Source organism: Camelina sativa, chromosome 9, assembly GCF_030686135.1.
Source record: "Camelina sativa cultivar CO46 ecotype springtype chromosome 9, ASM3068613v1".
Lineage (NCBI taxonomy): Eukaryota > Viridiplantae > Streptophyta > Magnoliopsida > Brassicales > Brassicaceae > Camelina > Camelina sativa.
In genome coordinates, this window is record NC_141888.1 from 17,640,681 (window position 1) to 17,712,769 (window position 72,089).

A 72,089-nucleotide genomic window follows, 5' to 3' on the forward strand; every position below is an offset into this window, starting at 1 on the left:
GACGAGGAGAACAGTAGATTTGATTACTATGACGACAGCGATGGTGGAAGTTCAGGGGATGAAGACTATCTCCTTTACTCCAACTTAGCCCCGGATGGACCAGAGGAATCATTGGACAACGGACCTGGGGGTGGGTTTTGTATAGAGGAAAAGGTGTGTAACAAAGAGTCAAATATCCGTACCCGCAAGACTAACACTGCAGCTGAAGCAATTGAGAAGGAGGTTTCGCAAAATAGAAAATGGAGGTGGTGATATTGCTGTGGGGGATAAGTTTGATAGCAAAGAAACGTTGGTGGCAAGGTTGAGGGTGCTGAGTGTATTAGATAAATATGATTACAATGTTCGATATTCAACGCCCAGTTTGTTAATCGTTGAGTGTTGGATAAATTGTTGTAAATGGAGAATACGGGCTTCAACCATGGGTGATTCGCCGGTGTTTCATATTCGCTTATATTGTCGTGAACATACTTGCTCTGTTACGGAATGATTTGGCCGTAGCCGTAATGCTAAACCACCAATCCTAGCTCAATTATACAAGGATTATATTGGTGGTGTGGGAGGTTCTGTTGTGCCAAATCTTGTTGGGGAAGGGCTCAACCTACGATATGGTGTACAGGTGGGCTACTGAAATACTCTAAATCCAGTCTTTTTAACATGTTTGTTTTTTGGTTGGCTTTGTGTATGTGATGGTATATAGGGTGTAAACGGACAAATTTCTTATGTTGCTAGGGGGCTTTTTGTACGTGAAGACGTAGTGGAAACAATAACAAACAGATCGTAGCTTTAGTTTGTTGTTTTTCTCAGAAATTAGTTGATTCTATGGCCTGCACTGCACATATATATAATTCGACCTAGTTGATATTGTTGAGTGCTGATGTCTTTTACTGACCATTTTCATATAATAGCTTGGCTACTGGAAGGCACATCGTACACTTATAAAGGCGCGGGAGTATGTTAGGGGTACACCTGAAAGTGGATACGCTGAATTACCTGCATATTTATACAGGCTGAGGTCCTTTAATCCGGGGACCCTTACTAGACTGGTCGTTGATGCAGAAGACAGATTCAAGTATGTTTTCATTGCGCTTGCTGGATGCATTAAGGGTTTCAGGTATATACGGAAAGTTGTAGTTGTAGATGGAACTTTTTTGATAGGTGAATTCAAAGGGACTCTTCTGATAGCGACAACACAAGATGGGAATTTTAATATTTTCCCTCTAGCGTATGCGGTTGTTGATACAGAGAACGACGTGTCGTGGGAATGGTTCTTTACGCAATTAAGTAGTGTAATTCCTGATGATGAAGAGCTTGCACTGATATCTGACCGGCATAAATCTATTGGTAAAGCTATCGCTAAAGTGTACCCCCTGGCAAGTCGAGGAATCTGCGCGTATCATCTTCACAAGAATATTATCCTGAGATTTAGTGGGAGTGAAACATTCCGGCTGGTAAAAAAAGCAGCTGCAGCGTACCGTGTAGTTGATTTCGAAGAAATCTTCCAGCAAATTCAAGAAGCGAATCAGCAACTGCATGCTTACTTGGTGCGTGCAGATGTATCCAAGTGGAGCAGGGCGCACTTTCCTGGTGATAGGTACAACTTCACCACGAGCAACATTGCAGAATCGTTAAACAAAGTATTGAATCCTGCGAAAGCCTATCCCATTGTAGAGTTATTAGAAGCTGTTCAGAATATGTTGACACGTTGGTTTGCTACAAGGAGAAAACAAGCTGCCGCAATGCCATCTTTACTCACCAAAGGAGTGGAGAACCTGTTACAAGTATGAGATTCATTAACATATCCACCGATATATATGTTAACGAAAGGCCTGGAAAATGATAGTGGGTATGTTGTGTTGCTTTGGTTATATGAACTTACGCTTTCATTTACTTATAGGCATGTATTGAACATTCAAGGCGTCTAAAGGTTCAAGAAATTGATGAAGATCGATTTCAAGTAAGTGGTGGTACCTCAACGCATGTTGTCAATCTGAGGTATAAGAGGTGTTCATGTAGGCGTTTTGATCTAGAGAGGATGTCATGCGTATATGCTATCGCAGCCGAATATACGGCCAACCAATCAGTTATAAAACAGTTCCATCCATACTTCCACAGAGACAGCCTCTGCAGTGGGTATGCGGAGGCGATAATGCTGATAGATACATCTTGCATCGTCCCTACTAATATTACACCGTCCAGATGTAAACCGCCTTTTGTTAAGAATCCTCCAGGAAGGCCAAGGTTGAGGTTGGAGACGAAGCGGCCCGCAAACAGCATGCCTGTTCTCAGTGTCAACAGGTTGGCCACAACCGTACAACATGTCCAGCTAATACGTAACTGCATGCGAGACAATAGACGAGTTATCTTTTCATGGAGGATAATACTCTTTTTTTCCTAAGTGCCACCATAGCTTTTCTTAACATGTTTATGATGGACCATTTTAATTTGTAAGTCCACCTTTTTGTTTAACTATAATTGTTGTCGAAATTGGTTTCGACTGCCCTAGTTGAGCCTCATACTCGTGTGGGCTTTTTAGAAATGTCAAGTAAACGGTTTACTGTTTGAATAAGATACTTACAAAAGCGAAATATATCTGTTTGTGTATTTTATGTGGTTCATTAGAGAGGACATAATGCGATGGAAGAATAGTGTTGCAAATGTGTCAACGGACCAAAGAAGTATGATTCCTTCATCCGTTTTTTTTATGAACGGTTGACATGTAAACTTATCGTAAATAACTATTGTTTTGTCCGTACATATATTATGGAGTAGCAAATTTTAGATTTTGTTGACAAAATACAACCATAAATTATTCGGAATCAGCGTACCATTCGGTTTATTCAAAAGTACAAACACACACACCAGGAAAAAAAAACAAAAAAATAGTTTATAAATTGCATAGTTCGTAAATGGTTCTTTCAATATAAGTAACTCCCTGAACTCTCCCTTTCGCTAACCTAGTTCCTTTTTTCTTAAGGTCCTGCATTCTCCCCAACGTGCTCCATTATATGTTCTATATAGTAACGTCCAGCAAATTCAGATCTGCGGTAATATAGAAAGTGTATTAACGTATTTGACAGTAGCAACATATACAAAATTATGGTTTTTAATAGGAAAACAAACAGCTTACATCGCCTTGTGATGTTCCATTCCCTCGAAATCTGGTTTTATATAGATTTGCGAAGAGGAAGCTGTGTTGATGAGACATGGAGCACCTTCAGAACATTTACAAAGTTAGATGTATATGGTTTCACAAGGCTAGTTTCGTTATCTGATCTATCAAATCGAACGTACCCTCGTAGCTTCCAACCTTCCAGAACCGCAAAATACAAAAGACGGGTTCGGATGTAAAAGTTAGATGACACCCGTGTGCTTCCCAAGCATTTATGAAGCGAGCAGCATAGTCATCTAGGGCACGACACTTGAGGGTTTCATTCCTGCGATTTTCTCATGTTAATATAGAACGGGAATAGGAAAAACCTTTATATTAAAATGTATTAGCACAAATCTCCTTTACCTCCCATTCAGTAGGGTGAGGACAACTTCATTGGCCGCATTTGCCCCCTCGAGCAATCTTCTGTCTTCCACTCCAACTACACACCCACAAACATCTGATTCGGGGTAGACACATACTTTAAACGTTACGACCTATGTATCTTGATATGAAATTGTCTACTAACCTACTTATTTAGTATCAGGCCTAAAAACTAGTAATGTGCACAAATATATCATTTAGTTAAAGCAATCGTTTTTAACGTTGTTCCAAACGATTTGTGTAATTGAAAATTGAAGATAAGCGTACCGAATGATATGGGATGGGTAATTCTCCCTCGAGATATATCACCCAAATCCTCGAAACGGAAGTAGTGTTTTTGATTCACCGGTTCGAGCAGACCCATCGTCGAATCATCAGTAAATTTGATTTGGAAAGGATGATGTGTATTCCTTTCCTTAAGCGTTGGCTGGATGACCTTGAAAGTCCTAATTTCATATCAATCACCATCATAGATATACTTCCTCATTTTCTTGTAGGTCCCTGGCAAAAACGCCACCTCGATTGTGTCACCCTATAAATTGCATATCAATCGTGTATAAGACCACTGCGTTGGTTAACAACTTCGTGCAAATATTTTACAAAGTAAAGTGGACTAACCCGTGTATCAGCAAGGAGCAGAACCCGCTTTTGAAAGAACTCAGTAACATACCACGAATTCAAGACCTTCGCTTGGATAATCCAATTCATTCTTCCTAGTCTAAGATCAGCGATGGCATCAACCCTAAATTTTATAGTTTTTTCTGATAATTTCTTGTTACTCGTTTCTACCCTGGTTTTGGAAAGGATACAGAATGATGCTATTTAAATAAAACAAAACGTCGCCACTGGTAGTTGCGTCTTTCTACCGACTCCCCCTCTCTCATCCTCTAATAAGCGCGACTCTTCGCTTTCTTTGTTTTTCTTCGGGTGTATATTTCAAATTTTCTTAATTACGGGTCGATCGATCAGATTACATATGTTATATTACATCAATAACGTTATGTAATTAAATGTAACATGTATTGGATACGTTATTATATTGTAAATGCAATCTTGTGTTGGACGCTAGTTAATCGTTATGTACTGTATATGTACACGTACACTGACAAGTTACAATCTTGTGTACGTTCAGTCATACTTTAATTCATAATGTACGTACATACAACTAATTTACGTTGTGTACGTGGTATTATTTTATTATCTTGTTAATGTATGCTTTTTCCCCTTCTACTTTCTTAATTACGTAATGGCGCCCAACCACTTCGACAAAATTCATTCAATGGTTGAAAATGGACTTATCTTAGTCACAATTTTGTTGAAACAACCCAATCACAAATGAGTTAACCAACCGTATGCACAGTTGTAACAAAACAATACATTACTCGTACCAAACGTAAGCACCCATGTATCCAAACACACTTTGTTGTACATACACAATATGCAGATTTATCAATTGTGTATAGTTATTTTGCAAGATAGAACAGCAAAAAAATAAAGGATACAACATTAGGTGGTACATGATTCAAAAGAACTAGAAGAGAAAACCATGGAAACAAAAGGCCGCATTCAGTGCGCGTACACCCTATGACGAAGATATTAGTACGGCGTTTATAACAGAAGACCTTTAGATGGAACGTTTAGGGTGAAACATCTAAAGAGATAATCTAACTAAAGGATCTCGGATATAGATTTTGCCAACCACCAAAGGCCGCAATTTGTGCACACCATATCATAGTCTCGATAGTTGAGAGAGTACAAACCATGCTCCAACAAAACACAATTTAGCACATTCCGGAGAAGGGATCAAAGGGGCAATAGGATAGACGAATGAATCCCTGTACGTGTTTTGTCGCGCCGTCTAATATCTACCCAGCAACATGAACAACTCCCTGCCCAAAATCCTTGTTTGAGCTGTATTTAGTTGGTAGTGGTATGCAAAAAACAGGTAAAGATAATGACCCGCCATGTCGAGGTTTTCCATGTAACATAGAAAAAAACCCACATGCTAGTGTGGTATCATCTTCTGCGGGAACGTTACGAGTTAGAAATGCAATACCTCCCTCAATGTCGCTTTCCTCGGCAACAACCCGGAGACCTTCGTAATAGATTGCCTTTTTTTTCCCAGCGTCAAGGCAGCTTTCGAAGATACGCCGGTGCATCCCTTCCTCTTTTTTTCTACGATTTCGGTGATGTAATTTTTGAAACCAAGAAGGATGGCAAGTATTGTTGGAGATGTTAGCATCCTTGAAAACTTGAGGCGTAAGTGCTGTTTTCACTCCTCGAGGTCCTGCCTTGACTATTGGAGCAAGGTACTTCAAACCATCAACTGCAAGAAACCCGAAGATGATAACCAACATCTCATCTGGTAGATGAGGCATTTTTTGAGACGCAGACGCCATCTTGCTGTGATTTATCAGTAGGAACTGCTACTTGTACAGAAGGGTGTTTGAAGAACTCAAAGTTCAGGTTGTACTCAGTGGGACTGGTACATATAATTTATAGAACGCTAACGAGATAAATAATTTAGCTAACACCCTACCCGTTTATTGTTGTAATGTGACGAGACATACGCCACTTACTACTGTTTAATTAAAACTCGCTGAGATATACATCACATCTACGTTTATGTTAACACGACTTTTGGGGGTGGGAGTTGTCACTTCGTCCAACCTACTGCCGTCATGTCTACCCTTCCATAGAGCCTAGCGGAATTTAAGCGATATAACTGTCTAAGTAGTGTACAACGCATTTGACATCCGTTATTATGGTGTCGCCACATATATACTAATACGAAATAGAAGAATGTAGATGAGAACTTATTTATATTTAATTTGCATAAAGGGATATAATGACCGAACTCTTGCTTACCATTGTACGCACAATCAATTTATAAACTCTAATATGTACAATGTGTTAAACTATAAACTATTGTACATACACTAAACGTACATACTCTTGAACATACACTGAAATTATAAACATTGTTATTACACTAACATCTTTCAGGTTGTGTACGTCTTAGTATTATATTTAAGTGGGCTTGCAATGGGAAGAACAAGTTATATAGTTTTATATTCATAATTCATCTCCGATGCCTTGGTCATGTTTAGGCACCCAACCACTTACCATATTTAAACAACATAATAAGTAGCGATAGATACCGCGTTCTTATAAAGGATACAACATTAGGTGTCACATGAACCAAGTTTAGTACACCAGGAGACATTCTAAACTAAAGGCCGGATTTATAGTACTTAAATGGATTCTAGAAGATATAAGAACTGCGTTGATAACAGGATATTCGTTAGATAGTACGTTTAGGGCGAAACATCTTATGAGAAAATATAACTACAGGATCTCGAATATAGCTTTCGCCAACCACCAGAGGCCGCAATTTGTGGAGACAATGTCATAATCTTGATACTGGAGAGAGTAGAAACCATGCTCCCGTAAACACAATCGAGCACATTCCGGAGAAGGGATCAAGGGAGCAATAGGGTAGACGAATGTGTCCATGTATGTGTTTACTCGCGCCGCCTGATATCTACCCAGCAACCGGAACAACGTCTTGGCCATAAACCTTGCTCGTTCCGATTTAAGTGGGTAGTGATGTGAATCAAACAGTTCAAGAAAATGAGTAGCGATCTTGCAGTTTGCAACTACATAGAAAAAAACCCACAAGCTAGTGTCGATATAGGTTCCACCGGAACGTTACGAGTTAGAAGTGTGATACCTTGCTTAATGTCTTCCACCTCGGCAACAACCCGAAAACCTTCGAAAAAATTGCCATTTTGTTGCCAGCATATAGGCATTTTTCAAAGATACGCCTATCAATCCCTTCATTTTGGACTCTACCATTTGGGTTCCGTGGTGTTTGGAACATCATCGGATGCCAGCATAAGTTGAAGATGTTAGCATCCTTTAAAACTTCGGGGGAGAGTGTCGTTTCTACACCTCGATGACCTGCCTTCAATATTGGAGCGAGGTACTCCAAGCCATCAACTGCGAGAAAGCCGAGGATTTTAATCAATATTTCATCGGGTATATCAGGCATATTTCGAGTTGCATGCGGCATTTTCACTTGACTTTTCTAAAACAATGTTTCGTATGTGTTGCAACTTGTGGAGGGTGTTCAACACCTACATACAAAAATAAAGGGAGAGTTGGGTGGGAGTTACAGGTTTTGTAATTATTATATATATATAATGCTAACCAGAAACTTATTTAGTTCACACTGTGGTCGTTTAGTACAATTGTGACCAGATTTCATAACTTATTAATGATTACAAACACATCATATTAAACTTACTGAGCAAGACACAACGATGACATATAAGTCACATCCCTCTACTTAAAAATAAACAACTCTTCTATGTCTTCGTTTATACGACTTTTGCGGGTTTCAGTTGTCACATCGCAGTTGCCAACTGGTGTCATGTCTGCCACTATGTTAAGCTGAGCGGGTATTGAATATTTGAGATTGACATAGTAGATACTAAAAGACTTCAAATCTGTAATATGGTTATGACACGTGTATAATAATAGGAAATGGAGGATTTATCCACTTCATCTGGACGTATAGTATGTCAACTTTCTTAAAGAACTCTGTTTTCATTCCTCCACCAGATCTTCCCCAAGTAAAATTACCTAGGTGAAAGTATTTATCGAAGCTGGAACTAAATCGACTAACTTCTGAAAGTTTTACTGTTCTTGCCACGTTGCATCAACATAATGGCTGGTTATACGTTGTTTAAGATGTAAACCTGGCAACGGTTTATGATGTAAAAAGGCCTAAAATATTAACGGCCCATTATGATGCACAAAACGACATTCCATCTCTATGTTAGTGGATGTCGATAAATATAATAATTAGTGGTTTGATGTCACCTGGCCATCTTGTCACATAGTTATATCAAGTATCATTTATATCCAACCAAACAATTCCCCAACCATATCAACAAGTGAGTATTATTTAAGTTTGCATTCCTATGTGCACATAATACTTTCATTACAAAGATGACCAACCCAGATCTTCCTGACGATATGTTGGCGCGAATAGCTAAACTAATGGCAGCCAAACACTGGTGGTACCTGCAGTCACTCCTACGTGCCGGAAATAGAGGCAAAACTATAGTTTACCTCCCGACGTCTTGAAAGAGACAAACATCTTCAACATGTGCAGTGACCCCGATGATATCTTTTTTGGTGGTCGACACAGGAAGTTTTTTGAAAGGTGCCTTGATGCGGAAAATCCAACGGTCATATATTATGAAGGCCTTCGTCTTGCAACAAAATTTGGGGACATTTAAGGGGCCCTAAATTTACTCCTGCGTAACGTACAAACATATGCCGACGCTACTCTTGCGTCTGCCATGTTGTGATATGTAAAGGGTCCAGAGTCCAGGCGGGTCATTTGCTTCGGCTGTTTTCTATAAAACACTACCAACTTGACTCTGAAGAGGTTGGAGAGATGTGTGAAGAACTCATCACTGAGCTTATTCACTATGGAACATCACACAATACAACTTATGGTGTATTTTTTGACTACCCTGATGATGGGGAAATAACAACTCCTTCGTGCGCAATAAAATGCGTGCTCTCAATGACGGAGGAAGACGTGGACACTATGGTGGGCCCTTACAAGCATCCTTGCAAGAAATGCACAATCTGGTGATGCGCTCACCGAATTAGTCAAATGCTTTGGTAGTTATAACGAAACATGTTTGCATTTCCTCGTTTCCGTGTACACCTTATCTCCTATCGTTTCTAATCTTAATATTAAACGAAGTATTTTGTCAGCGATGCACCTTTGCAGATGTGATAACTGGACAATTGATTTAATTTTTGTACACAAATATATTTAACGTCCCATGATAACACATGCAAAGCATAGGTATGAAGCAATATGCTAGATTTTTCAATACACTTTAGGTTGCTCTCCTATTCCCCACAAGCTGAACATAGTAAAATGTTTAGTTTGATGCAAACTAATAATTCCAAATATCTTATTTTGTACGATACATGGCTAAGACCTACATCAACAGAGACATGCCCATGTAGCTTGTATGGAATTGTACCCTTTTATACTTCAAATTGAAACCACTATATTTAATATATAATATAGGGAAATTCCATGGGTTTGTATCTATTAGTAGTTGTATTTAATGCAATGACATGTTGCCAATTTAATGTAATGGCCAACCGATTTGACGTCCATGTAAGTCAATTTAAATCGATATGACTTGCAGGGTTGTAGATGTCAAATATCAGTTATGTTATTTTACTTATATACGTACACGAGTACCAAAGAACCAACAGAGCTTGTTGAATACTTTTAGCGTGGCTAAACAGAATTAAATCATTACATTTTTTATAAATATACTCCTATACAATCATTACATTTTATTGTTGAATACCATCGAATTACTTACCTGTTATAGTAAAAAAAATTACCACTGTTCTCTCTATATATAGAGGTGTGTACGTAAGAAGATGTTTTCTTCCCTACACATAGCAAATACCATCCACAGCCCATATCTCTCCAAAAAAATAAAAAAACCATGAACACCCCTCCAAACGAGATATTCCTGGCCATCAAGCTGCCAAACCCTACAAGCCTCCTTGTCAATTTCATCCCCGTATCTGTCACTCCAATCCCCGCCTTGGTCGAAGCGCTGAACACTGTCGACATCCAAACTGTTCATCACTATGGAGACTAAGTTCAGGTTCTACTTTGAGCTTCTCCTCTACAGGGGCCACATCGTAGCGAACTATCTTGAGGGCGTCAGGCTAGCTTCAAACTCCCCGACCGTTGCTGAAGGTATGGCGTTGCTACGTTTTTTTGCACCAACTGATCCGTATGCAAACTTCGCTTATGTGCTGTTCGCAACGTGTACCGGCCAAGTGATGGAGGCCGAGGCGTTTGGCAATATTTTCTGGTGCATGGTCCCTCACATGAACACCGCCGTTGAAGTCGCTGGCCTGGTTATGTTCCATGTTGCGAACCTCCATCTTCGTGGTCCCCTTTTTGAAGTGAGATCGTCGGCTTCTGTCCTCCACCACTGTAGGTGTACTTGCAGTAGCTACCTCACCGGGTGTAAGTCCTGTTTTTTCTACTGGTATGCACAGGAGTTGCGCTTGTTCTTTTAAGATCCTCTTTTCATGTTTTTTGCGGCTTAACCTTAGTGACTCCCGTCCCCAACTAGGTGAATGTTGAAATATTATGTACTTGATGGTTGTTTTTTTCTTTTTGAAACCTCGAAGTGTTATCCGGTGTATGCTGGAGTTTATTTTATAATCAACGAATGTATTCTATTTAGTGTTATCCGCCATCATACACAGACGTATGGCATCGACCACCTTCCCACAACTATGTATTTATGTACGTACACCGAAACATGGCATCGTACATAAATACATAGTTGTACACGGTGCCAAACTAGTTGTATTGTGTGGGACGTGTACGTACACATGGACTAGTCCCGTACATATCGTTATGTTTTATTTAATTACCATACACGCCGCAATTACCATAAATACATAGTTCGTGCTGACAACGATGTCAAATTAATATAAATTATCTGTTATCGAACGGGAATCAAATAAATGACAACCATAATATGAGATAACCATGAACTTCTCCGTCGTTCGTATTACTTATACATACTTCATAATAACATACCCTACATATTATCGATGTACGTACCACCGCTCATATAAGTTCACGTGTACGTCCCTGACGTATACAACTGTACATTACAACAAAAAAATAAAAACTTTAAAGAGCAGCCATTGAAGATTATAGAACTAAAGGATTTCACATATAGATTTCGCCAACCACCAAAGTCCGCAATTAGTACACAAGATGTCGTAATCTCGAAAGTTTAGAGAGAAGAAACCGGATTGGATACAACATATGGCGGCACAGTCCGGGTTAAGGATCAGGTGAGTAGATGGGTAGACACATTTATCTATGAATGTGTTTTGAAGTTTCACCTGGTATGTAAACAACCGTCGAAACACAGCCTTGCCGATAAATCTGGCCCCATGCGATTTGAGAGGATAGTGATGTGCATCAAACAAGTGAAGAAAATGGACCGCCATCTGTTCGTTTCCATATAACATAGCAAAAATACCACATGCAAGTGTTGCATCGGCGTATGCGGGAACGTTATGAAATAGAATAGAAATGCCTCGCTTGATGTCTCTCTCCTCCGCAACAATCCGGAGGTCCTCGTAGTAGATTGCAACTTCGTTTCCAGCTTTGAAGCATTTTTCGAACATACGCCTACGGATCCCTTTATCTTGTGGGCCACCATTTTGGTCGACTGACCTTTGGAACTATAATGCATGCCAACAGATGTTGTAGATGTTTGCATCCGTTAGAACATAGGGGTCGAGCACCGTCTTTAGTCCTCGCCGACCCGACTTTAAAATTGGAGCAAGGTGCGACAGCCCATCTACTGCGAGAAGCCTAACGATTTCGAGGAAAATATCATCAGGGAGATATGAGAGCTTATTGTGTGTTTTCGCCATTTTTTTTTGGGAGATATTTTATTCTTGTATATATGCTTGAACTACACAGGAGTTAGGTGGTGATATTTGTATATATTGTTCAATATAATGCGTTAAATATATTACTCTACGTGTCCTTATAGCCCAATGCATAATCAAGGGTCTGAATGGTGACCGCGGTTTTGGTTGTGCGGGAAAAGTGGTTTTAAAGTGCGGTACGGTTCAACTGCGGTACGTGTAGTTTGCGGGACAAGTGCGGTTCATACAAAATAAGCGGTACAGAATGATATTTGATTGGTGAAAAAACTATTTGCGGTTCAGTATTAATTATGTGAATGGTAAATAAAGGAAAAGCGGTGCGGATTACATATATTATAAATAAATTTATTAATAATTAGTATGTTTATATATTTAATTATATTTTCTTGATATAAAATTTTATTTTTTGACATATTGATAAAAAATTCAATCATAAAAGGTATAATTTTTTATGAGTACTTTGATTTTCTCATAACATATTTGCAATATTGTCTCTTAATGAAATATATAACCTACTACTACTATAACAAATTTTTAAATTGCAAAACAAATTAATAAATATTGAATCATATTTTTAATTGTTATATTTTAAACTATAAAGATATCTTTTATAGATTTCATAAGAGTGTTAATATATTATCAATAAGCTTATTCTAATTAAACTATTAATACAAAAATAATTTTATTAAACTATTATTATTTAAACAAAAAGTTATTTGAACAACAAAGATAATAATAGTAGTATCTAGTAGTGTGGAAAAAAAAATACTAGTACCTATTAGAAAGAAAAAAAACAGTACACCTCACCTTAATAAATGCTAGAAGCCTAGAAATAAGGAGATAATTTTTTTTTGGGTTTAATCGTGAGTTTTTTTAGGGAAGGAGTGAAAATAGGGAAAGAAGAATAAAGTTGTTGTGATTTTTGATATCGCTGCATCTATATATATATATATATATATATATATATATCACTTATCTAAATTAAAAAATCAAAAAAATATTTACTCACCGCGGATTTGTATTGGCCCGCTATTTATCAGGTTCTTTCAGTATGAAAACGCGGTACTGTATTAATTATGCTCCAAAATCCGCGAATTACTCTCTTTTTTTTTTTGAAAAATGCTAATTTGTCTCAGAAAATGTGATTGGTGACTATACTGCGGTTTTGACAAAAAAAACACAAAAACCGCTTTTTCATTGTCACCATTCACTGTCCAAGTATAAGTTACAGTGTACTAGTTGGGAATGCATAATCAAGTTGGGAAAAGGAGGTCGTAATGCTTACGTAACAGAATACTGGTTCACAAGATGTTGATATCTCCTCGTCTCGGTAACCAAAAATATATTTCGTGCAGAGAAAAAGTATACTGTACTCGTTGGGAAAAGGTTATGATTATTTCTTGCTTAAAAAGTGTTCAGTAAACACAATGATGAGATAAGAATCATTTCAAATTTTAAGTAACAACGACTTTCGTTCAAATACGCCCTGTCAAATCCCTACAAGTACTTGTCACATTTAATACCATAGTTGATGGGTTGTTCCGGATGTGATAAGTGGAAAATTTGTCTAGTTTGTATATAATTCATTTCAAATCCGTTAGACGAGCAAGACACGTTTCCGCACTAGCATTTTTTACAAATAAATTTCCACGAGATCAGGCCTTGAATGGAGAAAAAATAATAAATCAAATATTTGGCTGCTCAAGTACAGATCAAGTGTGAAAAGCATCAAGGCCTCTTATCACTTTATAAGTTACCATTCAATATTTTTTTTTTAACTAAATTTCTTTCTCTTCTTCTGGTAAATGCATGAGAAATACATGCATATCTTGTCTACATGTTTTTTATGCTGTTCACCCTTAATCTGCACATGAACAGCTAAATATTTCATCTACTTTTAAATCAAATATTTGGCTGCTCAAGTGCAGATCAAGTGTGAAAAGCATCAAGGCCTCTTATCACTTTATAAGTTACCATTCAATATTTTTTTTTTAACTAATGTTTTTGTCTTCTTCTGGTAAATGCATGAGAAACACATGCATATCTTGTCAACATGGTTTTTTAATGCTGTTCACCCTTAATCTGCACATGAACAGCTGAATATTTGATCTACTTTTATTCTGCTAAATCTGCTTGAACGAATTGATCTGTTCTGCTTAATATGTGTTCTCCATTCTAGGTGATATGCTTTCAAGTTGAAACCGTATAAAGAAACACTATATTATAACATTTAATGATTAAACTTTGGTGTAGGACTGGTTTACTTGAATTGTAAATCCGAAACCGCTACTAACCCAAACTTATTTAAAACAAACCTGATTAAACCATCTTTTAAACAAACCCGATTGAAGTGTAAACCATTTAATGCATTTCCGATGTTACTCTATATCTTACTCTAAACTCTATAATTGGAAACAATTTAGTTTTAATAATATTTTAATTTTATTGATTTTTTTGTTAAAATAAAATATGTATACATAATTTGTAGATCTGAAACTAAAGGGTTATCTTAGAAATTAAGAACAAAATAAAAATATATAATAAACTTAAAATTTTGTTTTAGAGTAAGAAATATAGCAACCATTGGAGTAAACCTCTACTCTATTTATAGAGAACTCTATATTTAGAGTAAAATATAGAGGTAACCATTGGAAATGGTCTTTTGGTCGTTATCTCGTTCTTAATTTATGATTCCCTGTAATTTGTTTAAACCGTATTTACCATTGTAAAAGGTCGAAGCTTAAACCGTATTTTACAAGCTAACTATACAAACTATACATATGTACGTATACTACATTGGGATCGTACATTTGGGTTCTTAATAAGCAAACACCATGGAAAGTCGAAAGGCCGCGTTGTTTCGATTTGTGACTCTTAGTAAATATTTAAATTGCTCTCAACCTTTGTCTTTCCTAAAACGGTTTAAAGTAAGAAAGATTGCGAGAGAAGGAATTGCTCTCAACCTTCATCTTTCATAACAGATAAATTGCTCACAAACTGAAAGCACCATGAGCCTCATACCCGATCGTATTGCTGAATTGGATCGCGAGAGAAGGAATTCGTGTTGGTGTATCCACGCCAATGTCTTGAACGCTTGGTCCATCCGCGAATGCTTATTAAAACGGGTTCTCCTACTTGTGGATGAAGTGGTCAGTTAAACAAGTCTTTATTATTTCACTAAATCCAACAGTTTCTGATGTATAAAAATTTATCTATTACGAAGGGTTCCACAATCGAAGTGGCTTTTCTACAGGGTGAGTTGCCAAACATCCCGCCTAACCCTGAAATCGGTGCCTAGTACAATATTCAGGAGTTTATATTAATCAATCCAACTCTGAAGGAGAGGAATACTCATCATCTGTACCAAATTAAGTTTACGCTTGAGTCAATGATGGAATTGATCCAACCTTTGAATCACAAAAACTACTTCCGCTTCGAAGATATCGAAGATATAAATCGTGGCAGAGTTACTCATCCCGTAACTTTCGGTATGTTTTATCTATAATTTCTTTAATATGTATATTAATGTCCGTGAAATTTTGTTGTGCCATGCTTGCTGAGACTAATTTAGTGGTCGTTTGGTAAGTTTAGAACTTCGATTTTAAGTGCATCATAAGGAGAAGTACAAAATAAACATTGAATCTCGCATTTTTTCCCCCGGGCTAGATGTTTGTGGGTGCATCGTTCATGTGGACGTCATAAGAAGACGTGAAGATGGCAGGTGTAGCGAAGTTGTCTTCACTCTGCTGAATGGCAGGTTAAGGACCTATTATGCTATAAACATAGTCATATATAATTATATATATGAACTTCATATATTTTACTTTGATAGCAACTGTGGGTTAATGCAGGTGTGAAAGTATAAAATGTCGTCTCACAGACTACTATGCCGATCGATTCCTCTCTGGTTGGGAATCAAACGGTGTGATGTTTTCCACAAAACCGAACCGGTGTTTTGTGTCTTCCGGTTCTGTAAGGTTGGGAGTTACGAAGGTATGTCAGAGTAAATAGATATGTTGGAAGCAAGTACATGTTAATTGGCAAGGCACTCAATTTGGTAAATGTGTGTAGGTGTACCCTGTCTTGTACCGACCGAAGCCTCTTCTAGAATCTTCATAGAAGAAGATTTCGATGGACTTGAACATCACAAGCATCTGTAAGTTGATATGTTTTTATAATTGTTATGAAAGCGTATGTGTTCATATTGTTCAAAGGCTCAGATGTACATTTTTTTTTTTGACTTATAGAAGTGAGATTGCGGCTCGTTACCACATTAAACATGTGATGGGACACGATGGGGAGAGGATAGAGACACAAAATGAAACAATTGCAGAGGAAGGTGAAAGCTCCGGAACTCATACAGAAACAATGCGGAAAATCGTCAGACTATCCGGGGAATGAACAATAAAAAATGTCAAATAAAGTAACCAAATGTGGTTTTCTATTTCACATATTGTATGAATGTAATACGATTTCCCCTAGGATTGGACTCTGTTGAAGGCTGATAACCGAGTGACAGGTGATGTGGATGGAATGTGATGATGAACGGATGGTTTTGGGTGATGATGTGTGAAGATCGAAGGAAGAAAACAATGGTTTGATGGAGATAGATGTTTAGGTGGTTGTATGGAACGAAACAAGTGAAGAGTTTCTATGTCACAAAGTGTTTAGAAACCCAGAATTCAAGAACGCATTCAAGAAATCAAATTGAGGAAGAAAGATCAACAATTCATGTCAGAACATCATTCTTCGCTAAAGAACAAAGGAGGCGTGGCTGTGGGTTTTATAATTAACCCTAGGCTCGATACTCCAAACAGCAGGAAGTTAAAAATAAAACAACAAAACGTTTTAAGGAAATAAGAAAACAGCAAAACGTCTAAGTGACCTGTAGTAGTACAGAAGTCACTTGAACTAGTACAGAAGTACATTATTCCCCATTGGTAATGACTTCTAGATAACTCGACGTAGTGATCCATTTGCCTCATTAAAAACCATGCTGAGAAAACCCATTGGGACAAAACTCAGCTATGGGAAAAATAGTACAAACTTCTCACCTAAGTTACCTAGTCATCATTACCGGGTGAAGTCTTCAGGTTGGATATGTTGAAGACTTGGATCCTTGGTAGGTTGAATGACCCGTCACTATGAGTGCATGAGCTTCCTTGGCCCTCTCCTTAGCTCTTGAACGAGTGATCCTTCCCACCACCTCCGGTTGCTCTGCCGCCTCTGGCTCCTTGCTTACCACGATCATATCATCCTCCCCCTCTTCAAAAGGATTTGTCCTCAAATCGGAATCTGCATAGTAAGAGAGCAAGTCATAAACATTGACTGTTGATGATATGGTATACTTACCTTGAAGATCAGTCTGATATGCGTTGTCATTGATCCTCCTTATGACTTCCCTGAAAAACAAGTTAGCTACAATAACAGCATCATCCGTCTTGTGACTTGCAATGAAGTGAGCCAACTTGCTAAACCTGTCAACCACAACCAAAATAGAATCTCTACCATTTCTGGTTCGAGGTAAGCCAAGAACAAAATGCATTAACATTTGAGTCCAAGGTCGAGAAGGATTCGGTAGAGGAGTGTATAAGCCGTGAGGCTGTACCTTACCCTTTGCCATTTCGCAGATATGGCACCTAGAACAAACCTTCTCAACGTCTTTCTGCATTTGAGGCCAATAGAAGTGTTCTTGCAGTCCAAGTAGAGTCTTTGACACTCCGAAATGTTCAGCTAGTCCTCCTCCATGAGCTTCTCTGATCAGCATCTCTCTCATGGATCCTCTTGGTATGCACAATCTATCATTAAAGAACAGATACCCATCCTGCCTATAGTAGTTTTCAAAAGCAAACTTATGGCATTTGCCATAGCTCTCAGCAAAGTCGATGTCAGTCTCATAAAATCCTACTAGATTAGAAGGCAAAGTAGAAATGAGAGTATATCTCCTGGATAATGCATCTGTGACTACATTATCCTTACCTGCATTTGGACTGAGGTTCTCTTTAATGTGTCCCTTGCTCATCAGCTCTTCTACTTGCTTCTGAAGCTCTTTAGTTTCTACTGGATTGGTTCTGTGAGCTGGTTTGTTCGATAGAGCTGAACCTGGTACCAATTCGATCTGATGCTTTATCCCACATAGTGGCGGCAAACCTGGAGATATCTCTGCTGGAAACTCATCCTTGTACTCCTCTATAACCTCTATGATCTCGCGTGGAAGCCTGAAACTAGTCTTTTATTGGTGGTGAATGATGATGATGATGCAATGGTGAGATATGAATGGAATGATGGATGGGTGTTTCAATTCCCCTTATGCTATTGCAGTACAAGAGGTATCAATCCTAAATGAGTGTTTGTGAACAGTTAAGATATGCATATGAATCTAAGTTAAGACAAATGTAAAGATTGTTTGTCACTAACAATCCTAAGATGAAAATGTAAAATGCAGAAAGTAAACTACTAGAACTAAGAACTAAATGCAAATGAAACAGGATGATTATAACAGTAATGATGCAGGAACAGAAATAGAAACTTCTACTAATGAACTAATGAGAGACTAGTAATGAACAGGACACTAAGTAAATGCAACAGAAATGCAACTAGAATGAAACAGGAATGAAACAAGGCAATCACAAATCATGAAACACAAAGTTCTGGGGATTAACTCGAGCAACACTCGACCGAGTGTAGGTCGAGTGAGTGGTCGAGCTAGACAAATTCGGAAAAACAGAGCAATGCAATAAAAACAGAGTAATACTAAACCAAATCAAACTACAAGCAAGCAACAGGATTAAGACTGTAAATTCAATAAACAAAGAGGGTCCTGAGGATGGATTCATGGGATGAACTAATCATTGTGGTTATCTAACTTGGTCAACAAACCTCAAGCAAACTTTGAGCTAACCTCTAGATATATAAATCTAAGACAAGTTTCTCCCACTCTCATGGTCAAGAAACAATCAAACCTATGCAATTCTAGACTTGTTCTCACACAGTAAAGAATCTACACAAGCAGGCATTAAGCAATACATCTCAAACCAAACAAGACTTCTAATCTCTTAGCAAGCCTAATGGTAAGCTCTAGATCTAGCCTTATCTATGCTTCCTAAATATTGGTGTGATGCTAAGAGGCTTGAAATCAGACTCTACCCTCTCAGATATAGAATCAGCATTAAGATCATCTACCCTAGAAGAGATCTACAACAATCAAGCTTGACCAAATCACACAACCACAAGATCAATCCATCCTAACCCATCCTCAAGATCCTAAGCAAACTACTCACAACAATACATGATGAACAAAGTCAAAAACCCAGAAAATATTGAAACTTGCATTATTAGAAAGATTAAACAAAGATCTTCAATATTGATGAAAGGATGAAACTCAAATTCTCAATATCTTGAAAGTTATAGAACCAATAAAATATAAGAATCTAGTCTTCTCTCTTAAGGAAGTACAAGATCTTAAAAATAAAAATGCAAAAGGAATAAAGCTAAAAAAGGTAAAAACTAGGTTTAGGGAATATCTAAAAAGTTCCACTCTTTGGTGGCTGCAGGTACAAGGCCTTATATAGGTGAGGAGGTGGAAGCCCTAAAAATAGAAAAAGTCAAAGTAGTCAACGGCTCGGTCAACTCGACCAGTGCTCGGTCGAGTCCATGGTCGAGCTGGCTTCTCTCGTGCACACTCCACTCGGTCGAGTCCATCTACCCACTCGGTCGAGTGCTTGGTCGAGCTGGACTCTGGAGCTTGGTTCTTCAGCCTTAACTCTCTTGCTTTCCTCCTCATGATTGCTTCACATCTCCTCAGCATTGCATCCATGCCCCTTAAGCTCCAAAATCACCTGTTTATGCATGAAAAGATGCAAATGCAATGCAACTAAACTCTAATGCAGGATTTGGCCTAAAGCTACACAATAATGATGAAAATGGCTAGCAAAAGATGCAAAAGATGTGAATAAACTAAGGGAAAACATGGTAAAATATATAAACATCAAAACCCCCAAACTTAGTCTTTGCTTGCCCTCAAGCAAATAAACAAGACATAAGAAGGAAAGTGAGGTTTGAAAGTAGGATCTCTGCTCCTAAAGCTTGCAAATAGACCATCTAGAATCAATGTCCAAGTTACTAATACTATGATGCAAGTTGAATGAGCTGGAATTAAAGACTTTAGACAAGCATTTCACAACCTTTATTGATTTGAGCCTAAGACATCCACATGCATTCAAATTAACCATTTCCTTTAACATCATTAAACAAGAACATGAATCAATTCTATGCAATGCTTAAACTCATTTGGCTTGGTAATAAAGGGTTTTGAGACAAAGATGGTCTCTTTTTAGCGTAGGGCTTGTCAATATCAAGGTTCTCTCATGAAAATGGATTGAGCTTTAGAAGAATGCTAAAGGTAAGAACACCTAGACACATACAAGAATAAAACCTTGTTTACCCAAAGGCACCCAAAGTGTTTATCCTAGCAATCTAAACCCAAATGATCCTAGTGCTACCCTTTATTTCTTCTTTTCTCTTTAACCCTTTTCTCTTTTGGTTTTCAAGTCTTAGGAGATGTTTTCTTGATCTTTCTAGTGGGATGGGGGATTCTTACTTATTTGCTATGGTTCTCTTTTCTTCTTATTCTTGAGACATATAAGCATTTAAGCTTTTCTTTTCTTTCTTTTCTTTCTTTTCTTTTCATAACTAGAACCATCTTAAACAACACTTTTCTTGCCATCCTTTCACTAGACTTTGCTTAAACACAACCTCCTCTTAAAGACTCTACCCTTTTTCTTTCTCTTTTTCCACTTTCCTTTTCTTTTCTTTATCTAATCAGCCAAGTCCCAAACCCAACAAGTGAACCACCTAGTCCTATCTAGTTTGGAAATTGCAAACTAGAACTACACAAGGTTTTACTCTTGTCAGTTCAAACCTAACACTTTCTACCAAGCTCAATCCCAAAAATAGGCCTCACACACACAAGAATAAACATGGCTTGAAAGAAGGTTTGGTTGGGGGTAGGGAAACTGATTTAAAAGTGAAATCAGCTACTTGGATCAACAAGAGTGGCAAAAAGAGAAAGATGATCCAAATATGTATATGGTATCCATGAGTTTAAAGCAATGCATATATTGATAATTAACAGTCAATATTAGGTTCTTATAGATAGGAAATGGCATCAAATCATAACATGCTTCAATTTAGACCAAATGCAATGCAGGAATTCAAGGCTTGGTTCAATCTTATGCTTCTAACTACTCAATTAGCATCAAAGTACTATTAACTTGGGCATTGATCCTAATCTAGTGAATTAAGCAAGCTAACAAGGAAATACTCATCATAGATCCCTAATGCAAATATTATGCAATCCTACATGAAACATGCTAAACAAGATCCTAATATGCAATGCAAACTACATGAACACTCTTTTTTTATGAAGATTTTTTCAAAAATTTTCAAATTTTTATGGTTTTTCTATGCCTTAGATGCTTATGCAAGTGCTAACATGATTATGCTAAAAATTTGAAATAAGAAAACAAAACACAACATCAAATGCTATCTCAAACCCTCCCCCAAACTTAAATCACACAGTCCATTGTGTGAAAGAAATTTGTTTGAGGATTCAAGATTTAAAACAAAACACAACATATGAAATGCTATGGTATATACAATGGTAAGGTGATAATGTTACCTCAAGGATTGGAGAAGAAGCTGTCCACATCCTCCTGCATACTATCAAAGGTGTAGCTGGGGTCCTGCTGGTGACTGGAGGAAGGTGATTGGGGCAGCTCGACAATGCCAATTGACCGTGACTCGGTCGAGTGCATGACCGAGTGGGGGGGGGGGGGGTCGAGCTAGACCGCGAGTCTCCATATCTTGAGTCTGGTACTGCTGGTACTGATGGTATAGTGCTGGATCCATAAAGTATTGGGGTGGGATGGGAGAGTAACCTGGATAGCCTGGATAAGCAGCTGGAGGTGGGAAGCCAAATGGTGGTCTAGGCTGGAACTCGGTCGAGTGGCTCCAAGGTGCTCGGTCGAGTGGGTGCTCGAGTGACCCGGTCGAGTGCCTCGAAAACTGTTGTTCTCGGGTACTTGAGCTCCTCTTCCTCTGATTTGGCTCATACATTGAAGCCCTAGCTGGTTCCACAGGGTTTGCAACTCTTGAAAGTGCTCTAGTTGAGCCACTCCTCCTCAAAGGGCTTGATGGAGTTGGTGAAGAGTTTCCACTCTTCAAGTCAGCAACTTCCTTCTTCAGGCCTCTAATGGACTTAGCCATGTTGGTCACCTTCTTCTTGAGCTTGTCAAACCTCTTCCCATGCCATTTGTTCTACTTTTGCAGCAATGTCAACCTCTTGCTATGCTCTCTCACTCCTCTACTATCCCTTGGATTGGGCTCATAGTCCTCAAAGTAGAACTGCTCCTCTCCATCACCCATCTCTACATCTCCAGCTGCATCAACTCTAGGCTGTGCTACTCCATCAAATAAATACTCATCAGCTGGCCAAAAATCAATGTTGGCTCCTTCTTGAATGGTAGTGAGCTCTTTGTTTTGTAGGACCACTTGTTTCTTCCCAACTGTTGGCAGCTCAAAGTTAAAGATATGGTTTCCTTAATGCATCTCCTTGGCTAGGATGAGTGTAGAGGTTAGGTAGCTGGAATCAATCCATCTTGGTGAGACCCCTTCTCCTCTAAGTAGAATGTTAGCAGCTTGAAGAATTGGAGTAATGATGCCTCCAATGGTAAGTGCTCCTCTTGAACCCTTGTTCTCAAGCTTCCCTACCCAACTTCTCAAATATATCATATGGTCTATCAGCACCATTGCAAGATCAGTCTCCACAGTGCTACCAAGGATGATGGTTTCATTCCTTGCTTGAAGAAGAACTCCATTGAGAGCCAAGTCAATCATCTTTAGCTCTCCCTCATTGATGTTTCCAGTTTCCTTCCTAGCAAAGAAGGTGTTGGCAAGAGCTTTGTGGTAGTACCTCAAGACTGGGCTCCTAATCCTTGAGCTCTTGGAGTTGGAGGATGAGTAGAGCTTGTTGTCTCCAATGGTTTCCCACACAGCATACAGTTCTTCTCTTGGAACCATCAAGCTCCTATTGCTCCCAACCTCAAAACCAAACACATCAGCCAGCTTCTTCATTGAGAGCTCATGCTTCTTCCCTTTGATTGTGAAAGAAATGTGACCAGCTCCTACTACAGCATCCTTCCTCACATATGTGTGCAGCTTGACAGTGGCTAGGAACTCACAGCTTTCCTCTATATAGCCCTCCATACAAAGCCCCATGAACTTGGTAAGGCTGCTCTTCTCAAAGAGACACTCCACATCTTCATCAATGGCAAGCTTCTCCATGGTCTCCTTATGTGGATATCTGGTTCCCAAGAACTCCATCCTCATGCAAGCATCATAAAGCTGCTTCTTTGACAATCCACAAGACTCAGCTTCTCCATCATCCATCAGTTCTTCTTCCTCACTTTCTTCTTCCTCACTCTCACTTTCACTCTCCTCTTGTTCAACCTCAATAGCTGGCCTCTTTCCTTTGGCCCTTGCTCTCCTCATAAACTCACTGAGTGTTGGCTCCCTTTCCTCCTCTGATTCAGTTCTCTCAGGATCTTCCTCAACAGCTGGGTTTCTGGAACTCGCAAGCTGGCTCGGTCGGTCACTCGGACGGCCACTCGGTCGAGTGCATGCTCGAGTGGGACGTCGAGTGGACCTTCCAGCATCCTCTCTTGACTCTAAATCAACATCATGACGACCCTTAGAGCTCGCAGCTGCTTGCTTGGACTTCTTAGTGATCTTGGAAGACATTTTTGAACAAAAACTGAGAGGAATAAACTCAAAGTTTAAAGTTAATAGGTTAGTGACCCAAAAACTAGAAAGAACTAAGCTTTGAGCAAAAGATGAACTTGAGAGAGACTTTAAAGCTTGAATTTAGATATTTTGAGCAAATGAGAGAGTGTGAGAGGTATGATCTCGTGCTAGGAGTATATAAAGAAGCTAAGGGGACAAGGAGACAAGGGTGGAGCGTCCATACCATTAAAAATTGAAATGGGAATCTTTGACCTGCTTTTTGGCTACCACTCGACCCCACACTCGACCAGCACGTGGTCGAGCTCCTTGACCAATTTTGAAAATTCAAAATTTTTCTTCCTTTTCACCCTCCACTCGATCGTTCTAGAAGCTTTGGAAACCAAATGGGCCTTAATCCTTACCCAGCTCGATTGAGTACCTCTCGTGGCCTGGTCGAGTGGGCTTGTGAACCTCCTTGCCCAAGTCCAAATCTCTTCTTACCCAACTACATTCTTAATAAAAAGCCTGTCCAACAAAAACATAAAAGAAAACACATCAAAATTACTAAGAAATTAAAGCATATTTACAATGGATACCTAGGGACTTCCTCCCTAGTGAGCTTGTTTAAAGTCACTAAGCTTGACTTTGATTTCCTTCTTAGACTTGGTCTAGATACCAAGGAGGTGATGAAATCCTCCCTGGAACCTCTTGGTCACTGTGAAGTTGATCCTTGCTCACCTCACCCTTAGCACACAAACCATATTTCTTCTTGATTTTGAGCCTTGGTCTTGCTTTCCTCAAAGACCTCTTGTTCAGCTTTACTTGAAGATCCTCAACCATACTAGTCAACTCTTGAACTGACCTCTTAAGCTTTTCCACAGAATCCTCTTGAAGTGGGAGCTCAGCTTTTGGAGTTGCCTTATCACTTAACCCTTCTTGACCACCTTTGTCCTTGATAGTAAAAAGCTGGTCATCAATGGTGGGAAGGTTGGTTGGATTGTAGATATTGAACTTCATAACTGTATCTTCAGCAATGTTCAAGGTCACAAGACCTTCCTTGACATCAATAACTGCTCCAACAGTAGCTAAGAATGGCCTCCCTAGTAAGATTGGATCTTCAGGCTCCTTGTCCATCTCTATCACCACAAAGTCAGTATGAACCCTTGCCTTCCCTATCTTGAGTGGGACATTCTCCAACCTTCCAACTACCTCTCTATTTGTCCCATCAGCTAGGCACACATGGAGTTTAATACATTTGAAGTCAGTTCTCCCAAGCTTTTGAGCTATGGAATATGGCATGACACTTGTTGAAGCTCCCAAATCACAAAGGCATTGATTGTAGTGGAGGTAACTGATTGTGCAAGGCAAGTAGAATGGCCCTGGATCCTTAAGCTTTATTGGAATGATCACTCCTCCAAGGTTCTCAAGATCCTTCTCATCTTGAGCTTCAGCCTTCTTCTTTGACAAGTCAAGCAAGAAATTTTTATAGAGAGGATATGGTTCATACTGTTCCAAGGCAGGTCCTCTCTCCTCTTCCTGGTAAGCAATGGTGATTTCTTGTATAGCCAACACTTCTTCTTTTTTCTCAACCACAGCTTCTTCCTTCAAAACCCTTTCTTCCTCTTGTTGCTTAGCCAACATTGCCTTTTTCTCAATGATTTCCCTTAATTCCTTAATTTTCTGTGCTTTGAAACGCCCAGGAAAAGGTAGTGGAGGCTTGTAGGCAGGAGGAATGTACTTGGCAGGTTTGTCAGCCTCGGACTGTCCAGCTCGATCGACCACTCGAGCATGCACTCGGTCGAGTGGCTGCTCGAGTCCATGGTCGAGCTCAGGTGCGAGCTCCAATTGCTTGTTACAAACATCACTTGGGGCTTCAGTAACTAATGAATTCCCCCAAACTTGAACTGCACTGTCCTCAGTGGCTTCTTCCTCATGAACTTGAATGGCTTTGGCTGTGAACTCCCTTAGATTTTGGACAGCTTTTCCAGGGAGTTGGTTGGGTTTTGGAGCTGAAGAAGAGGCTATGTTACTCTCCATGTACTTAACACTGGAATTTAGACCCTCAAACTTCATATTCAGATCATTGTATTGAGATGTGAGACTTTGGTTTAGCTCAGCAAACTGTTTGGCTTCCTCTATCTTCCCTCGTGTTTGACCAATCAACAGCTGTTGTACCATGGCTCTAAGGTCTTGTTCCTGGCCTTGGTTAGTCTGAAACCCTGGTGGGGGATACAACTGGGGCTGGAACACCTGTTGCTGTTGTTTGGGGACATAGTTTTGGTGCTGTTGAGGCTGTTGAGGAGGGTAGACTTGATCTTGTGGGTTGGCCACATTTGTGCTCCTATAGGACAGATTATTGTTCCTAAACCCTCCTTGGTTATAACCCTTGAAGCCTCCTTGGTTTTGCATATAGCATAACTCAGCAAACTCATTCTCCCCCTCTTGAACTGGAAGCTCCTCTTCACTAACAAAGTGAATAGACTTTTGCTGACTTAGCAAGATCCTATCAAGCTTTTCATTCACCATTTTCAGATCCTTCTTGTACTTGTCTTCTTGATCAGTTGAGGATGACCTTATGGTTCTGTCATAGTCCTCATTGTAGTTCCCATCAGACTGTGCAAGGTTCTCCACTAACTCCCAGCCTTCTTCCACATTCTTATTGAGGAAGTTTCCATTAGAGGCTGTGTCAAGAAGCATTTTGAACTTGGGAAGCACTCCTCTATACAATGTGCTCAACAAAGACTCCACACTGAAACCATGGTGAGGACACTGAGTTTGGTACCCTTTAAACCTCTCCCAAGCTTCACAAAAGCTTTCATTACTCCTTTGAGCAAATCCAGAGATCTCATTCCTTAGTCTTGCTGTCCTAGCATTGGAGAAAAACTTGGCCAAAAAAGCCTTCTTGCAGGCATCCCAAGTGGTGATTGCACCAGTAGGGAGAGTCTTTTCCCATAAATGAGCCTTGTCCCCAAGTGAGAAAGGGAACAACCTCAGCTTGAAACCATCTTCACTTACTCCATTGATCTTGGTAAGACCACAGATTCTATCAAACTCATCAAGATGATCTAGTGGATCCTTCATAGGCAATCCATGGAATTTATTTGCCTGAATCATTGAAATCAATCCACTCTTGATCTCAAAGTTGTTGTTGGCAACAATTGGTGGCACAATGCCAGCTCTTTGGTTGTGAGTGTTGGGTGCATCTCCAGCACCAATGTTCCTTGGTCTCTGAACCTGATCCTGTTGATCCATAGCTACTATAACCTCTTGTTGGTGCTGAACAACTCTCCTTTGCTTAGCTCCTAAACTCTTGGTCTTTTTGTTGATGTTGTCAATAGGCCTAAGAAGATTGTCCTTTCCTTTAGACCTTGTGTGCATTAACAGACACAAACGATTTTTGCTAGGCAAGCGACTGAGCACAGGCTCAAGTAGGAGGTCAAGTCGATTGGAAAATGATGGTTATAGAGATCCGGCTTCTGGCTCGAGCAGGTGCTCGATCACGACTCGGTCGAGTGGTGGTCGAGTGACTGGTCGAATGGTACCTCAAATGGAACTTCAACCCAGAAACAGAAGATTCAAGCACATCAACCTCACAAGTGTATAAACGAACTTAATCTTAGACTAATATGAATCCTAAATGTCACAAAACACACTCAAATGGGCAACGGCGCCAAATTGAAGCTAGTCTTTTATTGGTGGTGAATGATGATGATGATGCAATGGTGAGATATGAATGGAATGATGGATGGGTGTTTCAATTCCCCTTATGCTATTGCAGTACAAGAGGTATCAATCCTAAATGAGTGTTTGTGAACAGTTAAGATATGCATATGAATCTAAGTTAAGACAAATGTAAAGATTGTTTGTCACTAACAATCCTAAGATGAAAATGTAAAATGCAGAAAGTAAACTACTAGAACTAAGAACTAAATGCAAATGAAACAGGATGATTATAACAGTAATGATGCAGGAACAGAAATAGAAACTTCTACTAATGAACTAATGAGAGACTAGTAATGAACAGGACACTAAGTAAATGCAACAGAAATGCAACTAGAATGAAACAGGAATGAAACAAGGCAATCACAAATCATGAAACACAAAGTTCTGGGGATGAACTCGAGCAGCACTCGACCGAGTATAGGTCGAGTGAGTGGTCGAGCTATACAAATTCGGAAAAACAGAGCAATGCAATAAAAACAGAGTAATGCTAAACCAAATCAAACTACAAGCAAGCAACAGGATTAAGACTGTAAATTCAATAAGCAAAGAGGGTCCTGAGGATGGATTCATGGGATGAACTAATCATTGTGGTTATCTAACTTGGTCAACAAACCTTAAGCAAACTTTGAGCTAACCTCTAGATATATAAATTTAAGACAAGTTTCTCCCACTCTCATGGTCAAGAAACAATCAAACCTATGCAATTCTAGACTTGTTCTCACACAGTAAAGAATCTACACAAGCAGGCATTAAGCAATACATCTCAAACCAAACAAGACTTCTAATCTCTTAGCAAGCCTAATAGTAAGCTCTAGATCTAGCCTTATTTATGCTTCCTAAACATTGGTGTGATGCTAAGAAGCTTGAAATCAGACTCTACCCTCTCAGATATAGAATCAGCATTAAGATCATCTACCCTAGAAGAGATCTACAACAATCAAGCTTGACCAAATCACACAACCACAAGATCAATCCATCCTAACCCATCCTCAAGATCCTAAGCAAACTACTCACAACAATACATGATGAACAAAGTCAAAAACCCAGAAAATATTGAAACTTGCATTATTAGAAAGATTAAACAAAGATCTTCAATATTGATGAAAGGATGAAACTCAAATTCTCAATATCTTGAAAGTTATAGAACCAACAAAATATAAGAATCTAGTCTTCTCGCTTAAGGAAGTACAAGATCTTAAAAATAAAAATGCAAAAGGAATAAAGCTAAAAAAGGTAAAAACTAGGTTTAGGGAATATCTAAAAAGTTCCACTCTTTGGTGGCTGCAGGTACAAGGCCTTATATAGGTGAGGAGGTGGAAGCCCTAAAAATAGAAAAAGTCAAAGTAGTCAACGGCTCGGTCAACTCGACCAGTGCTCGGTCGAGTCCATGGTCGAGCTGGCTTCTCTCGTGCACACTCCACTCGGTCGAGTCCATCTACCCACTCGGTCGAGTGCTTGGTCGAGCTGGACTCTGGAGCTTGGTTCTTCAGCCTTAACTCTCTTGCTTTCCTCCTCATGATTGCTTCACATCTCCTCAGCATTGCATCCATGCCCCTTAAGCTCCAAAATCACCTGTTTATGCATGAAAAGATGCAAATGCAATGCAACTAAACTCTAATGCATGATTTGGCCTAAAGCTACACAATAATGATGAAAATGGCTAGCAAAAGATGCAGAAGATGTGAATAAACTAAGGGAAAACATGGTAAAATATATGAACATCAAAGCCCTTCTGCTGGCTTAGTGCTGGTGAGTGTTTCTTTATACTCAAACAGGAATGTGGTCATCTCTGGATCAAAAAGATTGTTGAACTCGTTTTGGTTGATGTACAGGCTGTGAGACACGTTCTCTGTATCCTTGCGGTTCATGTGAAGCTGGTCCTTGTAGATTTCGCTGGGTGTAAGTGGTAGAAGAGTGACCTTGCGTCCTTTGAACTCAAATGACTGCTTGTTGGTGTAGCCATCTTGAAACACTCTTCTGTCGAACTGCCATGGTCTTCCCAAAAGGATATGACTTGACTTCATTGGAATGACATCACAAAGTAGCTCATCCTCATACTTCCCAATCGCTAGTTTCACCATCACCTGCTGCGTGACTGTCAAAGCTCCTTTGTTGTTCAACCATTGTAGCTGATAAGGCCTTGGATGTGAAGTGGTTTTGAGATTAAGCTTCTGTACCATCTCTTCACTAGCTGCATTAGTACAGCTACCACCATCTACGATCAAGGTGCAGACCTTGTCTTGAACCATACACCTGGTGTGAAATAGGTTCTCATGCTGACCTCTATCATCTGGATGCATCTGAACACTTAAAGCTCTGTGTGCTACTAACATCTCTCCCATGACTGCGGATTCTCCTTCTTCATCTAGTTCAGGCTCTGGTTCACTTTCTGAACTGTCTACTGGCACAATCTCTCCTCCTTCTTGAAGAAGAAACATCTTCTTGTTAGAACAGTCTCTGCAGTAATGTCCCATTCCTTGGCATTTGAAACACCTAATATGACTTGTAGAGGTGCTACTCTTGGGCTTGTAATCGATCTTAACCTCCTCTTTGACTGTGGTTGTCACGAGTTTACTGTCCTTGGTGAAGGCGGGTTTGCTGAGCTCTCTCGGATTGGACATGTTAGGCGTAAACGTAGACCTCACTCCCTTTCTCTTGATCTGCGATTCAATCAACTCTGCCTTATGTACCATTTCTTGCACATCTTCATAGTTCTGCAGCTCTATCTTGTCTTGAATCTCTCTGTTCAATCCTCCAAGAAACCTAGACATAACCATGTCTTCACTTTCTCTTAAATCAGCCCTGATCATAAGCGTTTCCAGCTCTTGATAGTAGTCTCTAACAGACTTAGTACCTTGAATGAGATGCCTAAGCTTGTTGAGAATCTCTCTCTGGTAGTGTGCAGGCACAAACTTCTTTCTCATCTACGTGACTAACTGTTCCCATGTAGTGATAGCAGGCTCTCTCTATCGATTTCTAGTAAGTCCCAACTGCTCCCACCACAACAAAGAATAGCCATTGAATTCGGATATGGCTATCTTCACCTTGTTCAACTCAAAAGTACCTTGAATCTGAAAGTTGGATTCCATCTTCCTTTCCCAGTCTAGATAAGTTTCTGGATCATTGGTTCCATGGAAAGAAGGATACTGAATCTTGAGATGTTTCAGCTGCTGCCTCAAAGGATCATATTCCCTACCAAGATCTCTGTTTCGGTTTCTCCTCATTGTTTCTTGACTATGATCTGAAACTTCTTCTTCTTCAGAATAATCTCTCTCTGAATCAAGGTATATCCGATGCCCAGCTACTTGTTCAGCTCGTCATGGGCGTGTGTGATCTCTGCCAGTTCTGCGATGATCTCTTTCTGTACCTTGAGTGCTTCTCCTCTGATTGAAACAAGTCTCTCTCCCCCCAGTAAGTGTATTAACTGTTCTGATCCGTGTGTGCTTGGAGGAAGCTCCCACGTGTGCCTTTCCTTTAGCTAAGCGGAGAGCTTCATTCGGACTAGGCGGGTCTGAAGAACTCTATTCTGAAGCACTAGATGCGTGAGCTATGTCCTTGAACTGTTTCTCAAACATGTTACTGAGCTGCTCCATCTGTTGCTGAAACTGAGTAGACATTGTTTTGTTTGCTTCAGTTATCTGCTTAGACATGGCTTGGTTCAAAGCTTCCATAGCCTCTGGAGAAAGCTCCATTGTACCTGCAAATTAAAGAAGAAACTTGCAGTAAGTTGTTGCTTGAATGAGAAAACGAAAATAAACTATAAGATTCGGAATCCTAAACACAAATGAACAACAAGGAAAATTTCAAACCCCAAAACTAAGCAAGACTCACACGAATACTAAACACACCACAAATCGAAGACACAAAGAGTTAAACAGCGAACCAAAAATCAAAGAAAACAACACAAAACTAAATCCTAGACTCACAAAATTCGATCTAGACTCTAATGATCAACGAAAACAAAACCCTAAAACTAAACAAACAAATTTTAAGCAACAAAAACGAGATTAGGGTTTTCAGAATCGCTTAGCCTTGGCACAGAGTTGGCTCTGATACCACATAATACGATTTCCCCTAGGATTGGACTCTGTTGAAGGCTGTTAACCGAGTAACAGGTGATGTGGATGGAATGTGATGATGAACGGATGGTTTTGGGTGATGATGTGTGAAGATCGAAGGAAGAAAACAATGGTTTGATGGAGATAGATGTTTAGGTGGTTGTATGGAACGAAACAAGTGAAGAGTTTCTATGTCACAAAGTGTTTAGAAACCCAGAATTCAAGAACGCATTCAAGAAATCAAATTAAGGAAGAAAGATCAACAATTCATGTCACAACATCATTCTTCGCTAAAGAACCAAGGAGGCGTGGCTGTGGGTTTTATAATTAACCCTAGGCTCGATACTCCAAGCAGCAGGAAGTTAAAAATAAAACAACAAAACGTTTTAAGAAAATAAGAAAACAGCAAAACGTCTAAGTGACCTGTAGTAGTACAGAAGTCACTTGAACTAGTACAGAAGTACATTATTCCCCATTGGTAATGACTTCTAGATAACTCGACGTAGTGATCCATTTGCCTCATTAAAAACCATGCTGAGAAACCCCATTGGGACAAAACTCAGCTATGGGAAAAAGAGTACAAACTTCTCACCTAAGTTACCTAGTCATCATTACCAGGTGAAGTCTTCAGGTTGGATATGTTGAAGACTTGGATCCTTGGTAGGTTGAATGACCCGTCACTATGAGTGCATGATCTTCCTTGGCCCTCTCCTTAGCTCTTGAACAAGTGATCCTTCCCACCACCTCCGGTTGCTCTGCCGCCTCTGGCTCCTTGCTTGCCATGATCATATCAGAATGCTTGTACTATCTTTGAATAATTAGGATCATTATTGTTATATTTTATTAGAAGGATAAATAATTACCCACAACTACCTTGATGTATGTTCAGAGTCATGATTTATTGTGTACGTAGTCTACGTACGCAAGCTTAAATAAACGTACATTCAAAACTACAACCTTCTTTGTTTGGTTATTTAACTGTGGTATGATTATTAAAAAAAAAATTGTCGTCTTATATATGTCTGATAAACAGGATAGGACAGCAACGTTAGAAGTGACCTATATATGCCTGATTAGTTGATTAGCTAGTTGGGAATATTTGTTATATGTGGTAGAATATAACACATATATAAATTGTTTTCCCCAAAATTATTACCCTTTGGATTGAAACTCGTTGGGAGGAAGTGATGACAGTTAGGAAAAAAAATCAAGTAAACATAATGATGAGAGCACTATAAATACGACTTTCACATCGACGTTGTCACATCGGTGTACCTACAAATGTCATCTCTAAGCTTAGGGTTAGCTGATGGGTTACAGTCAATATTTAGCTAATTCGAATATAATAAATTTCAATGTCGATGATGGGTGATGGGTGAGTCACAGCCAAAATTGTAATGTGTTCACATTGTATCCAAATTATTTACTGTTTCAACCTTGAGGACACCGCCCTACTATGTTGCATTAACGTGTTTCTCACCAAAGGTTTGAAGTCCACATAGTGATGTGGGGGTGATCATGAAATGTGTCATCGTGATTTACTATGGGGAAACAATTTTACGTTGTAAAATTTTAATTAAAAAAAAAAACAAGACACTTAAAATGACGTCATATAGAAACAAGCATAAATTCCCAGGATTTTCGCCAAACTCCCCAACCACCTCCCACATCGTAGGTTTTATTAGTGGCCAGGCTGTAGTTTCCGTGTATTTGTATCTGCACATATTGCTATTTGTTTACTTAACTGCAAAAATGGCGTCTTCTAGGCGTAACAAGCCTGATCTGCCAGACGAGATCTTGATAAAAATAGCCCGGCATCTCGTAGTTGATGGGTTGTCGTACCTTGCTCCATTATTAAAGGCTGGTCAGCGAGGAGTGGAAACGGTGCTTGCCCCCGAAGTTCTGAAGGTTGCCAACATCTATCACATCTGTTGGCATCCTTCTTCATTCCAAACGACAAGGAAACCAAATGGTGAACGCCAAGAAGAAGGGATTCACAGGCGTATTTTCGAAAAATGTTTAGACGCCGGGAACAGAATAGCAATCTACAACAAGGGGCTACGGGTCCTTGCCGAGGACCAAGACATACAGTGAGGTATCACACTACTAAAAAATAACGTTCCCGAAGACGCCGAGTCCACACTAGCATGTGGGATTTTCTCTATGTTATATGGGGACGAGCAGATGGCGGTTTGTTTTCTTCACCAATTTGATGCACATCACTATCCACTCCAATCAGAGGGAGTACGGCTTATCGGGGAAGATCTATTCCAACGGTTATGTACGTTTAAGACGGCGCGTAAAAATACGTACACAGATTCACTAGTATATCCCTCCAGTTGTTGCTCCGTTTCCCGGACTGTGCCATGCATAGTTGTTTGAAATGGGGCAGGTTATCGACCAACACACGTTATTATGACATTGTCTGTGTAAATTGCGGAGTGTGGTGGGTGGCCAAATTCATATGTGAAATCCTTTAGGTGTATTGTCGGTTCCCTTCTGTGTTGTGACTTAATTCCACATATGTTTCATTAGATAATTAAATTACTATGTAATGAAGATGTTAATTAATGTGTCATTTTGGAAATCGGTTTGTTCGGGTCGGTTTGGATGTCGGTTTGTTCGGGTCGGTTATTGACTAAAATTTATGTTCCGAAAGTGAACCGAATTATTTAGTTTATACGGTTTATTCGGTTTCTATTTCGGTTTTAAATTTAACAAAAAAGATAATTCTCTATTACAAATCCAAATCCACAAAAAAACCCATTACATATACAATCAAAAGCCCAATATACAATTAACAAAAGCCCAACATACAATCAATAGTCCAACCTAATCAAATAGTAGGGTTTTGACATATAGATATGATGAGGTGCCGCTCAAGCGGCTGTGATGGTGACACCAACATAGATCTCCGACCAGCCATCTACGACCATCCTATACCACCTTTAAGTGAGGTTACTTTGAACGAGACTGATGAGTCTATTTCTCGCATTCTCACTAAAATAATAAACAAAACAAGTAAATCAGTAGATATAATCACGAAGTCTAAGATCTAGATAAAAAAGACAATTGAGACCCAATAATCAAATCTGAAAACGAACTAAGAAGATCAAGATGTAGAAGTAGTTTAGAAAAGTAGGAAGGAGAAGAAGCAAATGTAAAGGAGAGGAGTCGAGATCTTTTTCTTCTACGATCATTAGTGAATTAGATCTAGGGTTTTAAGTATTTATATCATGTTCCCCTTAACCGAATAAATCGATCGGTAACCGGATACCGAACCGAGAAAACCGACTACCAAAATCATAAAATAATTTCACCGATCGGTTTAGTTATCCTCTCTCTTTCTCTGCCGAAAACCGAATGTTTCGGTTTGATCGGTTTTCACCGATTGCCTACACCACAAAAAAAAGACACAAAACCCAATGTTCTTTAAAGCGAATCGAATAAAATCGATATCTTATAAACCAAATCAAAATTAGGGTTCATTAAATCGATTTGGGGGAAACAGAGAGAGCCGCTGCCATAGATGCTGGACTAGATTGAGGAGTTGGAATATTTGTTAATAGTTGAACGTTCCTTTTTTTTCATTTTCTCTCCTTCATTTACGCTCTCTGTTTTTTTCTTAATGTCTGCTTCGAGAAACACGAGTCCAGTTGAGTATGATGATGCGGAGTATGGGATCCCGGCTGTTTGTTACTGTGGTGAAAGACCAAAGCTACAACCTTCTTTTACAAGGACAAACCCAGGGAGGCTCTACTACACATGTCGAAATAGAGAGGTAAGAGACGTCACAATTTGGTTTAAATGTTTGGACTGGGTCACTTACAGTGATCCCGAGGTTGCATAAACATCAGATTTATTTTCATAATTTGAGGTTATTTAAAAAAAAAAAAATTTGCAGGATGGGGACTATCACATTTTTAAATGGTGGGATGAAGCTATGATGGAGGAACTTAAAACAGTGAAGGAAGATATTCTAAAGTTGACTGGGTTGAATCAAATGCGTGAAGCGCTTCAGGAACATCATATGGAGTTGGAAAGGCTGAAGACGTTGATTGCGTACAAGAGTGATGGATTAACTATGGAGTTAAAACTGACCAATGTGTTTGTTGCGACTTTGGTTATACTAGCAATAATTACCTATTTTTACAAGTAGATTGTAAGTTTCATTAGTAGTTTTTTGGGTTGTGGTTTTATTGTTTAACATCAAGTTGCTCAATTATGTGGGTGTTGGTTTATTATATTTGGGTTATTTACATTTTTTTTTTTCGTCTTACAAAAATATGTTAGGACGAAACGTTGTCGTGTTATTATTATCGACCAAACCCTTGAAATTAAACATAAACATTTGTACACAAATGTACGCATACGTTTAACATTAAAGGTTGGCAGTATTAGGAAGATGCTTACTAAATAAAAATAAAAATAAATAATTAACCATGTGTAATACACACACCATTTTACATCAAATTAATCCTATCCACGTAAGATATATTGTTCGTATGTAGGTAATGTAGATAATAATATAAAGAGTTCAGCGACGTGGTTTTAAAAATTTGGAATGTAAGCAACATTCACAATTGGAAACATAAGCTACACATTCGTCGTCAGTCCGCACGCGCTGGTCGAAGTATTCCAACCAGAGTTTGAAATCTTTAACCTCAGGGAAGGGTGGTTCAAATATCACTTTAGAGACACCCGGTTGACTAACCACTTCCATCCCTCCTGCGGTGCAAAAAAATGTGGTAAAGGGTAACCAAAATTAGTTTTCTATAGACCTCTTATATTTAAAAGATGTTTGAATTGTTTTAAATACGTTTGCGTAATACGTACCTCCATCTTTAAACTTGGCCCTCCAAAATCGCAAGACCACAACTGGTTTGCCTCCGCATAGCCAAAAATTGCGGGCGAAATCATCGACCATTTCATCATAACCCACACATTGCACGTGATGACCCCTACGCACAGAGACACCTTACGTTAATAGCCCGTTATATCATTAAAGTGTGTGAAAGGTAGTAATCGCGAAAACGACTCACTCAAGATTCGTCAATGAAAACCGTATCAACCGGGTTCTCTCGGCAAACCGTGGAGCAGTTGGATCGTCAACCAATATTCTTCGTTCGACGTGAGTAACTTCCCCCATCGTGTCTATGATTTCATGTCATTATAATTGTGGTACTGGCTATGATATTAGAAAAAGGAACAACAGAATGCAACGTTACCTAAGAAGCAGTTCTGGGTCCAAGGAGACCATCGTTCATAAATTTTGTCGAAGGGGACGTAGTTGATGTAGTGATTGGTCGACAAGCAACTAATGTTGTCCACAACCGTGTCAGCAGTGAATTTGATCTGGTAGTTGGAAGCCACGACCTCCACAGTGGATGTGTCGTCAATGACGACGAAATTTGAGAAGGTTTTCCACGAACCCTCCTCAATCCCCGTACAGAACTGGGGCAACAGGTCCTCGCTGATTGTTGCCTGCATCTTATCTCCATACGGTGCGGGAAAAAGTTTAACCATGATGTATGAATCATTTGATATTAAGTGCATATAATATGATGATGAGACGAGCCACTTACGAAAACATCTGAAACAACCATTTCAAAGGTGACGATGTTCGCTTCTCTCTTTCTCCACTTGCAGATGATCTTAACAGAAACCTTCCAATCAGAACGCCACGTCTGGAGATCGGATAGCCTGTCGAAATGCACCATAACTTTGTTGCACTTTTGTTTAATTTGCGGGTGATATTTTGTTTTTGAGAGACGAATACATACTTCACCGGTGTGTGTATTTGTCTTCTTATATAAGCAGCGAACAAACACAAATGGATTACTGATATTGTGGCTTTTCGAAACGTCGTGACTGCATTCCATACAGATACATCGCATTTAGATAATTAACATGTGTAACTGCCGGTTTAGCGAAGAAGATACATCGCATGTACTACTTAATTATGACCCTATAGTCGACGTTATATATCCGCAAAAATAGATTGGTAATTTTAACAAACAAATTCAATGCAAAACTTTATAAAACATCAAGGAATAGTGAATGATGGTTTAACCTCACTAATAAAGGCTGATATATAATGTAAATGAACCAATAACGTTGAAGAACTGTATAATTTGAATAAAAATATTAAAGAAAATCACAACCGTTGCACTGTTTAAAAAAAATATTTAAAAATTGTTTAGTAAAGGAGCAAGATATTCGTTCTTGGTAAGAGACGGAAAAACTGAGGCCTCAGTTGCGACGACGTATTTGGATGTCTGATAGGGTTGTTTCCATCCCGAGTTTTTGAATTAAAGTGTTTAGATCTGGGATAAGTTCTACAAGAGGAGCGAGAATAGAAGTCGGCGACGGAACATTTAAAGAAGAAGAGATTACGAAGGTCGGGTGAAATCAGAAAAAGGCGACTAGTTTCGATCCCTTTTCATCACCGGTGTTGATTCAGAAGGTAAATGTTTCTCTTGACTTCTTCCTTTAAATTGGAAGAGAGAATGTTCCCCCAAATTTTATATTTGGTTGGAAGAGTATCTAGCAAATACATTTAAGAATCGATTTGATTAGCCCAGGTCATGAATACGATGAATAGTTGTGTATTTGTGGCGGGCAGAGGATAAATAACTTAGTGTACGTACATACTAATATGTACGTTACTTCTTGGTGGAAGGATGGATCCCGAAGAAGTAGAGATCGTTCCTCCATTGAGTTTGGATCTACCGAGGAGGTTATTTGCTCTTGACCATTACCCTCTCCAAACCAAGATCAATGCGTATTCAAAACCGGAATATCTTTCTAAAATAGCGAAATGGATAACTTGTTAAAGTCTCCATTTGGGCAGCTTTTTCATATCCCTGCGAACAAGACCTCGTTCTCCGGGAAACTAGTTTATGGATTTGTTTGCCGTCAATTGGTGACCAAAAAGCGGAATGAGATGTGGATTGTGTTTGGTGGCAATCCACTAAAGTTTGGATTACAGGAATTTGCAGAGTTGACAGGTCTCGAGTGTGGAAATTATCCAACAAAGAGAGATGTTAAAGCAGCTACAAAAACGCAAAAGGGATGTAAGGCTGTTTGGGATGCACTATTCGGGGAAAACAAAGAACCAACGATCTCCGAGTTGGTACAAAGGTTGGAGACTGAGGAGATGGAAACGTGGAAGAAATTAGCTTTAGCGTTGATAGTAATAGTTGATGGAGTTCTAACATGCGTTACGCAACCAGTAAAACCAGATCCGAAGACAGTGGAGATGACCAAGAATATAGATTTTTTTTTAAAATACCCATGGGGAAGGTTGTCATTTGAACGGACGTTGGAGACTATTACAGGCTTTAATTGTCTAGCAGACGCTGACAGTTTAGTGAATATTTTCAAGCAACAATCATTTGCTGTTCATGAATTTCCTCTAGCACTCCAGCTGCTGGCTTTTCACTCTGTCCCAGCACTTGCAAGATTAGTACCGTCTGACGTACAAGATCAGGCTTTTACTCAAAGATCGATTCATAATCTGGCTAAACTGCGCCCAATCAGGACAACAGACATCTTCGCTTGCAAGGCTGCTAAAGAGGTATGTACTTGGTTGATATAATACGTAAACGACTTGAAAGTATAAGTTTTGTAATATGTTTATATTCTTCTAATACATGTTTCATCTTGTAGGTGGTTATTAGGCGGATGGTGGGTAATGGGAAGCATCGTGATAGTGGAGAATTCTCGTGGCGTGATGAAGAGGAAGACCAACAAGTTGACAACATTGAAAATCTCATTAAAGCTGGCCACAAATGGGATGAGGCAATATGGTTGGGAGGTGATGATGAGTGTCCAAAACAGATACGACCTGAAGTGCAAGGTTTGTTGACATTTATACATAACAAAAGGGTTTCATTATAAATACATTTTTATTTTATTAATGGCTTATTATTGATACAGTTGCAGTTGACTATCGAAAGAGAAAAAGAGCAGACACCGCAACAATTGAAAATAAGAAAGAGAAGACCACAAAGAGACCTAATGTGCGACTGGGGGTACGCCCGTTGTTGATGAACGTTTGGAAGATGACCTATTTGAAAGGTATGCGGCGGAACTAAGCCGGTTCCACAGGAAACAATGTGCACTGATAAAGGAAAATCATGAAAACATAAAGATTTTCGTCCGTAAAGAGATCTGCACGGAGATAAGAGCGGCCCTATTGGAGGTAAAAAGAAACGACTGTGGGGAACCTTCTTATGCTTCAAAGACAGTTTCAGAGAAAAAGTATTCCAAAAAAAAAAAAGAGAAAACTAAAAAGTTTCGAAGAATGAGTTCAGTAATGGTGAGGAAAAAAAAGGGAGGGAAGGCCAGCAACAGGGGTGACACTGCGAAGGTTGATATGACTAATAGCATAAGGGTTGTAATTTTTTCACTACTTACATATATTAAATTATGTTGCTATGGTGGTGTGCATAGGAAGATCTAAATACTGATGGTTTGAAGGATGCCATAGATGGTGAACACTCTGTCAGTGGTGATTCGTCAGTTGGAGGCCAGGTAATGGACAACATGTCATTTACAATGCGGGTCAATCAAAGTAATGTGGGTGTTTTTTGTTTATGCACCTATCATTTATGCTTTATATATTTGACCATAGGGTACAACCCCTAGTCATATTAATGGGTGGGTAACCGAAGATAACGACTGTGGCATGAACGAACCATCCCCGGTCAATGGAGTTGATGAGTGTCGCCAAGATTATGACGCGGGAGACATTGCTGTGGAGCTATCACCAACTAAAAGCGTATCCAATGTAAGTATTTGACACAAAGTGGTGATTACAACATTATATTCGTATTAAAGCATTCTCCACCTTTAACTGAACAGATATTGCTACAGCTGAATACTAAAATAGAACTTGATCTGCATTATAACAAAATGGTAGGTCAAGAAGTAACCATAAAAGGGATCAACATCTGTGGGTTTAATATATATTCGGTATTTTTGTTTATCTCCTCCGATCTAAACGTGTAAAAATGTAATTTGTGCCAAGTTCCTCCTACAAACACACGTTTCAAAAGTTTCATTATTTTGAATAGGTGGATGGGGAAGAACTGCATCAAGAAAATGAAACTACAGTTGACGGTCAACAAGAGGCAAGTGTCTAAATTTTTTGATTTCGATTATTTGTGACATTAGTGTACGTAAGTATGAATCTATGTATGTACATCTTATTAGGCCGAAGTCCAAGCACTACAAAAGGAAAGCGATGTCGAGGAGGGCTGTAACAAAACTGATGGACATGAACAAATAGAAAATACAGTTGACGTTCAACCACTGGCAAGTTTCAAACTTTTGTTTTTCTCGACTATTTGTAATATTCATAGTGTCTACTTAGATGGGTCAAGTGTACGTCACAATTAAACTATGTACGTACATCTTATTAGGCCGGAGACCAAGCAATACACAGAGAAAGCGATGTCGTAGAGGGCTGTAAAGAAACTAGAGGTCAACCAGATAAAAGTCCAGGGGAGGAATGTATTCCCGGTGACTCATATAAGACGGTTATTATTGTGGATGAAACAGGACGGGCAGAAGAAGTGCTAATGGAGATACGTGAGAATCAACCGCCCGAAGCCATAGTGATCAAAGCAGGGTCGGTCTCATACGACCCGATGGAAGATGTTGATGATGGGAAATTTGCCAAATTCACCGAGTTGATAAAACGCGATAATGTGTAAGTGTAGTATATATTAGTCAGATGACATAATTGGTATGCTCAACCATTAATATAGGATATTCGTAACAATATTGCGCAGGATAGACAATATTTTCAGATTCCGCAAGGCAGATAGCCTATTCTTCTCTACTCTTGTATCGCCTCAAAAATGGGTCCATAGTCAGGTACATATTTTTAACTTTACGTACACGATTTTAGGTGTGTTCATGGTTTCTTGTTGGATTTATATTTGAGTTGGTTTGCGTTTAACTGCATCTGCAGCACATGGAGATGATTGCCCTAACGCTATGGCACAAAAACGGAGAAGACATGATAAAACGAAAGAGCGTAATTTTGGACTCCGTTCTCTTTTACGAGTTGACAAGAAGTTTCCAAGCATTCAACAGGTCGAATCAGAATTTCCAGTGGGACAAAGTACTCAATGACATCGTCAATGGGAAATGGATGCACCACGAACCAAGGTTGAAGTGGGTTATGGATGTCGACGTTATATATGCTCCAATGAACTGGAGATCTAAGCATTGGGTAGGAGTGGGCATAAATCTTAAAACGAGAAATGTTTCCATTTACGATCCTTTGATGACCTCCGCCAGAGAACCTCTTGTGAGGTCCCGGATCGAGCCGGTGATTAAGATCATACCGTACCTACTTCAGAGTGTTATCGATGTCAATTACCCTGTCCACCCATTTACCGCTGAAAGGGTCAGCCCTGTAGGACAAAACTTTAGGACGGGAGATTGTGGACCTTTTGCTATGAAGTTTTTAGAACTGTTGAGCATGGGCAAACCGATGGCTGATTGCTTGGAGATCACCGACAACAATATTGACAATTTCCGAAAGAAGTTCGCGATGGATGTCTACGAAGCTGGTATTGGCCCGATACATTAACTAGCGAATAAACATTCTTCCTGGTTGTACTTATTAATTTCACGCAGGTGGTCCATCTGATCCATAACCGTTTGTTAGGATGATTTTAGTTTGATGACTTGGAATACAATTTAATTGCCTTGCTCATCATATCATACCTCTACCTACATGTTGCCAATGTACGTAGAATTGCCAGTAGGGACAACTTAGTGTGGTCAAAATGGAGAGAACTAAGCACCATCCATGCACCTAAAAATAACGTCTACAACGTTAGAGAATCGATTGTACGTACACAGGTGAATATACGTACGTGTGTAAACAGACCATAATAAGGCCGTTACTTAGTTGATGATACGTACACATCTGATAAAGGCCTAACATATACTAATACTGATCTGTAAGACGTCATAATGATACATATCTAGACCCTGCAATATACAAAATACACTACACCTAAAGAGTGTTTAAACCGATCGGAGCTATGTGAGTGACCAGACGTCGGATAATATAAGACCGACATCCTCAAATCCCACATGTTACCAAAAAAATTACCAAACACGCATCTTCTATTAGCAGCACGCGTAAAACCAATCTTCAATTTTGCAAAATCATACTGCTCCGGTAATGTACATGGAACCTAACTTCTTCAACTTTTGGATCCCGAGTTGAACTCAGCTTCCGGATAATCTATTGTCTCCGACGTAGCATCTAGTTGCAGAAAGCAGTCTCGGTCTGGGACCTCATCAAACACTTCTGCAGCAAGTTTCATCCTAATCGAAGGCATGGCTGCATCACATAGGCCTGTGTAGTTTAGTCCAAGAGCTATACACTCTAAACACTTCAACGTGTACACACCACAGTCACCTTGTTGATAGTTCTATGGGAGTGTTTTCACCCGGTAGTAACTAAATGCCGCGGCCCCGATATTCTCATCTTTGTACCTCCGGTGATATGCTTGTATCAAATGTGGGATCATTTTTGCAAACGGCTTACACTTCTTTTGTAGACTCTCGTCGGTTCTACCGCTGTTTATCCTATCGTAAACTCGTAGCCTTCGCTGGACTAAGTCAGCTTCGATGGCTACCCAATGGTTGTTATTGAGGTTGTATGGGAAGAGCAGGGTGTCTACATCGTCAACCCACACCTTGTGTGTCATTCCGTATTTTGGAAGCCTTCCCACGTACGTCTCAAAACAACCTTCTCCAAAAACCCATTTATTAGAGGCTTCAATTTGAGGGAATTCGAAAGCCCACATACTAACAAACAACGGATCGAGGAAAGCAATATGATATGTTTTATATGGGGATGGCGTTTGCGTCCCCCTAATACGGAACATATGCATACATGTAACCATGTGCTGCAACATTAGTGACATCTATCAGGCATTAGTATACCATAGTTAACTGCATCAAATGTTATGGAATAAAACTACGAAGCTTACCGCATCCTATAACCAGCCGAATGTTGTAGTTTGCCACAATTGTTTAGGGGTCAGGAGGCGAAAATAAAATTCGGCATTTCCAGTGCAAGGTACTTTAGCCCTGAATACCAAAATTAACAAATCAGTTATAAATCGTAGATGATATCCAAATATAAACACTAATTATATACAACTCTAAATGAACACTTACAAATCATCAGTTAGGAAGGACATCAGCTTTGCAATTTTCTCAGGTCTTGCCTCAATAAAAGGATCATACACTGCGGGAGATAGGACAACAGTGTGGCTTTCACGTCGGGTAATTAATGCAGCTCCCATTGATTCGTCATTAGGGCTTAACCCTATGTTAGTGCCCACAGGATATACTAATAGAAGATCAAGCTCTCTTGAGGGAGGAAACACCTTTTGTAACAAATGTGCAAAATACCTGGCTTTCTCCTTATCTTTCAGTGTATGAGATGATGCAGGAGTACTGGTCCCCTCGGTTAAATCCACAACAGATTCGCACTTTCGATCCGACCATACAGGATTACCACCACTTACCGGATGGATAACATTAATAGGAACGGGTTAAGCACCTGCTCCATCTATTTTGTCATTATACTTTGCTCTTTTATCACCTTCTTCTGTCTCCCAACTCTGAACTCTTTTGCCACGCTGTAAACTGTCTACGATCTGCTTTGGAATTCGCTCTACACTCGCGGCTGCGTTATCCTCTGGTTCGATTTTAATACTCCCAGACCACATGACCTTATCCTTAATGGCTAACGGATTCCTAACACAACTAGCAACTTTATAACCATCTTGGTCCGAATGCTTTATCTGATATAGCCATGACTTGAAAAACACATGTATTTGAGGTTATATACAAGACATTTTATATATAATATGACGCTATTAAAACTAGAGACAAAGTTTACAAAATTTGTGTGTACGGAAAAAATCATATATATCAAAATAATTACAGAATTATACAACTTCACAATACTAAAATTAATATTGTTTCCTCGAATAGATAAATACAAAGACTTCATACCAAACACTGGATATATAGTAACAATTTCATCAATACGGTACGCAGATCATACCTCCTCTATTTTAGGTTCGTCATTTCTTATTGTACGAGGTCCTTGTGTATGCGCTCCTCCATCCATTGAGTTGATAACAACTTTCTTCAATAGTTGAACGTCACTCTCAAAGTTACCCATCCTACTCTCCATACCTTGAAGTTTGTACACAACTTCCGCTATTGCTCTAGAAAACGATATCTGAATATTATCCATTTTCGCCCCTAGTGTTTCAACCATAGTAAATAACCTTCCACTACCATCTTCACCCTGCACACCTGACTGCTTACCTGCAGACGCCTTCTCTGCTAAACATTTGTCCCCAACACTTTCTTTCTGCTCCTTCGCATTTTTGGGGACATTACTGATGCTTGTTGGGACTGTTTCAACGAAATCATCGTCACTTACCCCTGCAACAGGTTGTCTCCTCTCCCTCTTCTTCGTATGTTCCCCCTTCCTTTTTTTTACACAATCCCATTCTCTTTCATCTACTTCGCCATTGATCATGTCTAACAGCAGATTATCCAGTTTCTTCTTCAAACCTTCCCCTACACCATATACAGAATACTGTCCTGGCCAATCTGGATATATGAACTCCAAAGGTTTAGGTACTAAATGCTTCACCTGAAGCTGCATTTCAGATACCATAACTTTTAATATGCTATCTAAAAGAAAAAATGCAGACAAATAATGTATACATAATTAGAAGGCATACCTCCCCATTATTAAGGAGTTTGCTCTCGGATATGAAGGCTTCAATATCCTACCTTGGCCTCCCTCCTCTCCACCATAACAGAGGCAAAACTACACCTTCTCTTACATGCCCGTAGCTAGCCCCCAACACCTTCACGCTCTCAAATGACAAGATAAGCAATACATGGACACATCCATGGAGGGTATAAGCATTGTTACGTAACCCAAGGACTTTGATGGAATCAACTAAACTCTTGAATCCAACCCTACCCCATTGAAAACTATCAAATGCTTCTTCATTCAACGCCCTTTTGCGTATTCCAGAGGTATCGTACTGTTCCTTGATAAACCAAGCACTCCAACATGCACAAGATACAACTGAACAATCTGCGTCTTCATTTCATCAGACCACCACGACAGCTTCTCAAACCGTCAACTAGCTCCTGCCAGTTGGGTCCATTAAAAGCTTTCACCTTTAAAGCCGCCCATAAAGGTGTATAATCGACTTCACACTCTGTTTCATCAATCTTCTCACAATTCAAACCACTAATTTCTTCATATTCATATAGAGAGAACCTTAGCGGCTTTCCTCCAACCAAGAACCATACCTCTGTTGGAATGTCTATTGCCAATTGATTGGACAATAGATAATGAATGGTTTTCCCACAAAACAGGTAGTCGGATTCCGTTAGATCCAATAAAACTCCCACCTGCGAATTCTTTCTTATTTTGTCGTACACCTCATCACCAACGAAGCCTTTCAAACCAGCTAGATTAGACAAACTACAATCATGGTGCATGCTTCTCATCGCCAGTGGAAAATTACCATCCGGATACAGCCTTCTTGGATACCTCTTCGCATCATTGCTTGACCTCATAACTACGACATAATACAGAATCATTAGTTTGGTTATTAATTCAAATATCACAAAAAATATGTTGCTTAGATTAGCAACAAAACAAGATGAAGTCTCACAAAAATCTTCCGGAAAAGAGAGTTCAAAAGAATACAGAAAACAAACATGAATATCGTCATAAGTAACCTTCCACAAAATACAACGCCTACTATGAAATACTCAAACTCTTTCTAAACAGTAAACAATCGAGACTAAACCACGATATAGAAATTTACCTCACAGCAGATCGCTATATTTCCCTCCTCCTCAACTTCAAACCACCTCGCCGTCAACTCGCCGTCCGCCCGTGGTCCACCAGCCAAACATACTCCACACAGATTCTGTCCACGCCGTACGCTTTCCAAATAGTTTCAAAAAATAGCCGATCTCAACCCAACTTTCGTAAGACAAACAACACAAAGATTCAAGGGATCGATTCCTGCTTTTATTGGAATTCTCTATTTATTTTTCCCAATTAAGATCTTGGTTTTAAAATAAAATGGCATACACCGTAATAAATCACACAACCCTGGTTCATGTGTAATTTGCAAACTTTTATGTGTTGTTTGAGTAAGTCAAAAATCTAAACGTGTTAGTCTAGTAATAAACCTACTTATATGTAATATTCAAGGTAATTTCCCTAATTAATTTCATATTTCTTCTAAGTATATTGTTGGAAGTAATTTGAAGTTTGATGTAAACAAATTTTGATGCACAAAAACTTACTTTAGAAATGCCAATATGGGATTTCAAGAGAGATATATTTTTATTGCAAAAAAAAATATTTTCTAATAGTTAAACAAATACTAAAAGTGTAGACTCGTCAAATAAGTCTAAGTGATATGATCAATAAAATATTATACTCTATTGTTACATATACCTTGATTAAAATTCATAGTCTCAATACTTCATGCCCTAAACCGAAATAATCAAAAAAAATTGTTTCTATAAAAAAATATATAATCCGTGAGAATATGTTTAGATCAAACTATTATGTATCAACTAAATATATGTATAACCCGTTCTTTCTTCAATCAATGCAAGATTTTTTTTTTAATTCTTTATTTTGTGTAAGTATGTTTCACCCATGAAATATTATATCAATGGTACTAAATAAGTCAATTTCCTATAATAATAATTATTGTGATAATTTTATATTAGAAACTTTAAATATGTGAATAGTAATCTTTTATTTTTTTTACTATGTGAATAAATTTCGGTTTTGAAAACGTTTTAGATCTAATGATTTTATATTTTAATAATTAAATATGTTATAAAAATGATTAAAATAAATTTTAAAATTGAAATGTTTGATTTTTTTTAATTAATTGTAAAGGAATATTTCTTAATCATTCAATAGCAATTATGTGTAAATATCCAAAAAAAAAATTCATTGGTGTCTTGAGCTCTCTAACGACGAGACATCAACATTTTCTTAAAAGTGCTTCTCTATTAATATATAGGGGATAATAATGTTAGTCTATATAATAAACTTTCTAAATACAACTATGTATTCAGATCTCTTGTTTTTTGTTATAATAATTAAAAATCAAAATAGAATCTCAAATACTAAACAAAACAAACTAAATATAACAAACAAATGGTCAAGAAGTATATTGCAGGTTAAAAAATTAATATAAAAATTTAGCCGCACAAACGGTCGGGAAATTTAGTTATTCCTCTATTTAGAAAACATCCAATATTTAACAAACAAATATAATATTTTATATAAATAATAATAAAATTATATACACGCGGTGTACTGCGGGTTAAAATCTAGTACTATATAATGTGATACATACATTTTTAAATTTAGGCCAAAAAAACCATAAACTTTATTGGAAGCTATTTAATAGATCAAGTTTTTTTGACTAGCCGTTTAATACACCAAATATTATTAACCAAACCAAAACATAAATGTTGTTAAGTAAGATAACAGAACAACTAATGATCGTTACTCTACCGTTTAACGACATGTAACATTTGGCTTCGCTAATCAACAGAATTTGATGTATTAAATGACCTCCCATAATGTTTATGGTTTTTTTTGCCTAAATTTGAAAGTTTATATATTTAATAATATTTTTACTTAAGTGGAGTACAGTAGTAAAAAAAAAATTTATTATTCAACTAATAACTAACTGTTGAATGTGTTAGTCAAACGTCCAAAATAAAAATCATCATATACTCTTAAAAAAATATATTTTAAAGATATATTCACGTGAAGTAACCTTAGTGCAGTGGCCAATGGTAAGTTCTTAATGCACAAGACAATGGTAAGTCCCATTCCATACGAATGTAGGGATTTGGCTAATGGACCGGCCTGTTGTGACTTAATGGTTAACAAAAAAAAATGATATATTCACATAAATACATTATTGAAAAGGGAAAAATATCATTATTCAATTATGTTCCGTGTATATTATTTTGGTTTATTAATAGACAAATAACATGTAGCAATGTAGTTCTGATGTGAGCATGGATAGCGTGGAACAAGGAGTTACAGAGCAGCTGATACGTCTATATTTTACCTCATTTCAGCATTTATTTTTCATCCATTTAGTTTAGTTCATTCATAGTTTCACTCCATTTTTAATCTAGTTTCTATGTTTTGCATTCATAGGTTGTTTAGCATCATTATTTACATGCATATGTGCATTTAGAGTATTATTAGGTGTTTTCGAGCTCTCAAAGGCTAATGAAGGATCTGGCGTTACTCCTGGAGCTAAACAAGAGGACTGGAAGCATCAAGAGGTAAAGAGGAAGTACTCCACCGTCCCACTTGACCGCTTCCAAAGAGCACTCGATTAGACTCATGACGAGTCCCTCAAAGATTGAGTCAAATGAAGATTTTCCGTTGATATTCATCTTCAAGTCTCTTCATAAAACTTATGTGAAATTGAGTTATCTTTCTAATACCGGTGATATCAGCCCAATACAATGTTCCCTTCGAAAGTTATCGCTGTTTTAGTGAAGGTATATATAAGAAGACCTGCGACTCGACCGATCATCATTCTCCCACTCGACCACAACTGCTGCCACACTCCCTCACTCACGCTTCATACTCATTCGGTCATCATTCTTTCGGAGAACTTCAAACTCGAGCGCACTTTCGACGTCTCCATGTTGCCACTCGATGCACCTCCAAGAGGGTGACACCTTCGACTCGAGCGCACCTTCATCATTCTTTGGGATTAAGCTTCAGGGCTCTTCACCAAAGTTGTGGAAAATTAACTTAGCTTTCCAATGCCGGTGATATCAGGCAAATCAGATGGGTGCTTATTGAGTTAACGCATTTTAAGTGAACATATATACATCCAGACCTGTCAAGCAACTTTGCGCCTCATACGCACCACGTTGCCACTCGATCGCACCTCCAAGAGGGTGACACCTCCGACTCGAGCGCACCTTCAAAATTCTTTTGGGATTAAGCTTCAGGGCTCTTCACCAAAGTTCTGGGAAATTGAGTTAGCTTTCCAATGCTTGTGATATCTGGCCAATTAGATGTTTGGTTATTGAGTTATCTCAATTTTAGTGAACGTGTATACATCCATACCTGTCAAACAACTTTGCGCCTCACACACACCAAAATCTTCTCCAAGTTGCCGACTTGAGCGCATCTTCAGAAGCACCAGTTACCAACTCGACCGGACATGATGCAATCTCAAGTAATCTCCCACTCGTCGACCAACTCAAGAGGAGCATAGTCCTTTCGACTTACCTCCCACTCAATCAGATGTTCTTAGCACCATATTTTTCGCGACTTAACCGGTTGATGTTCTCCCATTCGATCCGTCTTGTCCCAAGGATCTTTCCACTCGATCTGCGGAGACCAAGACAAAGACAGAAGCGAATAAATAAAGATGTTCTCACTCGACCGGTCGGTGATTCTCCCACTCGATCAAGCAGCCATGAGGAATGTGAAGCACAACTAGGAAAAGAGATTTACCAACTTGACCAACAAGATTACTGAACCGCCTCTCTATTTTATTGTTTTGTGTTTTAGGTCTTTCAACTTTTTCTATAAATACGTTTTTAAGTCTTTACCCATAGAACATTGCTTTCATCCTAGGGTTTATCTATAGCCACCAAAACATTTTCTGAGTTTGTAGTCAAGATATCTCTTAATCTATTTATTTTTTGCATTTGATATCTTCTACAAAATTGTTTATCTCATTCTTATCTATCTATTATGCAATTTTTAGCAATTTTTAGGTTTTTAGGGTTTTTTATGAAGATTATTCTTGAGTAGTGATTAGAATTATTGAAGATGGGATATATTAGGTGGAGAATCTTAGTTTGTAGGGTGTTTAAGCTTAGAGTTGATTGAATCCCTTCTGGATTAACGTTTTTAATACTAGTTTTTTTCTGAGAAGTTGGAACTAGGTCTTAGACATTTCAGCACCTGTCAAGTGTTTGATGAAATGGCTGAACCAACTAGTACTAGAGATTTATATCCCTAACCTAAGAGATTTGATGTTTAGGGTGCACTTTGACAGTAATGAACTGGATTGTAAGGCCTGTTTAATATGGTTTCACCAACAAGAGTTGGATTTGTTAGAGTGAGATGTTCATTGTCTAGGGATAGCTTGTTTGAGTTATGTTAAACACCCTATATATTAAGAGACTCCACTGAGGTCAATTACTCTTATCCTTAGGAGCTCTCTCATCTACTTGTTTCTTAATTAAAAATTTGTTCTTTGTTTCTATTGCAATAGCTTGATATTTAGTATCTGCACATTTAGCATGTTTATGTTTTCTTATGTTATTGCATGTTAGCTTCTTGTTCTGCAAACTCGTTTTGTTCCTGCATCATGTTCATTCGAGGATGTTAGACATAAACTCTCTCTTTTAATTGGCTTAACTTTTGCTACTTGATTTCATCTTGAGTTATTAGCAAAGTTCCTAATTTGATTGACACCTTAAGTATTACAGTTGCATAAAAGTTAATTAAACTTCCTTAGAGAGTAAAAAACTTAGTATCAATTTGGCGCCATTGCCATTTGGGATTTGTTTAACTACATATATCAAATTTTGCAAGATTAAGTTATGTTACACTTTTCACTATAAATACTATCTCGCTTTGATTGTCTGCTTGACAGTTTTGCATCTCAGGTACCTACTGCTTGAGTCCTTGCATGCACACCAGATCGAAAGGACATAAAAATCTTCTTCAAGATCTTGATAACATCTACCAGTTACAACCAACATCAAGACAACAACAAGACCAGATCAGAGTAGAACAACAACAAGTGGATATAAACAATCCACATGTTCAGAACAAACTTTAAAGGAGGAGAAACACTAGAGCTGGAGATGCACCCCATACTCAAAGATATGGGATAGTCCCTCCAGCTGTTCAGAACGAAAACTTTGAGATTAAGAGTAGTTTGATTTCAATGGTTCAGAGCAAAAATTCCATGGACTTCCTATGAAAGTCCCACTTGATCATCTTGATGAGTTCGACAGTCTTTGTAGCCTCACCAAGATAAATAGAGTTAGTGAGGATGCTTTCAAGCTAAGATTGTTTCATTTTTCTCTAGGAGACAACGACCATCAATGGGAGAAGACTCTACCTCCTGGAATAATCACCTCCTAGATGATTGTCAGAAAATCTTCCTTCCGAAGTTCCTCTCCAATTCAAGGACTACGGTTTGAGAAATGAAATCTCAGGCTTTATTCAAAAGAATACGGAGATATTCTGCGAAGCATGGGAGCGGTCTAAGAGTTATACTATCTAGTGCCCAGAATGACGACGGAGGTGGTAGTGGAAATGGAGGACCACCGTTGAAGATGCTTGCGCCGTTCACCGCCAATACATCTCGAATTCTCTACCATCGCATTTCAAGGAGGTAGAGTCTTCTCCCACTGATAGGCTTTTTCTTCTAGAGAGAAAGGAAACAACTGCAGCTTGAAGGAATCCTCACTAACTCCATTTATATTGTTTAGGCTACATAGCCTGTCAAACGCATCAAGATGGGAAAGGGGGTCTTCAATAAGCAGTCCATGGAATCTGCGAGTATGAGTATTTGGAGCATCACCAGCACCAATGTTCCTTCTCTTTTGAGGTTCTTTCTAACCCTGTGGGATTTCCATTTCCACCAGTTTGTCTCCTATTCTGGTACTCTAAATAGGTGCTCGGCCGAGTAGTCAGTCGAGTGTCTGGTCGAGTGGTACTGATAACTCTCTAATTTATATATTTTTAGCATCCTTTTTTGTCCATATTTTGCATTGTTCATACCTCTAACTTAGCATTTTTAGGTCATTAACTGTAGGAATTCACTTTTAAACCATTTAGGGTGTTGAATTTCTGCATTTGCATATTTTGGATGAAAACGTGTGCTAAAGAGCCAAAAATGGAGAAAAACAAGGACAACTTGAGCATGTATCCGAAGGAGCCATCGAGCTGCAAGAACATGTCCGAACCCCAACATGATCGAGGAGGATCCAAGAGCATGAAGAGCAACCCGAAGATCCACCCGACTTTACCCTCGTGTACCCCATCGAGTAGACCATCAGGCAGGTCTGGGAAGCTAGGTAAAAAGGGTTTCCATATATAAACCCCCTCCTCTCCTAGCTCGCAAACGAGCACACCACAGACCCTCAAACCAGAGAGCGAGAGCTTCTGTGAGAGAACTGAGCGATTCAACATTTTTCCCTTTTGTTTTTACATTTTCTTTCTTAGTTTTTATAGTTTTCTTAGATTTCTATCTTGTACTCCTTCTACTCTATTATTACCGTTTAATACAATGCAATTTTCATTTATTTTCGTTGTTATGTTTCTTGTTATCATATCCGAGTAGTGTAGTAAAGTTTCTAGGGATGGGATAGATGATTTTGTGTTCTTGATCGGTTAGGATGCCTTAGTTTGATTGTAAATGATTGATAGATTTCCTTCTAGGTTGGTGTTCTTAATGCTGTCAACGGACCGAGATGTTGAGATTAGATCTAGGGCGTTTTAGCGACCGAGAGGTGTAGATAAGATGCTTGACTTAACCAATGCTAGAGGTTTACTTGACTCTGAGTAAGAGATTAGATGAGTTTGAGTTTACTGACAATAATGAATCGATCTTAATGCCTGCTTGATCATATTGCTAGTGCGAGAGTGTGGTAAGTGATCAAAGTTTGATTGTTGCTAATGCGAGATTGTGGTGACAAAGTTTTAGAGATTCATTGTCTAGAAAATTATTGCTTGAGGCATGTAAGGCATCTGTACTGGTCTAGAATACTTAGGATTCAATTACCCCATCCTTAGAAGCTTTCATATTTTATTTGTTTGCATTTTCTTTACTTACTCGACCACTTACCCGATCAGGTACTCGATAACCTGTATCGAGTAATACCTTGAGCTGTTCATATCTAATTTGCTTACTCGATCACCCCACTCAATCCTGTACTCGATTGCTTGCATCGAGTGCTTAGGTCGTGTGGTTTCTTTGTTTATATTCTTTTCTTTCATTTATTTTAGGACTGTTAGAACAAAACCCTATCTGCTTGGCTTGACTTGTATTGTACTGATCATATCCTTCCTGCTACCAATAGACAACCATTTGGATTGATAACTCTTTGTACTACAACTGCATAGGGAATTGATACCTTGGGTGAAAACCTGTCTATCAGGTACCCGAGGATCAAAACAAAACACCAGACAAACAAAAAAGTGACTAATAGATGAAAATGTAACACAACTTAATCTTAAAATAAAACAATGAAAATCTCGACGGAAATAAATAAACACAATAATGGCAACGATGCCGAATTGAAACATATTATTTATCAGGATTGAAATGAAAGATATGAATTGCAATCAATCAATCCAACACCAAATAGGTTCAGGATCAGGTGTTTCCATAATAGTGTAAAGGGTGTCAATCCATAAAAAGTGTAATGCAAACAGTCAAGATGTGATCAATGATATCAAGCTAATAAAACATAAATGCAATAAACTAACAACTTGAAAAAAAAACTACACAACAAGATTAAACTACGTAACATAAGCAAATAAACAATACAAGATGGAACAAACTACTAACAGATGTAATTAAGAACAAACTAGAACGATTAAGAACAAAATCTAGTAAACGACTAAGAGCTCGAGCATGCAATCGGGTGAGTGCAGTATGAACCAAGGTCAAGTGCAAGATCGAGTGCTAAAAAACGGATGATTAAATGAAAGAAACAAGAACAAAAAATGAGCAATAAGATCCTAAGGATGGGAATAATGGGTTGGCATTAAACTTAGTCTATCTAGGTTGCTCAACAAACTCACAAAAAAACGAATCCCTAGACAATGATCATCTGAACCTTAGAAATCCACTCTCATGACAATAGCAATCAAGTTCATCCACTTCTAGGAATGTAATCAAACAGGCTTTTTAACTCCAGATCATTACTAGTCAATAATTACTCTAGACAATCAATATCTTGAGGTAGGCATAGGAATCTCTGGTATTAGTTTATTCAAGCATTTCATAGAACACCTTGTGGGTGCTAAAATTCTTAAGATCTAACTCTTACTTCTAAGAAAAAGGCAAGCATAAAGACCATCTAATGCAGAAGGGATTCTATACAATCTAAGCTTAAAAAAACTAAACAAACTAAGTTCTGTACCAACCTAACACATCCTTAAGAATCTAATTACTACTCAGATCTAATAAACATCATAAAATTTGAAAATCCATAAAATGATAAAACATTCATAATCAAATAGATAATGATGAGATGAACAACTTTGTAGAAGAAATCAAATGTAAATATTTAAAGGATCAAAAGTTATAAAGATTAAAAGCTTCTAAAACCTTATAGCTAAAATAGACAAAAGATGATTCTTTTTGCTGCTAGAGATGACAGTCTTATTTATAGTAAAGTGGAAAATCCTAGATAGAGGATAAAATAGAAAGTCTGTGGGTTGGTCACTTACATGCACTCGGATGCGTTCTCGGCCATGTGCCTGATTGTGTGCTTGGTCGAGTGGTGTTTTGCTTCTTGGCATCATTCGACCGAGTAGCTCTTTTCTTTGATGTGAGATGACATATGTTCAATAAAACAGTGCATACTTAACACATCTATCATATATATCTATTAGACTACTAAGTCTATCAATATTGCATATGAGATTAAAAGGATCGCGCAGAAGCCTATCCCCTTTACATGCAGAGTTAGACACCCTTGTTTGGGCTATGGAATGCTAGCATTGGACTTGAATAAAGTTCTTTTTGCTACGGACTGTTCAGATCTCCTAAAGATGACGTCTAATATCACCGACCTTTTCATCAGAATTGAAGGACTTTACTCATTTTAGAGATAGGTTTGTTATTTTTAGTATTAGATATATTCCTTGAGAGGATAATATTTGTGCTGATAAACTTGGGAATGTGCAGGAGCACGAGGTTTCTGTTTTTCCCATGTAAGTTCATCGGTACCTAATTCGTTCTCTCAAAGAGAGTCGTTTCCGTTAACTTAATAAATGAAGTTTGATTGTAAAAAAAAAAAAAAACTACCAAGTCTATCACCACACAAAGTGCAATTACATTTTTTTTTTTGGCGCTAATTCTTCTTTTTATTCCCGTCTAGTTTCTGCTAACATGGCAGCTTTTGTTAATGACAATTTTTGTTATTTTGTTTTTTGTTTACACACATTTTCGAAGGTAATATAGGGATTATTATGAAATATGTTTTTTTTTTTCTCATGGTGCTATGTTAGTGAATTTTTCACTTCTTTAAGTTGATTTAGTAACTCTCCCAAAATTATATTATAAATATACACAATTTAGTTAATCGCCAATCCAGCAACAAGATTTTGTGTGTTAGTCTTTTAGAGGACAAAACGGTTGGCAAAGAAAATAATGAGAACTCGACAACTTAAATTATCTACTATCTACTGCATATGTTTTAGGCATAGAAACATGGATTAGCTTTCAAATTACCTAAAATCTCCTGCAAATTCATAGAGTAAACTTGGATCGAGTTTCTAAAATACTCCCTCCGTTCTAATTTAACTGTCGTTTAAGGTTTTTGCACACAAATTAAGAAAATTATTAAATTTTATGTTTTGCACACAAAGTGCAATTACATTTTTTTTTGGGCGCTAATTCTTCTTTTTATTCCTGTTTAGTTTCTGCTAACATGGCAGCTTTTGTTAATGACAATTTTTGTTATTTTGTTTTTTGTTTACACACATTTTCGAAGGTAATATAGGGATTATTATGAAATATGTTTTTTTTCTCATGGTGCTATGTTAGTGAATTTTTCACTTCTTTAAGTTGATTTAGTAACTCTCCCAAAATTATATTATAAATATACACAATTTAGTTAATCGCCAATCCAGCAACAAGATTTTGTGTGTTAGTCTTTTAGAGGACAAAACGGTTGGCAAAGAAAATAATGAGAACTCGACAACTTAAATTATCTACTATCTACTGCATATGTTTTAGGCATAGAAACATGGATTAGCTTTCAAATTACCTAAAATCTCCTGCAAATTCAGAGAGTAAACTTGGATCGAGTTTCTAAAATACTCCCTCCGTTCTAATTTAACTGTCGTTTAAGGTTTTTGCACACAAATTAAGAAAATTATTAAATTTTATGTTTTGCCTTTCATTAATATATTTTATAATTTTTTCATTGGTTGAAACTTTAAAGCAGCAGGGATAAGATTGGAATATTCATCAAACATCTGCGTTGAAAATCTAAATCGACAACTAATATGAAACAAAAATTAAATCTTAGAATGACAACTAAATTAGAACAGAAGGAGTAGCAGTTATCATCAAGAAGTATTTTCTAAACCTAATAAAACTTAATAAACTTTTCAGAATCAATGAGGAGTAATTTTGAAAATTGAAAACTAAAATTAATATCTCATGAGTTGCTAGTTAATTTGTAAACGAGCTTTGAACTCTTGGGCTTTTTGCTACATAATTGGGTTTTGTATTATGATCCAACCCGAACCCAAAACTCCCCAAGTACTTTGACCCAAAAAACAAAGACTTTAGTGGAATACAATACAAGATCGGGTCTTGTCACAGTCCACGGCGCAGCTTTTTCTTCTTTTTAGTCTTCTTCCATTATTTTTTTTTATTTCCAAAACCATCTTTCTGAGATCGAGCGAGAGAGAGAAGAGAGACCATGGAAGGAGGAGCTGCGGCTTACAATCCTCGAACTGTTGAAGAGGTTTTCAAGGATTTCAAAGGTCGTCGTGCTGCCATTGTTAAAGCTCTCACCACCGGTAAAAACAAACTTCACTATCTTCTCTGTTTTTTTTTTTTTTTCAAGAATTGTGGTGGGTTTTATAGCTTCTAGTGATGTTATCTTCTCGGATCTAAGTTCAATTTCTGATTAATTCGTGTTTCTTTTTTTTTGGTTTGCAGATGTTCAAGAGTTTTACCAGCAATGTGACCCTGGTTAGGGTTTCTCTCTTTTGTTCCCAATTTTGAGTTTTTTTTTTCTTCTTTATTGCTCCTGGGGTCTCTTGGGTTTTTCCGTATATACACCACAAAAAGTACAAATCTGATTTGGACTTTAGTCTCTTGTGTGGTAATTGTATTGTACCGTCTGATTTCAAATTAGTATCTTGTGTGGCTATTGTGTATTGTTTAATCTGATGAGATTTAGTTTCTCTTGGTATGGTAATTTTGATTCGAGTTGGGTTTTGTATTGTGCAATCTGGGTTTGCAGAAAAGGAGAATCTTTGCTTGTATGGGTTACCGAATGAAGAATGGGAAGTGAATTTACCAGCTGAAGAAGTGCCTCCTGAGCTTCCAGAGCCAGCTCTTGGTATTAACTTTGCAAGAGATGGGCTCTCTGAAAAAGAATGGCTTTCTCTTGTTGCTATTCACAGTGATGCTTGGTTACTCTCCGTTTCCTTTTACTTCGGCTCGAGGTTTTCATTCCACAAGGAAGAGAGGTAATGGATGTCACACATCGTTTCTCTTTCGGTCTCCTTCTCAATGTAGTTATAGTATTTTACACTAACACTAACTTGTTTAATTTTCAGGAAGCGCTTGTTCAACATGATCAATGATGTTCCTACTATATTTGAAGTAGTGACTGGAATCGCTAAAAAGCTATCAAAGGACAAGCCATCTACTGCAAACCAAAGCAACGGCAACAAATCCAAGTCCAACTCTAAAGTTGTAAGGCCCTTGCTATCCTTTTTAAATCTTTTGGTTTTGCAGTTTTCAGAAACTTATTTTACTAAGCTAGATATCCATACAACAAATCGAATAATACATATGCTTTATATGTCGTAACTGGTGGTTTGATACTTAGTCCTGTACAAGCTGAGGAATCTTTATTCATTCATAATCTTTAATACAATCCAGGCTATTGTAGCTTCTTCACCGAAAACACTGCTTTGGTTGGATTGGTTTTTGAGTATCTCCTATGTTTTTTGCTCATGTAGTTTAATTTTCCTTTGCTTGGTTTTTGGGCATGCAGAGAACTTCAGATGGCAAAAGCTCAAAGACCAGGGATGTAAAAGAGGAGGACGAAGGAGAAGATGAAGAGGATGAGGATGAACATGGCGAGACCCTTTGTGGAGCTTGTGGAGACAGTGATGGTGCTGATGAATTCTGGATCTGTTGCGACCTTTGTGAGAAATGGTTCCATGGCAAGTGTGTGAAGATCACTCCAGCTAGAGCTGAGCATATCAAACAATACAAGTGCCCTTCCTGCAGCAACAAAAGAGCGCGAGCCTAAATAATCTGTTGTAGTGAATATAGCCTGTAGTGACAACTCTCACTACCCTCTTTATTTGGCTAGTCTTAGCTCTTTATTGGCCATAACAGCTTGGGCTTATTTCTCTGTATAATTGGTTTGATTTTGCAACTGAAGAAATAGAACCTTTTAACTCAATTTGTGACCTCGGATATGAATCAACAAGATATCTTACCTAAAAACCAACAAGGCATGACATTTCTTAATAACCGGATACGTCAACATACTCTACAGAGCCTGTCAAAAAATCATCAATGCATATCTGCAACACATGTGTTACGATCATAGTTGCAACTTAGAATCTTAGGTAACTTGTGGTGCATTTCTTGAAATCTAGCAATAGGTCAAGACTAAGACTCAAGGGACATAAGATCAATAAAAGTTAGAGATGCATTAGAATATATTGTTAAGATAAAACTTATTACAATTTGTCCCAAAACTAGTTAAAACCAACAAAACAATGCTTAGAATTAGTAAACCGCTTTGTTTGTCTTTCTAGGATCAAAATGTGTCACAATCCAATGCATATGATAGATTATAAGAGTTATAGATGCATTAAAAGTATTTAAGCAAAATTTATTACTATTTTGTCCAAAAACTAGCTAAAACCAAGAAATCATTGCTAGTAAGCCGTAAACATCTTTGTTAGTGTTTGTAGGGTCAAATTGTGTTACAATCCAATGCATATGACTAATTATAAGAGTCAAAGATACATTAGGAGTGTTTAGACAAGACTTATTACCATTTTGTACTAAAATTGGCTAAAACCAACAAAACATTGCTTCAAAGCATGAAAACGGGTTTGTTAGTTTTTCTAGGGTCAAATGTGTCACAATCCAATGCATATGATTAATTATAAGAGTTAGAGATGCATTAGGAGTATTTAGACAAGGCTTAATACCATTTTGTTCTAAAACTAGCTAAAACCAACAAAACATTGTTTAGAAACAGTAAACCGTTTTGCTAGTGATTCTAGGGTTAAAATGTGTCACAATCCAATGCATATGACTAATTATAAGAGTTAAAGATGCATTAGGAGTATTTAGACAAGACGTATTACCATTTTATCCCAAAACAAAACATAGCTTAGAAGCACTAAAACCACTTTGTCAGTGATTCTAGGGTCAAATTGTGTCACAATCCAATGCATATGACTAATTATGAGAGTTGTAGATGCATTAGGAGTGCTTAGACAAGACTTCTTACCATTTTGCCCCAAAACTCGCTCAAACCAACAAAACTTTGCTTAGAAGCAGTAAACCGCTTTGCTAGTGTTTCTAGGGTCAAAATGTGTCACAATCCAATGCATATGACTTATAAGAGTTAGAGATGCATAAGAAGTGTTTAGAGAAGACTTATTACCATTTTGTCCCAAAACTGGCAAAAACACACAAAACATTGCTCAGCAGCAGTAAACAACTTTGCTAGTGTTTCTATGGTGAAAATGTGCCAAAATCCAATGCTGACTAATTATAAGAGTTAAAGATGCATTAGCAGTGTTTAGACAAGACTTATTACCATTTTTCCCCAAAACTGGTTAAAATCAACAAAACATTGCGTGGAAGCATTGAAAGACTTTGATAGTGTTTCCAGGGTCAAAATGTGGCAAAATCCAATGCATATGGCTAATTATAAGTGTAGGCTTTAGGAGTGTTTAGACAAGACTTGTTAATTTTTTTTGACACAAAACTGGGTATAATCAACAAAACATTGCTTAGATGCAGTAAACAGCTTTATTACTGTTTCTAGAGTCAAATTGTAACACAATCCAATGCATATTAGACCATCTCCATTGGTTTTCCCTATTTTTTTTTTTAATAATAGAGAAACTCTATAATAGAGGTGAGACTCCAAGCCACCTCTATTCTCACCTCTAAAATAGAGATTGTTATATTTCCAGAAAATATAACAATCTCTATTTTAGATGTGAGAATAGAGTTGGTTGGAGCAAATTTGCCTCTAAAATGAGATAGCTATATTTTTTCTCTATATTTAGAGGCAAAAATAGAGGTGGGTTTGAGATGCTCTTACAAATAATAAGTGTTAGAGATGCATTAAGAGTGTTCAAACAAGAATTATTACCATTTGGTCTCAAAACTAGCTAAAACCAACAAGACATTGTTTAGAAGCAGTAAACCGCTTTGTTAGTGTTTATATTTTCAAATTGTGTCACAATCCAATGCATATGAGTAATTATATTATGAGTGTTTAGACAAGTCTTACTCCTATTTTATTCCAAAAGTGGCTAAAACCAACAAAATAGTGCTTTGGTGCAGTTAAAAGCTTTGTTAGTATTTCTAGGGTCAAAATGTGTCACAATCCAATGCATATGACTAATTGTAACACCTGCTTTCTCAAAATTAGGATTGTGGGGTGTGGAACAAACCAAAAGATTGAATTTATTTGATTTATGGTTTAATTAAATTTTGGTTTATTCTAATTAAACCAAAAGCCCTAATTTTTCTCCATAAGTCGACGCTTCTTCTTTATGTTTTTTTATTGTTGAGAGAGAGCTCTTGGTTATTTGGTGTGAAGGAGAAAAAGAAGGAGGATGCGACTGCTCAAATCGATTTTTATTAGGGTTGTAGCTAAGACTCTTTCCTAGATGCTCCTTTTTTTGGGATCGAATTTGAGTTAATCCTCCATGAGATATCTGCAGTTTCATAGGGCGTTTCTTCTTAGTCGCAAATTAAGATGAGTGGGTGTTTGGAACTCGATTTCAGATTCATTTGAGACCTGATCGTGATGGCATTTTGTGGGACGCTTCAAGACGTATAGGTCTTGCTTTTCATGAGAGGGATTGGAAAGTTAACGATTCGTTTTGATTATGTGGTTTCACCCGTGAGATTGTTTTTTCTGTTTTTCCTGACAGTTTGGTTTCAAGGTTTGTTTGTTGTTGTGATTGGTTGTAGGAGCGAGTTTGGTTGTTCATGGCAATTGGAGAGCCTCTCTTCTGGTTGTAGTTGTTTTCGTGAATCACTTTTGTTAAGGTGAGTGAGTAACTATGAGCTTATGCGAGATATTCGGGAGTATGACTTGTTTTGTATGATGATATCTAGGTGTGGTGAATGTGGTATTGGATGTTATGTTTAATCACTGGTTTGTTATGTTTTATTTGTGGTTTTACTCTTTATTTGCTTGTGTGTATAGTTTGTAAATGGGAGGATCTCCTTAATGAGTATTTCTGGTAATACTCACACATCTCATTGTGTTTGTGGTGCTGGTAAAGGTAAAGTGTGACTGTGGGATCATAGCAATGAAGAGGAGGATGTTCTAGGGACTTAGTTGTTATGTCTTGGTTTCAGCTAGATTGCTTGAATTGGAATGTTGGTGTTAGAATTATTGCTTAAGTTGCTAGCTCTTAGTTTATGATTTTGGTTATTTGATATTGTTTTATTCTTTTATTGGATTAATTTGGATAATTGCTGGTTTAATGTTTTGGTATTTTTGCTGGTTGTATTGATTGATGTTAGCTTGATAGTGAGTATGAGATCACTAGTTAATTATTATAAAATAAAATAAAATTGTTTCAGTTTGGTATCAGAGCCCTAATGATTCTAGGTACAGGTTCGATGTGTGTTTTGTGTTGTTGATGTTTGGATTGCATGCTTGATTGATTATGTGAGTTAGTTAATTGTGTGTGGCATGAGGTCCTAGAACATACTCTTCGAGCCTTCAATGTGATTCCATGGTAATTTTGTTTCCTTGTGTAGCCAGAATCGTTTTAATTGCTTAGCCTTTTGTTCTTGGTGGTACAGATAGTTAGAGGTGCTTAAGCTACTTTTCTTGGTCGTGGTCGTGGGCGTGGTTGTGCTCGGGGACAGGTTCCCGAGGCCAGCGATAATGTGGCCCTGAGCATTGCTAGTGAGTAGTTGGCACAGTCACAGGGTCATCCAAGAGGACTTGGGAGCTTGGCCGGTGGTAGTATCGATGGGGCTCGGCATCGATGTTGGTTTTGCCCTAGGTGTGGGGGTTTCAGTGGGCGGTGCCCCAGGTCAGGGTGATCTCCTGGCAGATTTGCTAGCTCAAGTTTTGGAGCGGCTTCGATCAATGGTGCAACCAGCGGCTAGCATGCAAGCTCCTTTGGTGTCGCCAGTGGTAGGTGTGCAGGTACCTGATGTCACTATATTTTACCATATTTATGGCCTTGTTTAGTTCATGTTTTGCATCATATAGAAGTCATTCCTTAGATTTTATAGCCATTTATGTCCAAATATGCACTTAGGATGTTTAGAAGCATACATTGCATACATTTGTGCATTTGGAGTATTATTAGGTGTTATGGAACTCTAAAAGGGTAAGGAAGGAAATGCTGTTATTTCTGGAGCTAAACAAGAGGATTAGAAGTATCAGGAAGGGAAAAGAAAGCACTCGACCATACCACTCGAGCAGGCACACTGTCGAGTACATGGTCGGGTTCATAACGAGCTCCTCAAAGATCGATCCGAATGTAGATTTTCCGTTGCGATTCAGCTTCAGAGTCCTTCATGAGAGTTGTAGGAAATTGAGTTAACTTTCCAATGATTTCGGTTTCAAGGAAATCTGAGGTGTCGTTCAAGATTCGTACCTGTTTTACTGAACCGATATAATTCCAGATTGAAGACTAGAGATACTTGACGGACCAACCACTCGACCATGCACTCGACCGAGCACATGGTCGAGCACTTGCAGCCGACCTTCTATTTTGTCTTCTAGCTAAGTAGGGCTACCCCTTCGTCCTATAAAAGGACAATGCACCCTGTGGCCGCCAGTGAGATCCTGTAGACATGTGATAACCTAGTTTTTGCCATTTTTAGCTGCTTTTACTTTATTGCATCATCTCTTATTTTTTCTCTAAATTTTCATAGATTTGTAACCTTCATAACTATGAATCTATTGAGTATTTTCTTTCACTTCTTTGTATTAAATTGTTCATCTCATCATGATCTATCCATCCATGTCTATATCATCATTTTCTGGGTTTATGACTTTGTTCATCATGTTTAGCATTTGTGAGTAGTTTGCTTAGGATCTTGAGGATGGGTTAGGCTGGATTGTGGCTGTGGTTTGCTTAGCTAGGTCAAGCTTGTTTGTTATAGATCTCTTCTAGGCTAGATATACTCTTACCCATTTTGTCCCAAAACAGGCTAAAACCAAGAAAACATTCCTTAGAAGCACTAAACAGCTTTGTTAGTGTTTCTGGGGTTAAAATGTGTCTTAATCCAATGCAACTAACTAATTATAAGAGTTTGAGATAGATGTGGAGACTTTAAAAGCCACTTATACCCATTTTGTCCCAAAACAGGCTAAAACAAAGAAAACATTGCTTAGAAGCTGTAAATAGCTATGTTAGTGTTTATGGGGTGAAAATGTGTCTTAATCCAATGCAACTAACTAATTATAAGAGTTTGAGATTGATGTGGAGAGTTTAAAACCCACTTATACCCATTTTGTCCCAAAACAGGCTAAAACCAAGAAAACATTGCTTAGAAGCGGTAAACAGCTATGGTATTGTTTCTGGGGTTAAAATGTGTCTTAATCCAATGCAACTGACTAGTTATAAGAGTTTGTGATGGATGTGGAGAGTTTAAAAGCCACTTATATCCATTTTGTCCCAAAACAGGCTAAAACCAAGAAAACATTGCTTAGAAGCTGTAAACAGCTATGTTAGTGTTTCTGGGGTTAAAATGTGTCTTAATCCAATGCAACTAACTAATGATAAGAGTTTGAGATAGATGTGGAGAGTTTAATAGCCACTTATACCCATTTTGTCCCAAAACAGGCTAAAACAAAGAAAACATTGCTTAGAAGCTGTAAACAGCTTTGTTAGTGTTTCTGGGGTTAAAATGTGTCTTAATCCAATGCAACTAACTAATTATAAGAGTTTGAGATAGATGTAGAGAGTATAAAAGCCACTTATACCCATTTTGTCCCAAAACAGGCTAAAACCAAGAAAACATTGCTTATATGCTGTAAACAGCTATGTTAGTGTTTCTAGGGTTAAAATGTGCCTTAATCCAATGCAACTAACTAATTATAAGAGTTTGAGATAGATGTGGAGAGTTTAAAAGCCACTTATACCCATTTTGTCCCAAAATAGGCTAAAACCAAGAAAACATTGCTTAGAAGCTGTAAACAGCTTAATTAGTGTTTCTGGGGTTAAAATGTGTCTTAATCCAATACAACTAACTAATTATAAGATTTTGAGATGGATGTGGGGAGTTTAAAAGCCACTTATACCCATTTTGTCCCAAAACAGGCTAAAACCAAGAAAACATTGCTTGGAAGCACTAAACACTTTTGGTAGTGTTTCTAGGGTTAAAATGTGTCTTAATCAAATGCAACTAACTAATTAGAAGAGTTTGAGATAGATGTGGAGAGTTTAATAGCCACTTATACCCATTTTGTCCCAAAACAGGCTAAAACCAAGAAAAAATTGCTTAGAAGCTGTAAACAGCTATGTTAGTGTTTATGGAGTTAAAATGTTTCTTAATCCAATGCAACTAACTAATTATAAGAGTTTGAGATAGATGTGAAGAGTTTAAAAGCCACTTATACCCATTTTGTCCCAAAACAGGCTAAAACCAAGAAAACATTGCTTGGAAGCACTAAACAGCTTTGTTAGTGTTTTTGGGGTTAAAATGTGTCTTAATCCAATGCAACTAACTAATGATAAGAGTTTGAGATAGATGTGGAGAGTTTAATAGCCACTTATACCCATTTTGTCCCAAAACAGGCTAAAACCAAGAAAACATTGCTTAGAAGCACTAAACAGCTTTGTTAGTGTTTCTGGGGTTAAAATGTGTCTAAATCCAATACAACTAACTAATTATAAGAGTTTGAGATAGATGTGGAGAGTTTAAAAGCCACTTATACCCATTATGTCCCAAAACAGGCTAAAACCAAGAAAACATTGCTTAGAAGCTGTAAACAGCTATGTTAGTGTTTCTGGGGTTAAAATGTGTCTTAATCCAATGCAACTAACTAATGATAAGAGTTTGAGATAGATGTGGAGAGTTTAATAGCCACTTATACCCATTTTGTCCCAAAACAGGCTAAAACAAAGAAAACATTGCTTAGAAGCTGTAAACAGCTTTGTTAGTGTTTCTGGGGTTAAAATGTGTCTTAATCCAATGCAACTAACTAATTATAAGAGTTTGAGATAGATGTAGAGAGTATAAAAGCCACTTATACCCATTTTGTCCCAAAACAGGCTAAAACCAAGAAAACATTGCTTAGAAGCTGTAACCAGCTATGTTAGTGTTTCTGGGGTTAAAATGTGTCTTAATCCAATGAAACTAACTAGTTATAAGAGTTTGAAATGGATGTGGAGAGTTTAAAAGCCACTTTTACCCATTTTGTCCCAAAACAGGCTAAAACCAAGAAAACATTGCTTAGAAGCTGTAAACAGCTATGTTAGTGTTTCTGGGGTTAAAATGTGTCTTAATCCAATGCAACTGACTAGTTATAAGAGTTTGAGATGGATGTGGAGAGTTTAAAAGCCACTTTTACCCATTTTGTCCCAAAACAGGCTAAAACCAAGAAAACATTGCTTAGAAGCACTAAGCAGCTTTGTTAGTGTTTCTGGGGTTAAAATGTGTCTTAATCCAATGCAACTAACTAATTATAAGAGTTTGAGATAGATGTGGAGATTTAAAAGCCACTTATACCCATTTTGGTCCCAAAACAGGCTAAAACCAAGAAAACATTGCTTAGAAGCTATAAACAGCTATGTTAGTGTTTATGGAGTTAAAATGTGTCTTAATCCAATGCAACTAACTAATTATAAGAGTTTGAGATAGATGTGGAGAGTTTAAAAGCCACTTATACCCATTTTGTCCCAAAACAGGCTAAAACAAAGAAAACATTGCTTGGAAGCACAAAACAGCTTTGTTAGTGTTTCTCGGGTTAAAATGTGTCTTAATCCAATGCAACTAACTAATTATAAGAGTTTGAGATAGATGTGGAGAGTTTAAAAGCCACTTATACCCATTTTGTCCCAAAACAGGCTAAAACCAAGAAAACATTGCTTATATGCTGTAAACAGCTATGTTAGTGTTTCTAGGGTTAAAATGTGTCTTAATCCAATGCAACTAACTAATTATAAGAGTTTGAGATAGATGTGGAGAGTTTAAAAGCCACTTATACCCATTTTGTCCCAAAATAGGCTAAAACCAAGAAAACATTGCTTAGAAGCTGTAAACAGCTTAGTTAGTGTTTCTGGGGTTAAAATGTGTCTTAATCCAATACAACTAACTAATTACAAGAGTTTGAGATAGATGTGGAGAGTTTAAAAGCCACTTATACCCATTTTGTCCCAAAACAGGCTAAAACCAAGAAAACATTGCTTAGAAGCTGTAAACAGCTATGTTAGTGTTTATGGGGTTAAAATGTGTCTTAATCCAATGCAACTAACTAATTATAAGAGTTTGAGATAGATGTGGAGAGTTTAAAAGCCACTTATACCCATTTTGTCCCAAAACAGGCTAAAACCAAGAAAACATTGCTTGGAAGCACTAAACAGCTTTTTTAGTGTTTATGGGGTTAAAATGTGTCTTAATCCAATGCAACTAACTAATGATAAGAGTTTGAGATAGATGTGGAGAGTTTAATAGCCACTTATACCCATTTTGTCCCAAAACAGGCTAAAACCAAGAAAACATTGCTTGGAAGCACTAAACAGCTTTTTTAGTGTTTATGGGGTTAAAATGTGTCTTAATCCAATGCAACTAACTAATGATAAGAGTTTGAGATAGATGTGGAGAGTTTAATAGCCACTTATACCCATTTTGTCCCAAAACAGGCTAAAACCAAGAAAACATTGCTTAGAAGCACTAAACAGCTTTGTTAGTGTTTCTGGGGTTAAAATGTGTCTTAATCCAATACAACTAACTAATTACAAGAGTTTGAGATAGATGTGGAGAGTTTAATAGCCACTTATACCCATTTTGTCCCAAAACAGGCTAAAACCAAGAAAACATTGCTTGGAAGCACTAAACAGCTTTTTTAGTGTTTATGGGGTTAAAATGTGTCTTAATCCAATGCAACTAACTAATTATAAGAGTTTGAGATAGATGTGGAGAGTTTAATAGCCACTTATACCCATTTTGTCCCAAAACAGGCTAAAACCAAGAAAACATTGCTTAGAAGCACTAAACAGCTTTTTTAGTGTTTCTGGGGTTAAAATGTTTCTTAATCCAATACAACTAACTAATTACAAGAGTTTGAGATAGATGTGGAGAGTTTAAAAGCCACTTATACCCATTTTGTCCCAAAACAGGCTAAAACCAAGAAAACATTGCTTAGAAGCACTAAACAGCTTTGTTAGTGTTTCTGGGGTTAAAATGTGTCTTAATCCATTACAACTAACTAATTATAAGAGTTTGAGATAGATTTGGAGAGTTTAAAAGCCACTTATACCCATTTTGTCCCAAAACAGGCTAAAACCAAGAAAACATTGCTTAGAAGCTGTAAACAGCTATGTTAGTGTTTCTGGGATTAAAATGTGTCTTAATCCAATGCAACTAACTAATTATAAGAGTTTGAGATAGATGTGGAGAGTTTAAAAGCCACTTATACCCATTTTGTCCCAAAACAGGCTAAAACCAAGAAAACATTGCTTATATGCTGTAAACAGCTATGTTAGTGTTTCTAGGGTTAAAATGTGTCTTAATCCAATGCAACTAACTAATTATAAGAGTTTGAGATAGATGTGGAGAGTTTAAAAGCCACTTATACCCATTTTGTCCCAAAATAGGCTAAAACCAAGAAAACATTGCTTAGAAGCTGTAAACAGCTTAGTTAGTGTTTCTGGGGTTAAAATGTGTCTTAATCCAATACAACTAACTAATTACAAGAGTTTGAGATAGATGTGGAGAGTTTAAAAGCCACTTATACCCATTTTGTCCCAAAACAGGCTAAAACCAAGAAAACATTGCTTAGAAGCTGTAAACAGCTATGTTAGTGTTTATGGGGTTAAAATGTGTCTTAATCCAATGCAACTAACTAATTATAAGAGTTTGAGATAGATGTGGAGAGTTTAAAAGCCACTTATACCCATTTTGTCCCAAAACAGGCTAAAACCAAGAAAACATTGCTTGGAAGCACTAAACAGCTTTTTTAGTGTTTATGGGGTTAAAATGTGTCTTAATCCAATGCAACTAACTAATTATAAGAGTTTGAGATAGATGTGGAGAGTTTAAAAGCCACTTATACCCATTTTGTCCCAAAACAGGCTAAAACCAAGAAAACATTGCTTGGAAGCACTAAACAGCTTTTTTAGTGTTTATGGGGTTAAAATGTGTCTTAATCCAATGCAACTAACTAATGATAAGAGTTTGAGATAGATGTGGAGAGTTTAATAGCCACTTATACCCATTTTGTCCCAAAACAGGCTAAAACCAAGAAAACATTGCTTGGAAGCACTAAACAGCTTTTTTAGTGTTTATGGGGTTAAAATGTGTCTTAATCCAATGCAACTAACTAATTACAAGAGTTTGAGATAGATGTGGAGAGTTTAATAGCCACTTATACCCATTTTGTCCCAAAACAGGCTAAAACCAAGAAAACATTGCTTGGAAGCACTAAACAGCTTTGTTAGTGTTTATGGGGTTAAAATGTTTCTTAATCCAATACAACTAACTAATGATAAGAGTTTGAGATAGATGTGGAGAGTTTAAAAGCCACTTATACCCATTTTGTCCCAAAACTGGCTAAAACCAAGAAAACATTGCTTAGAAGCACTAAACAGCTTTGTTAGTGTTTCTGGGGTTAAAATGTGTCTTAATCCAATACAACTAACTAATTACAAGAGTTTGAGATAGATGTGGAGAGTTTAAAAGCCACTTATACCCATTTTGTCCCAAAACAGGCTAAAACCAAGAAAACATTGCTTAGAAGCTGTAAACAGCTATGTTAGTGTTTATGGGGTTAAAATGTGTCTTAATCCAATGCAACTAACAAATTATAAGAGTTTTAGATAAATGTGGAGAGTTTAAAAGCCACTTATACCCATTTTGTCCCAAAACAGGCTAAAACCAAGAAAACATTGCTTAGAAGCACTAAACAGCTATGTTAGTGTTTATGGGGTTGAAATGTGTCTTAATCCAATGCAACTAACTAATTATAAGAGTTTGAGATAGATGTGGAGAGTTTAATAGCCTCTTATACCCATTTTGTCCCAAAACAGGCTAAAACCAAGAAAACATTGCTTAGAAGCTGTAAACAGCTATGTTAGTGTTTATGGGGTTGAAATGTGTCTTAATCCAATGCAACTAACTAATTATAAGAGTTTGAGATAGATGTGGAGAGTTTAAAAGCCACTTATACCCATTTTGTCCCAAAACAGGCTAAAACCAAGAAAACATTGCTTGGAAGCACTAAACAGCTTTTTTAGTGTTTCTGGGGTTAAAATGTGTCTTAATCCAATGCAACTAACTAATGATAAGAGTTTGAGATAGATGTGGAGAGTTTAAAAGCCACTTATACCCATTTTGTCCCAAAACAGGCTAAAACTAAGAAAACATTGTTTAGAAGCTGTAAACAGCTATGTTAGTGTTTATGGGGTTGAAATGTGTCTTAATCCAATGCAACTAACTAATTATAAGAGTTTGAGATAGATGTGGAGAGTTTAAAAGCCACTTATACCCATTTTGTCCCAAAACAGGCTAAAACCAAGAAAACATTGCTTGGAAGCACTAAACAGCTTTTTTAGTGTTTATGGGGTTAAAATGTGTCTTAATCCAATGCAACTAACTAATGATAAGAGTTTGAGATAGATGTGGAGAGTTTAATAGCCACTTATACCCATTTTGTCCCAAAACAGGCTAAAACCAAGAAAACATTGCTTAGAAGCACTAAACAGCTTTGTTAGTGTTTCTGGGGTTAAAATGTTTCTTAATCCAATACAACTAACTAATTACAAGAGTTTGAGATAGATGTGGAGAGTTTAAAAGCCACTTATACCCATTTTGTCCCAAAACAGGCTAAAACCAAGAAAACATTGCTTAGAAGCACTAAACAGCTTTGTTAGTGTTTCTGGGGTTAAAATGTGTCTTAATCCATTACAACTAACTAATTATAAGAGTTTGAGATAGATTTGGAGAGTTTAAAAGCCACTTATACCCATTTTGTCCCAAAACAGGCTAAAACCAAGAAAACATTGCTTAGAAGCTGTAAACAGCTATGTTAGTGTTTCTGGGATTAAAATGTGTCTTAATCCAATACAACTAACTAATTATAAGAGTTTGAGATAGATGTGGAGAGTTTAAAAGCCACTTATACCCATTTTGTCCCAAAACAGGCTAAAACCAAGAAAACATTGCTTAGAAGCTGTAAACAGCTATGTTAGTGTTTATGGGGTTAAAATGTGTCTTAATCCAATGCAACTAACTAATTATAAGAGTTTGAGATAGATGTGGAGAGTTTAAAAGCCACTTATACCCATTTTGTCCCAAAACAGGCTAAAACCAAGAAAACATTGCTTGGAAGCACTAAACAGCTTTTTTAGTGTTTATGGGGTTAAAATGTGTCTTAATCCAATGCAACTAACTAATGATAAGAGTTTGAGATAGATGTGGAGAGTTTAATAGCCACTTATACCCATTTTGTCCCAAAACAGGCTAAAACCAAGAAAACATTGCTTAGAAGCACTAAACAGCTTTGTTAGTGTTTCTGGGGTTAAAATGTGTCTTAATCCAATACAACTAACTAATTACAAGAGTTTGAGATAGATGTGGAGAGTTTAATAGCCACTTATACCCATTTTGTCCCAAAACAGGCTAAAACCAAGAAAACATTGCTTGGAAGCACTAAACAGCTTTTTTAGTGTTTATGGGGTTAAAATGTGTCTTAATCCAATGCAACTAACTAATTATAAGAGTTTGAGATAGATGTGGAGAGTTTAATAGCCACTTATACCCATTTTGTCCCAAAACAGGCTAAAACCAAGAAAACATTGCTTAGAAGCACTAAACAGCTTTTTTAGTGTTTCTGGGGTTAAAATGTTTCTTAATCCAATACAACTAACTAATTACAAGAGTTTGAGATAGATGTGGAGAGTT

At 37.8% G+C, this 72,089-nt stretch overlaps 4 protein-coding genes, 1 non-coding gene and 1 pseudogene across 5 annotated transcripts; 3 read left to right on the forward strand and 3 right to left on the reverse strand.

The window, feature by feature from the left end:
- The first annotated feature begins 26,618 nt into the window (after positions 1-26,618).
- LOC147938242 (small nucleolar RNA R71) lies at positions 26,619-26,725 on the forward strand. The gene has a single exon (XR_015567487.1). It is a non-coding gene; the product is annotated as a small nucleolar RNA R71 (small nucleolar RNA).
- An 8,550-nt stretch (positions 26,726-35,275) lies between these two features.
- Positions 35,276-35,806, forward strand: LOC147938243 (uncharacterized). The gene is made up of 2 exons (XM_087465542.1): positions 35,276-35,428; positions 35,552-35,806. Exons 1-2 carry the CDS (start codon positions 35,276-35,278, stop codon positions 35,804-35,806), a joined length of 408 nt encoding a protein of 135 aa, XP_087321668.1.
- Positions 35,807-36,843: 1,037 nt separating this feature from the next.
- LOC147938244 (uncharacterized) lies at positions 36,844-37,367 on the reverse strand. Its single transcript, XM_087465543.1, has 2 exons — positions 37,233-37,367; positions 36,844-37,131 (listed from the first exon to the last, which is right to left on the reverse strand). The coding sequence occupies exons 1-2, from the start codon at positions 37,365-37,367 to the stop codon at positions 36,844-36,846; spliced, it is 423 nt and encodes a 140-aa protein (XP_087321669.1).
- Positions 37,368-42,881: 5,514 nt separating this feature from the next.
- Positions 42,882-46,314, reverse strand: LOC147938245 (uncharacterized). Its single transcript, XM_087465544.1, has 11 exons — positions 46,045-46,314; positions 45,874-45,963; positions 45,564-45,776; positions 45,214-45,373; positions 44,765-45,123; positions 44,255-44,498; positions 43,867-44,017; positions 43,770-43,776; positions 43,677-43,682; positions 43,131-43,592; positions 42,882-43,073 (listed from the first exon to the last, which is right to left on the reverse strand). The coding sequence occupies exons 1-11, from the start codon at positions 46,312-46,314 to the stop codon at positions 42,882-42,884; spliced, it is 2,154 nt and encodes a 717-aa protein (XP_087321670.1).
- Positions 46,315-51,990: 5,676 nt separating this feature from the next.
- On the reverse strand, positions 51,991-52,078 carry LOC147938246 (small nucleolar RNA R71; annotated as a pseudogene).
- Positions 52,079-57,315: 5,237 nt separating this feature from the next.
- Positions 57,316-59,187, forward strand: LOC104710837 (PHD finger protein ALFIN-LIKE 3). Its single transcript, XM_010427496.3, has 5 exons — positions 57,316-57,559; positions 57,702-57,734; positions 58,009-58,237; positions 58,328-58,466; positions 58,771-59,187. The coding sequence occupies exons 1-5, from the start codon at positions 57,460-57,462 to the stop codon at positions 59,029-59,031; spliced, it is 762 nt and encodes a 253-aa protein (XP_010425798.2). The 5' UTR covers positions 57,316-57,459; the 3' UTR covers positions 59,032-59,187.
- The last annotated feature ends 12,902 nt before the right edge of the window (positions 59,188-72,089 follow it).

Coding starts and splice junctions, on each gene's coding strand:
- LOC104710837 (XM_010427496.3), top strand. CDS start 57,460: ATGGAAGGAGGAGCTGCGGCTTACAATCCTCGAACTGTTGAAGAGGTT. Junction 57,560..57,701: donor TGTTAAAGCTCTCACCACCG/GTAAAAACAAAC, acceptor TTTGGTTTGCAG/ATGTTCAAGAGTTTTACCAG. Junction 58,467..58,770: donor CCAAGTCCAACTCTAAAGTT/GTAAGGCCCTTG, acceptor TTGGGCATGCAG/AGAACTTCAGATGGCAAAAG.
- LOC147938245 (XM_087465544.1), bottom strand. CDS start 46,314: ATGAGGTCAAGCAATGATGCGAAGAGGTATCCAAGAAGGCTGTATCCG. Junction 44,499..44,764: donor ACGAACCTAAAATAGAGGAG/GTATGATCTGCG, acceptor TGGCTATATCAG/ATAAAGCATTCGGACCAAGA. Junction 44,018..44,254: donor TGACAAAATAGATGGAGCAG/GTGCTTAACCCG, acceptor GCACTAACATAG/GGTTAAGCCCTAATGACGAA.
- LOC147938244 (XM_087465543.1), bottom strand. CDS start 37,367: ATGGTGCATTTCGACAGGCTATCCGATCTCCAGACGTGGCGTTCTGAT. Junction 37,132..37,232: donor TGGTTGTTTCAGATGTTTTC/GTAAGTGGCTCG, acceptor GATAAGATGCAG/GCAACAATCAGCGAGGACCT.
- LOC147938243 (XM_087465542.1), top strand. CDS start 35,276: ATGTCTGCTTCGAGAAACACGAGTCCAGTTGAGTATGATGATGCGGAG. Junction 35,429..35,551: donor ACACATGTCGAAATAGAGAG/GTAAGAGACGTC, acceptor AAAAATTTGCAG/GATGGGGACTATCACATTTT.